Source organism: Panthera pardus, unplaced genomic scaffold (assembly GCF_024362965.1).
Source record: "Panthera pardus isolate Hobbes unplaced genomic scaffold, ASM2436296v1 HiC_scaffold_12, whole genome shotgun sequence".
Lineage (NCBI taxonomy): Eukaryota > Metazoa > Chordata > Mammalia > Carnivora > Felidae > Panthera > Panthera pardus.
In genome coordinates this window covers 93,777,919-93,850,007 of record NW_026526677.1, presented here as the reverse complement: position 1 = coordinate 93,850,007, position 72,089 = coordinate 93,777,919, and the positions used below count along the sequence as shown (strand labels likewise).

At 39.4% G+C, this 72,089-nt stretch overlaps 4 protein-coding genes across 6 annotated transcripts; all 4 read right to left on the bottom strand.

The window, feature by feature from the left end:
* Positions 1-20,304: 20,304 nt before the first annotated feature.
* LOC109257369 (olfactory receptor 143-like) lies at positions 20,305-21,249 on the bottom strand. The gene has a single exon (XM_019433398.2). It carries the CDS (start codon positions 21,235-21,237, stop codon positions 20,305-20,307), a length of 933 nt encoding a protein of 310 aa, XP_019288943.2. The 5' UTR covers positions 21,238-21,249.
* Positions 21,250-28,269: 7,020 nt separating this feature from the next.
* LOC109257347 (olfactory receptor 8B3-like) lies at positions 28,270-30,268 on the bottom strand. The gene is made up of 2 exons (XM_053899242.1): positions 30,258-30,268; positions 28,270-29,230 (listed from the first exon to the last, which is right to left on the bottom strand). Exons 1-2 carry the CDS (start codon positions 30,266-30,268, stop codon positions 28,270-28,272), a joined length of 972 nt encoding a protein of 323 aa, XP_053755217.1.
* Positions 30,269-42,809: 12,541 nt separating this feature from the next.
* Positions 42,810-43,742, bottom strand: LOC109257364 (olfactory receptor 147-like). Its single transcript, XM_019433393.2, has one exon. It carries the CDS (start codon positions 43,740-43,742, stop codon positions 42,810-42,812), a length of 933 nt encoding a protein of 310 aa, XP_019288938.2.
* Positions 43,743-55,300: 11,558 nt separating this feature from the next.
* On the bottom strand, positions 55,301-60,077 carry LOC109257348 (olfactory receptor 8B3). Of its 3 annotated transcripts, none has more exons than XM_053899241.1 (2): positions 60,060-60,077; positions 55,301-56,227 (listed from the first exon to the last, which is right to left on the bottom strand). In XM_053899241.1, the coding sequence occupies exons 1-2, from the start codon at positions 60,075-60,077 to the stop codon at positions 55,301-55,303; spliced, it is 945 nt and encodes a 314-aa protein (XP_053755216.1). The 3 variants fall into 3 exon arrangements, with proteins under 3 accessions (XP_053755216.1, XP_053755214.1, XP_053755215.1); XM_053899239.1 differs by lacking the exon at positions 60,060-60,077 and adding an exon at positions 57,278-57,288 and having other exon boundaries at positions 55,301-56,261; XM_053899240.1 differs by lacking the exon at positions 60,060-60,077 and adding an exon at positions 56,401-56,426 and having other exon boundaries at positions 55,301-56,234.
* Between the last annotated feature and the right edge of the window lie 12,012 nt (positions 60,078-72,089).

The window sequence follows — 72,089 nt, the reverse complement described above, 5'->3', positions numbered from 1 at the left end:
TTCCACCCATGGAGAGGGAACTGACTGAGATACTACATCCCCTGAACCCTCTGATCTCTAACATTCTTTTATCCCCTGAAACATATTCTCCTGTCAGTTTTACTTGAGTCTTAGGACTACACAAAATTGGGGGGGGGGGGAGGGAAGTGGCTTACCTTACATTTTTGGACTTCCATGTCAAATCAATAAGGACATTGATATAAACAGAATTCAGAAACTCACCCTCCTTAGGCCAGAAAACCTCAGTGCTTCCTTATCTTTGGTATTTACCCCTGTAGTCTTGGAAAGGAAATTTCAGGCTCTTGAGGCCTTGATTTCTTTAATTCTAAAAGGATTTAGCCCATACTTAATTTCAGATATGCCCTTCAAATATTTCTGGACTATATATCATAATTTCTGATTATAACTTTCAGTCCTCTCAAGCAGCAGAGACCAAAGTCTTTATTATCATCACATTTGCTACTTAAGACACAGAAGACTGAATGTGAGTTTAATGATAAAGTGCACTTGATTATAAACAGGGTAGATGTTTGCTCAGTCTCCATCCCAAGGAATAGAGTCTATGTACAAAAGAGAAATAAAGGGATTGATTGTGTTTACACTCGGGACCACAATCTCTCTTTAGTTCTTTAGGGACTCAATAGCTAATCAAGTTTACATTTCACTCTAAGGATTGTACATTCCCCAAGGCAGAGGCAAAACTAAACTCCCATCTTTCTATCATCTTCATCTCTTAATGAAAATCTATTGCAGAAGTTCTTTCTCCCTTTCTTCCCATATCCTAAATGAAAACTTTCCATAGAGTTTGCCTACAGCCTTATTTCTTTTTCTTAAATATTTCAAATATTGCAGTAATTCAATTCAGTTGTTATCTCTCCTGGGTCACCTCCAAAAAGAAAGGTTAATACCTTTCTCACTTTTAAAGGTGTTTTTTTAATTTTTTAAATTCCAGTATAATTAAGGTACAATTTTATTAGTTTCAGGTATACTGATTCAACAACTCTATATCTTATTCAGTGTTCATCACAATAAGTGTACTTTTTAATGTTTATTTATTTATTATGTGTGTGTGTGAGAGAGAGAGAGGGAGAGAGAGGGAGGGAGGGAGAGGGAGGGAGGGAGAGAGAGAGAGACAAGGGGAAATGAAGAGAGAGGGAGAGAGAGAATCCCAAGCAGGATTGGTGCTGTCAGTGAATAGCCCTATGCAGGGCTTGAACCCATGAACTGCAAGATCATGACCTGAGCCAAAACCAAGAGTCAGACACTTAACCGACTGAGGCATCCAGGCACCCATGATAAATGTACTCTTAATCCCCTTAATTTATTTCACTCTTACTCCCACACACCTCCCCCCGGTAAGATTATCAATTTGTTCTCTATAGTTAGGAGTCTGTTTTTTTGGTCTCTTTTTTTCTTCATTGTTTTATTTCTTAAATTCCACATATGAGTGAAATCTTCTGGTATTCATCTTTCTCTGACTGACATTTAACTTAGCATTATACAATCTATATCCATCAATGTTGTTGTAAATAGCAAGATTTCATTCCTTTTTTATGACTGAGTAAAATTCTATTGTATATACATATCGCCTCTTCTTTCATCTATCAATAAACACTTGGATTGCTTTCATATTTTACCTATTATAAATAATAGGGGTTCATAGAGCTTTTCAAATTAGTGTTTTTGTATTCTTTGGGTAAATATGCCATAGTGGAATTACTGGATCATATAGTAATTCTATTTTTAACTTTTTGAGGAACCTCCATACTGTTTTCCACAGTGGCTGCACCAGTTTGCATTCCCACCAACAATGCATGAGAGTCACCCTTTCTCCACATCCTCACCAACACCTGTTGTTTCTTGTGCTGTTCATTTTAGCCGTTCTGATAGGTATGAATGATATTTCATTGTGATTTTGATTTGCATTTCCCTGGTGATGAGTGATGTTGAGCATCCTTTCATTTGTTCATTGACCATCTGTATGTCTTCTTTGGAGAAATGTCTATTCATGTCTTCTCCCATTTTTTAATTGGGTTACTTGTTTTTTTGTGTTGAATTGTGTAAGTCCTTTATATTTTGGATACTTACCCCTTATTGGATATATCATTTGTAAATGTCTTCTTGCATTCAATAGGTTGGGCTTTTTATTTTGTTGATTGTTTCCTTTGCTGTGCAGAATCTTTTTATTTTTATGTAGTCCCAATAGTTTATGTTTACTTTTGTTTCCCTTGCCTCAGGAGACATATCTAGAAAGATGCTGTTACAGCCAATGTTAGAGAAATTATTGTCTGTACTCTCTTCTGGTATTTTTATGGTTTCAGGCTTCACATTTAGGTCTTTAATCTATTTTGAGTGTATTTTTGTATATGGTGTAAGAAAGGTGTTTTTTTTTTTTTGCTATAACTGTCCAATTTTCCCAACCCCATTTGTTAAAAAGACTGTTTTTCCATTGCATATTATTGCATCCTTTATCATAGATTAATTGATCATATAATCATGGATCTATTTCTGGGATCTCTATTCTACTCTATTGATCTATGTTTCTATTCTTGTGCCAATACCATACTATTTTGATTACTATAGATATGTAGTATATTTGATTACTACAGTAGTATTTGATTTGTAGTATTTGATTACTACAGATTTGTGGTTAGCTGTTACTTTATTGAGGGTGTTTATCATGAATTTATGTTGTACTTTGTGAAATGCTTTTTCTCCATATTGAAATGGTAATATGATTTTTATCCTTTCTCTTATTGATATGATGTATCATGATGGTTGATTTGTGAATTCTGAACCACCTTGTATCCCAGGAATAAGTCCCACTTGATCATAGTGAATGATTTTTTTTAATTTATTGTTGGATTCAGTTTGCTAATATCTTGTTGAGGACTTATGCATCTATGCTTATCATAGATATTAACCTATAGTTCTCTTTTTCTGTACTGTCATTATCTGGCTTAGATATCAGTGTTATGCTGAACTTGTAGAATGAATTTGGAAGTGTTTCTTCTTCTATTTCTTGGAGTAGTTTGAGAAGAAAAGGTACTAACTCTTCTTTAAATGTTTAGTAAAATACACCTGTGAAGCCAGATATCTGGTTCTGGACTTTTGTTTTGGGAAGGTTTTTTTTTATTATTATTGATTATTTTTCATTGCTGGTAATTGGTGTCTTCAAATCTTCTATTTCTTCCAGCTTCAGTTTCTAGGAATTTTTTTCCATTTCTTCTACTTTGTCCAATTTGTTGGCATATAATTTTTCATAATACTTTCTTATAATCTTTTGTATTTCTGTGGTGTTGGTCATTATTTCTCTTCTTTCATTTCTGATTTTGTTTGAGTCCTTTCTCTCCTTTTTAAAAAATGATTCTAGCTACCGTTTATCATTTTTGTTGATCTTTTCAAAGAATCAAAAATCCCAAAGAGAACCAGTTCCTGCCAGGGAACTTGCTTGCTCTGAGCAAACACCCAACTCTGTGCTTCTGTGGAGCCAAACCTCTGGCAGCGGATCTGACTCCCTCCCACTCCCACAGGGCCCCTCCTGAAGTGGATCATCTAAGGAGAAGCGAGCTAAGCCTGCCCCTCCTGCCCCCGTGCACCTTGCCTACCCACTCCAGCACCACAAGCCTGGTAGTGTGCAAGTAGCCCAGACAGGCTACGCCACCCCACAGTGAATCCCGCCCCTAGGAGAGGGGAAGAGAAGGCACACACCAGTCTGACTGTGGCCCCAGAGGTGGGCTGGGGGCAGACATCAGGTCGGACGGCGGCCCCGCCCACCAACTCCAGTTACACAACACAGCACAGGGGAAGTGCCCTACAGGTCCTCACCACTCCAGGGACTATCCAAAATGACCAAACGGAAGAATTCCCCTCAGAAGAATCTCCAGGAAATAAAACAGTTAATGAACTGATCAAAAAGGATTTAAATAATATAACAGAAAGTGAATTTAGAATAATAGTCATAAAATTAATCGCTGGGCTTGAAAACAGTATACAGGACAGCAGAGAATCTCTTGCCACAGAGATCAAGGGACTAAGGAACAGTCACGAGGAGCTGAAAAGCACTTTAAACGAAATGCAAAACAAAATGGAAACGACAACGGCTCAGATTGAAGAGGCAGAGGAGAGAATAGGTGAACTAGAAGATAAAGTTATGGAAAAAGAGGAAGCTGAGAGAAAGAGAGATAAAAATATCCAGGAGTATGAGGGAAAAATTAGAGAACTAAGTGATACACTAAAAAGAAATAATATACGCATAATTGGTATCCCAGAGGAGGAAGAGAGAGGGAAAGGTGCTGAAGGGGTACTTGAAGAAATTATAGCTGAGAACTTCCCTGAACTGGGGAAGGAAAAAGGCATTGAAATCCAAGAGGCACAGAGAGCTCCTTTCAGACGTAACTTGAATCGATCTTCTGCACGATATATCATAGTGAAACTGGCAAAATACAAGGATAAAGAGAAAATTCTGAAAGCAGCAAGGGATAAACGTGCCCTCACATATAAAGGGAGACCTATAAGACTCGTGACTGATCTCTCCTTTGAAACTTGGCAGGCCAGAAAGGCTTGGCACGATATCTACAGTGTGCTAAACAGAAAAAATATGCAGCCGAGAATCCTTTATCCAGCAAGTCTGTCATTTAGAATAGAAGGAAAGATAAAGGTCTTCCCAAACAAACAAAAACTGAAGGAATTTGTCACCACGAAACCAGCCCTACAAGAGATCCTAAGGGGGATCCTGTGAGACAAAGTACCAGAGACATCACTACAAGCATAAAACATACAGACATCACAATGACTCTAAACCCATATCTTTCTATAATAACACTGAATGTAAATGGATTAAATGCGCCAACTAAAAGACATGGGGTATCAGAATGGATAAAAAAACAAGACCCATCTATTTGCTGTCTACAAGAGACTCATTTTAGATCTGAGGACACCTTTAGATTGAGAGTGAGGGGATGGAGAACTATTTATCATGCTCCTGGAAGCCAAAAGAAAGCTGGAGTAGCCATACTTATATCAGACAAACTAGACTTTAAATTAAAGGCTGTAACAAGAGATGAAGAAGGGCATTATATAATAATCACAGGGTCTATCCACCAGGAAGAGCTAACTATTATAAATGTCTATGCGCCAAATACCCGAGCCCCCAGATATATAAAACAATTACTCATAAACATAAGCAACCTTATTGATAAGAATGTGGTCATTGCAGGGGACTTTAACACCCCACTTACAGAAATGGATAGATCATCTAGACACACAGTCAATAAAGAAACAAGGGCCCTGAATGATACATTGGATCAGATGGACTTGACAGATATATTTAGAACTCTGCATCCCAAAGCAACAGAATATACTTTCTTCTCGAGTGCACATGGAACATTCTCCAAGATAGATCATATACTGGGTCACAAAACAGCCCTTCATAAGTTTACAAGAATTGAAATTATACCATGCATACTTTCAGACCACAATGCTATGAAGCTTGAAATCAACCACAGGAAAAAGTCTGGAAAACCTCCAAAAGCATGGAGGTTAAAGAACACCCTACTAACGAACGAGTGGGTCAACCAGCCAATTAGAGAAGAAATTAAAACATATATGGAAACAAACGAAAATGAAAATACAACAATCCAAACGCTCTGGGATGCAGCGAAGGCAGTCCTGAGAGGAAAATACATTGCAATCCAGGCCTATCTCAAGAAACAAGAAAAATCCCAAATACAAAATCTAACAGCACACCTAAAGGAAATAGAAGCAGAACAGCAAAGGCAGCCTAAACCCAGCAGAAGAAGAGAAATCATAAAGATCAGAGCAGAAATAAACAATATAGAATCTAAAAAAACTGTAGAGCAGATCAACGAAACCAAGAGTTGGTTTTTTGAAAAAATAAACAAAATTGACAAACCTCTAGCCAGGCTTCTCAAAAAGAAAAGGGAGATGACCCAAATAGATAAAATCATGAATGAAAATGGAATGATTACAACCAATCCCTCAGAGATACAAACAATTATCAGGGAATACTATGAAAAATTATATGCCAGCAAATTGGACAACCTGGAAGAAATGGACAAATTTCTAAACACCCACACTCTTCCAAAACTCAATCAGGAGGAAATAGAAAGCTTGAACAGACCCATAACCAGCGAAGAAATTGAATCGGTTATCAAAAATCTCCCAACAAATAAGAGTCCAGGACCAGATGGCTTCCCAGGGGAGTTCTACCAGACATTTAAAGCAGAGATAATACCTATCCTTCTCAAGCTATTCCAAGAAATAGAAAGGGAAGGAAAACTTCCAGACTCATTCTATGAAGCCAGTATTACTTTGATTCCTAAACCAGACAGAGACCCAGTAAAAAAAGAGAACTACAGGCCAATATCCCTGATGAATATGGATGCAAAAATTCTTAATAAGGTACTAGCAAATCGAATTCAACAGCATATAAAAAGAATTATTCACCATGATCAAGTGGGATTCATTCCTGGGATGCAGGGCTGGTTCAACATTCGCAAATCGATCAACGTGATACATCACATTAACAAAAAAAAAGAGAAGAACCATATGATCCTGTCAATCGATGCAGAAAAGGCCTTTGACAAAATCCAGCACCGTTTCTTAATAAAAACCCTTGAGAAAGTCGGGATAGAAGGAACATACTTAAAGATCATAAAGGCCATTTATGAAAAGCCCACAGCTAACATCATCCTCAACGGGGAAAAACTGAGAGCTTTTTCCCTGAGATCAGGAACACGACAGGGATGCCCACTGTCACCGCTGCTCTTTAATATAGTGCTGGAAGTTCTAGCATCAGCAATCAGACAACAAAAGGAAATCAAAGGCATCAAAATTGGCAAAGATGAAGTCAAGCTTTCGCTTTTTGCAGATGACATGATATTATACATGGAAAATCCGATAGACTCCACCAAAAGTCTGCTAGAACTGATACATGAATTCAGCAAAGTTGCAGGATACAAAATCAATGTGCAGAAATCAGTTGCATTCTTATACACTAACAATGAAGCAACAGAAAGACAAATAAAGAAACTCATCCCATTCACAATTGCACCAAGAAGCATAAAATACCTAGGAATAAATCTAACCAAAGATGTAAAAGATCTGTATGCTGAAAACTATAGAAAGCTTATGCATGTAATTGAAGAAGATATAAAGAAATGGAAAGACATTCCCTGCTCATGGATTGGAAGAATAAATATTGTCAAAATGTCAATACTACCCAAAGCTATCTACACATTCAATGCAATCCCAATCAAAATTGCACCAGCATTCTTCTCGAAACTAGAACAAGCAATCCTAAAATTCATATGGAACCACAAAAGGCCCGAAATAGCCAAAGTAATTTTGAAGAAGAAGAAGACCAAAGCAGGAGGCATCACAATCCCAGACTTTAGCCTCTACTACAAAGCTGTCATCATCGAGACAGCATGGTATTGGCACAAAAACAGACACACAGACCAATGGAATAGAATAGAAACCCCAGAACTAGACCCACAAACGTATGGCCAACTCATCTTTGACAAAGCAGGGAAGAACATCCAATGGAAAAAAGACAGTCTCTTTAACAAATGGTGCTGGGAGAACTGGACAGCAACATGCAGAAGGTTGAAACTAGACCACTTTCTCACACCATTCACAAAAATAAACTCAAAATGGATAAAGGACCTGAATGTGAGACAGGAAACCATCAAAACCTTAGAGGAGAAAGCAGGAAAAGACCTCTCTGACCTCAGCCGTAGCAATCTCTTACTCGGCACATCCCCAAAGGCAAGGGAATTAAAAGCAAAAGTGAATTACTGGGACCTTATGAAGATAAAAAGCTTCTGCACAGCAAAGGAAACAACCAACAAAACTAAAAGGCAACCAACGGAATGGGAAAAGATATTTGCAAATGACACATCGGACAAAGGGCTAGTATCCAAAATCTATAAAGAGCTCATCAAACTCCACACCCGAAAAACAAATAACCCAGTGAAGAAATGGGCAGAAAACATGAATAGACACTTCTCTAAAGAAGACATCCGGATGGCCAACAGGCACATGAAAAGATGTTCAACGTCGCTCCTTATCAGGGAAATACAAATCAAAACCACACTCAGATACCACCTCACGCCAGTCAGAGTGGCCAAAATGAAGAAATCAGGAGACTATAGATGCTGGAGAGGATGTGGAGAAACAGGAACCCTCTTGCACTGTTGGTGGGAATGCAAATTGGTGCAGCCGCTCTGGAAAGCAGTGTGGAGGTTCCTCAGAAAATTAAAAATAGACCTACCCTATGACCCAGCAATAGCACTGCTAGGAATTCATCCAAGGGATACAGGAGTACTGATGCATAGGGGCACTTGTACCCCAATGTTTATAGCAGCACTCTCAACAATAGCCAAATTATGGAAAGAGCCTAAATGTCCATCAACTGATGAATGGATAAAGAAATTGTGGTTTATATACACAATGGAATACAATTTGGCAATGAGAAAGAATGAAATATGGCCTTTTGTAGCAACGTGGATGGAACCAGAGAGTGTTATGCTAAGTGAAATAAGTCATACAGAGAAAGAAAGATACCATATGTTTTCACTCTTATGTGGATCCTGAGAAACTTAACAGAAGACCATGGGGGAGGGGAAGGAGAACTGTCATTATTTTATTTATTAGATAATATTTCCAAATAAAATATCTTCACAATCCTTAATTAAAATGTGTGCTTGTTTCTGGAACCTATTTTTTCTATCAGATTTTGTGAATTAAACAGCAATTACTGATCATGAATTCTTAATGCGTATAATCATACATTTTTTTACAATCCCCATAACGAAAAATATTGAATATAAAAGTAACATAGAGTTTTAAATCACTTTTAAAACCATTCAAAAGTTTACAACTGAAATCATTCAAATAAGGAAAGAGCTTTTCTCTTTCATGTTAAACCAATTTAGAGCCAATTTCATATTTCATTTCAAACACTTCAGAATAACAAAGCCCTAATTTGCAGAACGCTTGTACATTCTTAGAACAATCACACTAGCTTCAATAGTACTAAGAAGATACATCCCTCTGGAGATGGACTGGAGTATCTGAAATGGGGAAACAGATGTGGGGGCATCTATCTGGAGCAAATTCAGGATTCCTTGCCTGGCCTCCCACAACCACAGACTACAGCACCTACGAATGCTCCTGGCACACTTAAAACACAACTCTTCAGCAGCCTAGACACGAGCCATGGGACTCTTGTTCACAATGGGCACTGTCCTCCTCTGCATGTAGCTTCTATAGCTGGCCACCAGACAGTGGAGTAACAATATGTCTGGGCTTCTTTTTGTGTTATTTTTTAATTTTAATTTTAATTTTTTTAATATGAAATTGTCAAATTGGTTTCCATACAACACCCAGTGCTCATCCCAACAGATGCCCTACTCAATGTACATCACCCACTTTCCCCTCCTTCCCACCCCCCATCAATCCTCAGTTCATTTTTTAAAATATTGATTTATTTTGAGAGCAAGAGTGTGTGCGCCCATGCAAGCGGGGGTCGGGGGGGAGAGGGGCAGGGGCAGAGAGAGGAAAGAATCACAAGCAGGCTCCCTGCTGTCAACACAGAGTCCAACACAGGGCTCAGAATCACCAAACATGAGATTATGACCAGAGCCGAAATCATGAGTGGGATGCTTAACCAACTGAGCCACCCAGATGCCCCTGTCTGGGCTTTAAAAATGGAGCAATGGGTACCATTTTTGTTTCGTTGTTCTTGCTGCTTGCCAAAACCATAGGAGTGCAATCACATCAGACTTCCTTTATTCTTTTTTTTTAAATTTTTTAAAACATTTTTATTTATCTTTGAGAGACAGACAAAACATGAGTGGGGGAGGGGCAGAGAGAGAGGGAGACACAGATCCGCAGCAAGCTCCAGGCTCTGAGCAGTCAGCACACAGCCCAATGTGGGGCTCGAACCCACCAACTGTGAGATCATGACCTGAGCCAAAGTCAGACGCTTAACCGACTGAGCCACCCAGGCACAATCAAACTGGTGTAATTTTAATCCCCAGGGTACATTTGGCAATGTCTGGAAACAGTTTTGGTTGTCACCATCTGGGAGTTGGGAGGGGAAGGATGGGGAGAATGCTACTGGCATGCGGTGGGTAAAAGCCAGGGATGGATGTCCCCAACCATTCTACAATACAGAGGACAACCTTCCACAACAAAGAATTATCTGGCCCAAAATGTGAACAGTACTGATTTTAGAAAACCCTTCTCTAAAATGGCTTATTAGACATTGGGTCGACTTCTATTAAAAAAATTTTTGTTAATGTTTATTTACTTATTTACTTATTTTTAATATGAAATTTATTGTCAAATTGGTTTCCATACAACACCCAGTGCTCTTTCCAATGAGGTGCCTTCCTCAATGCCCATCACCCATCCTCCCCCCTTCCCACCCCCCATCAACCCTCAGTTTGTTCGCAGGTTTTTTTTTTGAAGGTAAAAATAGATAGTTTTATTACACTATATGTTAACTAACTTGGGTTTAAATAAAATTAAATATAATTTTAAAAAGATATTTAAGGTGTACAACATCAGGATTTGATGCACATATACATTGTGAAAGAATTCCCCCCTTTGAGTTAACACATCTATTACTTCTCACATATTTGTCTTGAGTTTTTGTCTGTTTGTTTGATGAGAATTTTTTATTTATTTTTATTTTTTTCAATATATGAAGTTTATTGTCAAATTGGTTTCCATACAACACCCAGTGCTCATCCCAAAAGGTGCCCTCCTCAATACCCATCACCCACCCTCCCCTCCCTCCCACCCCCCATCAACCCTCAGTTTGTTCTCAGTTTTTAACAGTCTTTTATGCTTTGGCTCTCTCCCACTCTAACCTCTTTTTTTTTTCTTCCCCTCCCCCATGGGTTTCTGTTAAGTTTCTCAGGATCCACATAAGAGTGAAACCATATGGTATCTGTCTTTCTCTGTATGGCTTATTTCACTTAGCATCACACTCTCCAGTTCCATCCATGTTGCTACAAAGGGCCATATTTCATTCTTTCTCATTGCCAAGTAGTACTCCATTGTGTATATAAACCACAATTTCTTTATCCATTCATCAGTTGATGGACATTTTGGCTCTTTCCATAATTTGGCTATTGTTGAGAGTGCTGCTATAAACATTGGGGTACAAGAGACCCTGTGCATCAGTACTCCTGTATCCCTTGGGTAAATTCCTAGCAGTGCTATTGTTGGGTCATAGTGTAGGTCTATTTTTAATTTTTTGAGGAAACTCCACACTGTTTTCTAGAGTGGCTGCACCAATTTGCATTCTCACCAACAGTGCAAGAGGGTTCCCGTTTCTCCACATCCTCTCCAGCATCTATAGTCTCCTGATTTGTTCATTTTGGCCACTCTGACTGGCGTGAGGTGATATCTGAGTGTGGTTTTGATTTCTATTTCCCTGATAAGGAGTGATGTTGAACATCTTTCCATGTGCCTGTTAGCCATCCGGATGTCTTCTTTAGAGAAGTGTCTATTCATGTTTTCTGCCCATTATTCACTGGGTTGTTTTTCGGGTGTGGAGTTTGGTGAGCTCTTTACAGATTTTGGACACTAGCCCTTTGTCCGATATATCATTTGCAAATATCTTTTCCCATTCCTTTGGTTGCCTTTTAGTTTTGTTGGTTGTTTCCTTTGCTGTGCAGAAGCTTTTTATCTTCATAAGGTCCCAGTAGTTTATTTTTGCTTTTAATTCCCTTGCCTTTGGGGATGTGTCAAGTAAGAGATTGCTACGGCTGAGGTCACAGAGATCTTTTCCTGCTTTCTCCAATAGGGTTTTGATGGTTTTCTGTCTCACATTCAGGTCCTTTATCCATTTTGAGTTTATTTTTGTGAATGGTGTGAGAAAGTGGTCTAGTTTCAATCTTCTGCATGTTGCTGTCCAGTTCTCCCAGCACCATTTGTTAAAGAGACTGTCTTTTTTCCATTGGATATTCTTTCCTGCTTTGTCAAAGATGAGTTGGCCATACGTTTGTGGGTCTAGTTCTGGGGTTTCTATTCTATTCCATTGGTCTATGTGTCTGTTTTTGTGCCAATACCATGCTGTCTTGATGATGACAGCTTTGTAGTAGAGGCTAAAGTCTGGGATTGTGATGCCTCCTGCTTTGGTCTTCTTCTTCAAAATTACTTTGGCTATTTCGGGCCTTTTGTGGTTCCATATGAATTTTAGGATTGCTTGTTCTAGTTTCGAGAAGAATGCTGGTGCAATTTTGATTGGGATTGCATTGAATGTGTAGATAGCTTTGGGTAGTATTGACATTTTGACAATATTTCTTCTTCCAATATATGAGCACAGAATGTTTTTCCATTTCTTTATATCTTCTTCAATTACCTTCATATGCTTTCTATAGTTTTCAGCATACAGATCTTTACATCTTTGGTTAGATTTATTCCTAGGTATTTTATGCTTCTTGGTGCAATTGTGAATGGGATGAGTTTCTTTATTTGTCTTTCTGTTGCTTCATTGTTAGTGTATAAGAATGCAACTGATTTCTGTACATTGATTTTGTATCCTGCAACTTTGCTGAATTCATGTATCAGTTCTAGCAGACTTTTGGTGGAGTCTATCGGGTTTTCCATGTATAGTATCATGTCATCTGCAAAAAATGAAAGCTTAACTTCATCTTTGCCAATTTTGATGCCTTTGATTTCCTTTTGTTGTCTGGTTGCTGATGCTAGAACTTCCAACACTATGTTAAACAACAGCGGTGAGAGTGGACATCCCTGTCATGTTCCTGATCTCAGGGAAAAAGCTCTCAGTTTTTCCCCATTGAGGATGATGTTAGCTGTGGGCTTTTCATAAATGGCTTTGATGATGTTTAAGTATGTTCTTTCTATCCTGACTTTCTTGAGGGTTTTTATTAAGAAAGGGTGCTGAATTTTGTCAAATGCTTTTTCTGCATCGATTGACAGGATCATATGGTTCTTATCTTTTCTTTTATTAATGTGATGTATCACATTGATTGATTTGAGAATGTTGAACCAGCCCTGCATCCCAGGAATGAATTCCACTTGATCATGATGAATAATTTTTTTATATGCTGTTGAATTCGATTTGAGAGTATCTTGTTGGGAATTTTTGCATCCATATTCATCAGGGATATTGGCTTGTAGTTCTCTTGTTTTGCTGAATCTCTGTCTGATTTAGGAATCAAAGTAATGCCAGCTTCATAGAATGAGTCTGGAAGTTTTCCTTCCCTTTCTATTTTTTGGAATAGCTTGAGAAGGATAGGTATTAGCTCTGCTTTAAATGTCTGGTAGATTTCCCCAGGGAAGCCATCTGGTCCTGGACTCTTACTTGTTGGAAGATATTTCACAACTGATTCAATTTCTTTGCTGGTTATGGGTCTGTTCAAGTTTTCTATTTCTTCCTGTTTGAGTTTTGGAAGTGTGTGGGTGCTTAGGAATTTGTCCATTTCTTCCCGGTTGTCCAGTTTGTTGGCAAATAATTTTATGTAGTTTTCCCTGATAGTTGTTTGTATTTCTGAGGGATTGGTTGTAATAATTCCATTTTCCTTCATGATTTTATCTATTTGGGTCATCTCCCTTTTCTTTTTGAGAAGCCTGGCTAGAGGTTTATCAATTTTGTTTATTTTTTCAAAAAAACAACTCTTGGTTTCACTGATCAGCTCTACAGTTTTTTTTAGATTCTATATCGTTTATTTCTGCTCTGATCTTTATTATTTCTCTTCTTCTGCTGGGTTTGGGGTGTCTTTGTTGTTCTGCTTCTATTTCCTTTAGGTGTGCTGTTAGATTTCGTATTTGAGGTTTTTCTTGTTTTTTGAGATAGGCCTGGATTGCAATGTATTTTCCTCTCAGGACTGCCTTTGCTGCATCCCAAAGCGTTTGGAGTGTTGTATTTTCATTTTCATTTGTTTCCATATATTTTTTAATTTCTTCTCTAATTGGCTGGCTGACCCATTCATTCTTTAGTAGGGTGTTCTTTAACCTCCATGCTTTTGGAGGCTTTCCAGACTTCTTCCTGTGGTTGATTTCAAGTTTCATAGCATTGTGGTCTGAAAGTGTGCATGGTATGATCTCAATTCTTGTATACTTGTGAAGGGCGGTTTTGTGACCCAGTATGTCATCTATCTTGGAGAATGTTCCATGTGCACTTGAGAAGAAAGTGTATTCTGTTGCTTTGGGATGCAGAGTTCTAAATATATCTGTCAAGTCCATCTGATCCAATGTATCGTTCAGGGCCCTTGTTTCTTTATTGATCCTTGTCTAGATGATCTATCCATTGCTATAAGTGTAAGTCCCCGGCAATTACCACATTTTTATCAATAAGGTTGCTTATGTTTGTGATTAATTGTTTTATGTTTTTGGGGGCTCCTGTATTCGGCGCATAGACATTTATAATTGTTAGCTCTTCCTGATGGATAGACCCTATAATTCTTATATAATGCGATTCTTCATCTCTTGTTACAGCCTTTAATTTAAAGTCTAGTTTGTCTGATATAAGTATGGCTACTCCAGCTTTCTTTTGACTTCCATTAGCATGATAGCTAGTTCTCCATCCCCTCACTTTCAATCTGAAGGTGTCCTAGGTCTAAAATGAGTCTCTTGTAGACATAAAAAAGATGGGTCTTGTTTTTTTACCCATTCTGATACCCTATGTCTTTTGGTTGGAGCATTTAGTCCATTTACATTCAGTGTTATTAATGGAAAGCTATGGGTTTAGAGTCATTGTGATGTCTGTAGGTTTCATGCTTGTAGTGAATGCTCTGGTACTTTGTGGTCCTTGCAACATTTCACTCACAGAACCCCCCTTAGGAGCTCTTGTAGGGCTGGTTTAGTGGTGATGAATTCCTTCACTTTGTGTTTGTTTGTGAAGACCTTTATGCCCCCTTCTATTCTGAATGACAGACTTGCTGGATAAAGGATTCTCAGCTGCATATTTTTTTCTGTTCATTACGTTGAAGATTTCCTGCCATTCCTTTCTGGCTTGCCAAGTTTCAATAGATAGGTCTGCCACTAGTCTTATGGGTCTCCCTTTATAGGTTAGAGCCTGTTTATGCCCAGCTGCTTTCAGAATTTTCTCTTTATCCTTGTATTTTGCCAGTTTCACTATGATATGTCATGCAGAATATCGATTCAAGTTACATCTTAAGGGAGCTCTCTGTGCCTCTTGGATTTCAATGCCTTTTTCCTTCCCCAGATCAGGGAAGTTCTCAGCTATGATTTGTTCAACTACACCTTCAGCCCTTTTCTCTCTCTCTTCCTCTTCTGGAATTCGTACAATACAGATATTGTTCCGTTTGAATGCATCACGTAGTTCTCTAATTCTCCCCTCATACTCCTGGATTTTTTTTTATCTCTCTTTTTCTCATCTTCCTCTTTTTCCATAATTTTATCTTCTAATTTTCCTATTCTCTCCTCTGCCTCTTCAATCCGAGCTGTGATTACCTCCATTTTATTTTGCACCTCATTTATAATATTTTTTAGCTCCTCATGACTATTTCTTAGTCCCTTGATCTTTGTAGCAATAGAGTCTCTGTTATCCTCTATACTTTTTTCAAGCCCAGCGATTAATTTTATGACTATTATTCTAAATTCTTGTTCCATTATATTGCTTAAATCGTTTTTGACCAATTCGTTAGCTGTTGTACTTCCTGGAGTTTCTTTTGCAGAGAGTTCTTCCAGTTTGTCATTTTGGGTAGTCCCTGGGGTGGTGTGGAACTGCAGAGTACTTCCCCTGTGCTGGAGTAACTTGTGTTGGTGGGCGGGGCCATAGTCAGACCTGATGTCTGTCTCCAGCCCACTGCTGGGGCCACTGTCAGACTGATGTGTACATTATCTTTCCCTCTCCCAGGGCAGAACTCACTGTGGAGTGGTGTGGCCCCTCTCTGGGCTACTTGCACACTTCTAGGCTTGTGGTGCTGCTTCAATGGGATCTGGCCAAGGGTGTATTAGCTGGGTGGATCCTCTTTCGTGGGCCTCTTGTCTACACGTGGCTCCAGACAGTCCATTTTGTTAGTCTTCTGGAGGTTTTCTAGGTTAGTTAGGTAGGGTGGGTGGAATCTAAGTGATCAGCAGGATGAGGTGAGCCCAGCGTCCTCCTATGCTGCCATCTTCCTACCTCTTGTTTTTTTCTCAAATTTGTTTCCATACAACACCCAGTGGTCATCCCAACAGGTGCCCTTCTTAATGCCCATCACTCACCCTGCCCCCCTCACACCCCCCATCAACCCTAAGTTTATTCTCAGTTTTTAAGAGTCTCTTATGGTTTGGCTCTCTCCCTCTCTAACTCTTTTTTTCCTTCCCCTCCCCCATGGTCTTCTGTTAAGTTTCTCAGGATCCACATAAGAGTGAAAACATATGGTATCTGTCTTTCTCTGTATGACTTATATCACTTAGCATAACACTCTCCAATTCCATCCACATTGCTATAAAAGGCCCTATTTCATTCTTTCTCATTGCCAGGTAGTATTCCACTGTGTATATAAACCACAGTCTCTTTATCCATTCATCCGTTGATGGACATTTAGGCTCTTTCCAATGGAAAAAAAGTCTCTTTAACAAATGGTGCTGGGAGAACTGGACAGCAACATGCAGAAGGATGAAACTAGACCACTTTCTTACACCAGTCACAAAAATAAACTCAAAATGGATAAAGGACGTGAATGTGAGACAGGAAACCATCAAAATGCTAGAGGAGAAAGCAGGAAAAAAACCTCTCTGACCTCAGCTGCAGCAATTTCGTACTTGCCTCCAAAGGCAAGGGAATTAAAAGCATGCTGTCTTGATGATTACAGCTTTGTAGTAGAGACTTCCTTTCCTCTTTATCTCTGTTTCTAGGCTACCTACCACATGCTTGGCAATCAGATTTAAACTCCAGCTGTTCACAGTCAAATCTGATTGCCCTAAATCCAACACCTTAACCTTAACCCATTTGCCATACTGTCTGCTATGCAGAGAAAACTCTGTCCCAGTTTTTATTCATGAAGGAGAAAGAATGAGAACTTTGGATTTAAAAAAATCTAAAAAGTTTTTCATTAGTAAGTCAGCCTTAGTGCTGAAGCAAATCAAGGACCTGAAAACATTTCAATTCCTTGAAATAATGGAATGAACTTGGTTGATGAACAGGTACCATTCACCATTCATAACTGCTAAAACAATAAGTTTCTAAGATTTCTTATTTCATGTTGTCTTGGAAAGTTTAACTAAAGGACCCTTTTAAGTTAACATAATATACTTAAGCAGATTATAATTAATGTAATTTTCTATATATAAAAAAGATTTGATATGTCTTTAACTTATGTTAATATGGGTTGAATGTAAGTGAAACAAAGGATTTTCCAATTTAAATTGTTTAGGAAACAACTATGATATGACAGGAGAAAAAGAAATAAGTATATAACAATATCCACATATTTTAAAAAGTCACCAAAATACATATACAAAATTTCCAAACATTCAATAGTCGTAAGATAAGCTTATATATTCTGAAATTATTTCACATTGAATTTTCTTATTACATAAATATTTAAAACACTAGGCTTAAATTTTAACAATTTTATTTATAAATATTAAAATGTGGCTTAAATTAAAAAGTTAAATCAATTAGATTTGCTAGGTCAACACAAGAATTTCGACCTGTGAAGTTAAGACCGTTGACTTCACAGAACTGAGCCAGGCTATGGAGTGCTGATGCCTACATACAGTATTCAGACCACAAGTTATGTGCTATGCCTGTGATAAACATTTTATTTTTTGTTAAGTACCAAGGATTTATAGACACGTATGTCTTATTCTAGGTCTTTATTAAAGCATGTGAACTTCTAAAAACATGTGCTTTAGAGTCAAATTCAAACCAAACAGTTTTAAGCTATTTAACCAGGCATTTAAGTGGATGTAGACAAAGAAGGACAGATGTGGGTATGAGGCATTCATATTTACTTGAGGAATAAAAGTTTTGTTTTGTTTTTTGTTTTTTAATTATGACAGTGGGGCACCCAGGTGGCTCAGTCGTTTGATCGTTGATCTTCGGCGTAGGTCATGATCTCAAGGTGTGTGAGTTCCAGCCCCACATCAGGCTCTGTGCTGATGCCGTGGACCCTGCTTCAGATCCTTTATCCCCCTCTCTCTGCCTTCCCCCATTCATGCTCTCTCTCTGAAAAAACAAACCATAAAAATTATGACAGTGTGCTAGGTAGTATACTAAATATAATTACCTGATTATCTGTTCTTGTAGTTTTTTAATGTTTATTTATTTTGGGAGAGAGAGAAAGTTAGAGTGCAAGCAGGGGAGGGTCAGAGAGAGAGAGGGAGAGAGAGAATCCCAAGCAGGCTTCATGCTGTCAGCACAGAGCCAGAGGCAGGGCTTGATCTCACAAACTGCAAGATCATGACCCGAGCCAAAATCAAGAGTTGGGCCCTTAACTGACTGAGCCAAATCTTGTAACAATAATTTTAATCTGGTTTAAGCAAAGTTCTTAAAAGCATTAATTATTTCATAAGGCTATTCTTACAAACTAATGTTTTAGAACTTCTCAAAACTCATGATATCTTTGTATAAACATAAAAATGACAGAGATAATCTAATATATCCCCTGCCTAGGATATATCCCTTGAGAGATATCTGACCCTAAAATCATTGAAAGTAGTTATGGATGGTAGACACACACAAAGTTACACACAAAATAGGAAAATTTTGTAGAGTCCTATGTTCCATTGTATTTATTATAAAGAACTCTTTCTTGTTGCTTGTTTCCAGCAGATAGCATAATATCTAACGGGCTTGTTAAACTATACATAATACTCTGAAAATTGTGGCATGCCTCACCAGGGAGGCTTACCCCCAAACTCCTCAGCCTCAGTATCCCAAGAAATGATCACAGACATAAAAAGATTGTGACAGAATATATCTTTGTAACTCACCCTGTAACCTCACTTTAAAATCAGACTTCTCCAGAGACAGATGCATTTTTCTAGCTGGGCACCAAAGCTCTGTAGACAACTGCTTTTGGACAGGCATCATGGCTGAGGACATTATTTCCATGAAAATTCCCACTTTCAAACTCATTGTGGAACAACATTCCAGAAGTTCTCTTATTCCTTCACAATTCTCCTTTCTTCCCTTCCATTTCTTTGTGAGATGCACAGTGGACTAAAACACTGGGCTCTGCACCATTAAGTGCACCTGCACGTCACATAACTATTTCCTCATCCAAGAACAGGATAGATAGGCTTATCTTTTAATATAACTTATAAAGAATGTGGCACACATATGGACCATAGATTTAATTTGTCTTGTAAGAGACCAAAGGGAGGAGTCAAATTTACATATTGAATAAAATAAATCCCAATAGGGCAAGGTCTCCGCCATATATTTTTGTCTTTGGAAAGCAGGAAACAAATCTTCCTTTGCAAAAGGGAATCCCTGTTACAGAGCTAGGCAAAGAATCTTGACATTGCACATGACACCCTATTCTATAGCCAAGAATATTATTCTGTGATTTTTAATCACAATCACAATCCATGCATACGCAGACAAGTTGATGGTAATTTCAATTCTATTTATGACAAAATATCAGTTGACCACTGCACAAACAGAGGCATTCATTATTAGTGGGGATTGGAAAATGTGAGCAGAGTAGTGTAGCTCATTCATTTCCAAGCATCTTCAAGAATAAAAGAAAGAAGCTAGATTCAACAAGGTATTCAATTCCATTACATACATGATAATAAAAATCCAGAACAAGAACCATTACTAAAAGAATCCTAAAAATTTCTGGAAATTTTTACAAATGTATTGTGTCCACAATTTTTCTCATGCCTTCTCTGTTTTAATGCAATTATAGGTAATAAAACCCTTGAAACAGGGAAGTTCTCTGTGTAACTGTTTCAGAGAAAGCAAAAAAAAAAAAAAAAAAGAAATTAACTCATAAGATAGCATACTACCTGATGGCTTACCCTGGATGGGAAAGACAAGAGAAAAACTAATAGGTAGAGTTATCCTTAAATAGGAAAGGTTAGCCTTGTGTCTCCAACTGATATGGTGAATAAAGATCAGTTTGGGGTCAACTTAGAACTGAGGATGACCCTCAAGTCCAGGAATAGGCCCAAATGGTTACATTAAGTGACAAGAGGGGAAAAAAAGGAAACTAAGGTAGAAATCCTGCCCAGAAGACTTTATAAAGGTAACAGGAAGGAAAAAAATAAGAAGAGGATGAAGAAGACCAGAGAGCAGACAAAAAGACATAGGAAAGGAGATATAGATGTTTCTACTCAGTTTGTAATTCTCTTCAGGGTTTTCTTCAGAGCAAGTTTGATATCTTTATTCCTGAGGCTACAAATGAAAGGGTTGAGCATGGGTACCACATTGGTGTAAAACACGGAGAAAAATTTCCCTTGGCTCACAGACCCAGAAGATGATGGCTTGACATGAGTGAGCAACCCAAATCCATAGAACAGGCCAACAGTTACTATGTGGGAGCCACAGGTGCTGAAGGCTTTGGGCCAACCCTGAGCTGATGAGATGTGAAGGATATTGAAAAGAATCAAAAAATAAGAAATAAAGATAATGAGGCTAGATGCAATGACAACTGAGCCCACAATAACAGAGATAACCAGCTCACTGGCATAGGTACTGCTGCAGGAGAGCTGGAGGAGGGGAAAAATATCACACATGTAATGGTCAATGGCACTGGAGTCACAAAAGATCAACCTGATCATGCACCCTGTGTGGACCATGGCACCAGCAAAACCCATCACATATGAACCAGACATCAGCAGAGAACAGACTTGAGGGGACATGGTAATGGTGTATAACAGAGGTTTACAGATGGCCACGTAGCGATCATAGGCCATGGCTGTCAACACATAGCACTCAGAGTTGACAAAAAAGCAGAAGAAAAATAACTGAGTCATGCATCCCATTAAGGAGATGATGTTCTTGTCTGAAATAAAGCTCATCAGCATTTTTGGGGTAGAGACAAATGAATAACAGAGATCAATCAGGGACAGATTGAAGAGGAAAAAGTACATGGGGGTGTGAAGGTGTGAATTCAGGCAAATTAAATTAATTAAGCTCAAATTGCCCACCACAGTGACCACATAGTTCACCAAAAACAGAAAAAACAGAGGTAGTTGGAGTTCAGGTTGGTCTGTTAATCCCATAAGGATAAATTCAGTCACAGAGGAGTCATTTTCCACAGCCATTCGCTTCACAGGTATGATCTACAGGAACAGAGGTAGAAGCCGACATTAACAATAGACCCTCATTCTTGTCTCCAGAGGTAGAGATGCATCTGCTGGGTTACAGGCTCAAGGTTATCTAAAGACACATGCAAGGAATCCAAGGAGAAAGACTTCCTATGATTATTCTGAATGACTCCTCATTTTCTCCTCTAATTCTACACATGCTATTTGTGCAGAAAGAATGCTGGTAGACCCCCAATGTCTCTGCACATCATTTCCTCCCTTCTCCCCAGTTTCCATTCAGGATTAAGGCTGACAAGAGCAATAAATTAATAAATTGGTGTTGTTCCCCACAACCCTTGACTTGTGCAGTCTGGAGTCTGAAAGAAAATTATCCAGACAAATGTAATTCAACCCTCACCTTCGCTTTCCTAGAGGCTTCACTGCTGCTGGACCTTACGGCCACTTCTACTCTACAGTCCTGAGGGGTCAACGTTTCTGACAAGGAAAAAGGCAATACCCATCAGTACACCCTAGGTCTTTGACAGGCTAAAAGAGGCATTCTGGAGAACAGGCCATGCTCTCTATTTGAGAATTTGTCCAGAAGTCCTCTTCACTTGCAAGAAGGAAAACAACCTTATTTGAGCTCCAAAACAATTGACTCAAATGGAAATCTATTGCATGACCTGTAGTTCTGGGGAAATTGATTAGAATCACAGAAGATTTATTCTCTCCCTCATTATTTCCTTCCAAGTTAAATGAGTCCACTGAGGATAGACATTATTGAGCCTATGTTTATATCCTGTGTCATAGACCTAATGTTGGATCCCTTAAGACTCCATGTTCTGCTCAGTTTATAATTTCACAATAGACATTCTTAACCCTCAATTCAGAGGAAGGAAGTTCCTCATCTCCTTCATCATCCCCTGGAGTCTTTGCACAGTTCTAAGAGGAAAATCTGGGCATGGTCACTTGCCATTTCTAGCATTTTCCTAAAGCCTCTGGGATCGCATAAGCAAAACATTAAATCATAGCTTTAGCCCTGTCCATGTTTGTGGATCTCACTCCTGTAAAGGGATATTCTAGCAAAGTGGTTGAGAGAGTGGGAGTGGGCCCTCAAGTGAGACTGAGTTTAAGTCTGGGCTTTAAAGTCCTTAATTATGAGACTGAAGGCAGTGATAACTTCTCCGTCCCGTGTATGTATACTTTTATATTTACTTATACCTATGTATATCTATAAATGAGTTTAGTAGAGCAATCTCATAAGGATTTCTGTGAGGATTAAATGGGTTAAATCATATAAAGTATCAGAAACACGCCTGACACATAAAAGGGGCCTGATAAGTGTTGGTACCCCTCCCCTGTTCCCAATCCACATTAATTATATCAAGGTTTTTCAACCTTGGCACCATTAACATTTTGAACAAGATAATTCTTTATCATGAGACCATCCTGCATATCGTAAGTTGAAAGCATCCCTGGCCTCTACCCATTAGATGCCAGTAGTATCCCCAGCACCAGTTGTGACCAGCAAAATGTTCTCCAGACATTGGCACAGGTCCCTGGGGCGGGGGGCAAAATCACTCATTTTGAGAAATGTGGATCCACATGTAGATCTATATCTACATATATATGCACTTCTTCTTTAAGTACCTCTCAGAAAGCTCTATCTTATGTCCACTTATGTGCCACAAGCACAAAGTTCCCAAAACTGAAGTTAGCATTTTCTTACGATTTCCATTGCTCCTCCTCCAGATCATCATTTTCACCATCATCCAAGGCAACTAGTCTACAAACTAAACTGAAGCAATTTCCTCTCACTTGCCATCTTCATCCAGTCTCCAAGTCCCAGAGAATCCAACTCCTTGAAAGGTTTGGTCTTCCCTCTTACACAGTTTCTGCATGCTCTCATTATCTCAAATTCAGATTACTCTAACAGTTTTCTAACCTGGACTCCTACAGAAGATAAGAATTTGGAACTTTTCTACCCCCTTTCATCACTGCACATTCGTGCACATTCTCTTCTTGCTCTCTATTCCTAATTCCTACCGACATATGGCTATAATCATAAATTATCGGAGTTACTGCCATTTTAATCCATTCTGTCACATCAGTGAATTTCAGGAAGAAACAGAGACAAGTTGCTTACGTTGTCTTCCGTCTTTAACCCGAGTCCTCCACTGCACTTCTAGGATCACACTAAGTCCACAGGAACCTGGAGCCTGGAGTTTAATGTTCCAGGTCTTGATCGGTTATATTCCACCCAAAGTAGATGGTACATGAGGGCTAAAACTCCATAAATAGACTTTCTCTTTATTTTAGAGATTTTACTGGCTCATTTCATTTAATGAACAATTTTTTGAGCATTTAGACTACAAGACAGAGTGAAAACGAACAGAATGAGGTATAGGCCTTGACCCTATGATTTCTCAGTATATTAAAGAGATAACCAAGGAAACTGAGATTTGTAGCGCTATTAGTTATTGTTAGCCAGTCACAGTGCTAGATTCTTTATCCACCTTCCCTCATGTCACCTTACACCCACCCCCTAAATCAGGCAGGAGGGATTAATTGCTGTTGCAAGGTCAAAACAGCAACTGCCAGAGAAAGATTCATATTTAAATGGCTATGAATCCAAAATTGATTTATTTTACCACTACATAATTGTGTGGTATAGGTGATATACACAATTTTCTAAAGCGTACATAAAGACTCCTTCAAATTAAGTGACAGAAATTCAAGTCAAATTTATCTCGATAAGCCAGCCTGTAACACAGAAGTGTGTGAAATTGGTGAATTGAGAACGCACATGGCTTCTTGTGTGGCTGTACAGGACCAAGTCCTTCATGGGTATGTCTCTCTTCCCACTTTTTGTTCTGTTTAATTCTACTCAGTTTTAATCCCAGATGGGTTCTCCCCATGTAGTGAAAAGAGAACCATCAAAATCCCTAGATTTAATCTTACCAGCTCAGTAACTCTAGGGAGAAAAGAAAAATGTTTTTTTAATAGTTATGGCAGAAAAGACAAGTCAAATGCCTATTTCTGGGGGCGCCTGGGTGGCTTGGTCGGTTAAGCTTCCGACTTCAGCTCAGGTCATGATCTCACGGTCTGTGAGTTCGAGCCCCGCGTCGGGCTCTGTGCTGACAGCTCAGAGCCTGGAGCCTGTTTCAGATTCTGTGTTTCCCTCTCTCTCTGCTCCTCCCCCGTTCATGCTCTGTCTCTCTCTGTCTCAAAAATAAAAAATAAAACGTTAAAAAAAAATTAAAAAAAAAAATGCCTATTTCTGACTAATCACTGCCATTGAGATTCGGCATGTGCTGATTGGACAAGACAATGTCTTCTAACGTGAGCAAATCAATCCATCAAAATCACATAAAATGAGTTACCCATATCAGACAAGGTCCAGTCAGGAAAAAACAAATGGCATGATATGTACTTCCTATAGAGTATATTTAAAACAAAGAATTGGTTTATACAGATATTGCCGGGGGAAAGAGAAAAAAATTGAAAAATATAAAGACTGTTAAACTACAGAAAATATTAAACTACAAAAAAGTATAAAGACAATTAAACTATAGAAAATAACCATTTTCACAACTGGTGGAACACATAGAAAAGGAAGAATAACCAGATTCTGGAATCTCAGAGGAGCAGCTCTATGGGATCGGTGCCTGGATGAATGGAAACCCGACAAGTGCTTAAGCTGCTCAGGATACACACAACCCATGCACTGAAGCTTGGGCAATACAGTTGCCAAGGGAGTGTTGTCCAGCTACTGACTGTGCATCTAAGGAGGTATGGAAAGTTAAGCACATTTCCATGTGCTTATTGGCCATTTGCATGCCTTTCTTTGGGATGTATCTTTCAAATCATTTGCCCATTTATGAAATGGCCTTTTTATTATTGAGGTATCTCTTAATTTTTAACTTGATACATATTATGGTTACAATACCTTTGTCAGGTATATGTATTGCAAACATTTGCCAAGTCTGTGGCTTGCCTACGACTAGTTTTCTGATAAACAGATGTTCTAATTTTTTTTTTAATTTTTTTAATGTTTATTTCTGAGACAGAGAGAGACAGAGCATGAGTGGTGGAGGGGCAGAGAGAGGGAGGGGGACACAGAATCCGAAGCAGGCTCCAGGCTCCGAGCTGTCAGCACAAAGCCCGACGCGGGGCTCGAACTCACAGACCACGAGATCACGACCTGAGCCGAAGTCGGACACTCAACCGACTGAGCCACCCAGGCGCCCCCAGATGTTCTAATTTTAATGAAGTTTATTTTGTCTTTGTTTTTTTTTTTCTTTTGAATGTAGTACTTTCTAGAGTATGTCTAAGAAATCTGTGCCTACACCAGCATACTTTTCTATATTTTCCTCCAGAAGATTTATTTTTAAGCTTTATATGTGTGGTTTGATATATTTAAAATTAATTGTTGTATATGGTGTGAGGTAGAGGTCATTTAATTGTTTTCTCATGAATAGTATTTCCAGCATCAATTTGCTTAAAAGATTTTCCTATCCCTATGGATTTACTTTGCTGCTTGGTCAAAAATCAATTGACTGTATAAGTAAGGATTTCTCTCTGAACCTTCTATGCTGTACCATGACTTATTTATCCATCTTTATAACAAAACCAATCTGTCCTCATTACCAGAGCCTAAATCTAAGTGGTAAAATCAGTTAGTGTAAATCTTCTGTGTCATCTAAAGTTCCCCAAGAAGCAGATGCCAAGGAATAGTTAGACCTACAAGACATTTATTGTGGTAAATGCCTGAGAAGGATAAAGTGGGAAGGAGAAGGAATCAATGATAAAGGCTTTCAGACTGGGTTGAAACCTCGACACCTAAGAAAGAAGGAAGAGAAGGAAGGACAGGGTAGGAAAATGTCAGCCTACAGTGCAGTTCTAAAAATTCTCTGTTAGGATGACAGGAAGTCCCTAAGCAAAGACTGCCTATCAGAAGATGCCATGTTACGCAGATATTGGCCAGCTCCTGTCTGACCCATCATGCTCAGCCATCGGCTGGGGACATCTCAGAGTGAGCGTGGACTCTGCCTGAACATGATGGTGAATCCAAAGGAGTATCAGCTATAGACTATTAGTCAACAATTCTCCACACAGCTGGTTCTCTTGAAGAGGAGCTCTCTATGACTGCCACAGTCCAGTCCCCAAAACAAAATATATCCCAGTGTTCTTTCTTATTTATCTATTATTGTTATTTTATTATATTTTATTAATTATTGTCTTAGCAATAAATTTATTATTGTTGTTATTCAAACAAGACAATCCAATTCAACAAGCATTTCTTGCCCTCCCAATGTATCTGAAATTCTAATATACTAATGAGAAAACATGGAGAGATAGAAAAATTGAAGGAAAGAGCATCTACTGTAAATATTTATTTTCTTATTGGTGAGACAAAGTGCTGTGGTCAAATGTTGAAATCCTAACCCCCAAACATGATATTAGAACGTGGGGCCTTTGGGAGGTGCTTAGTTCATGACAATGGAATTCTCATAAGTATGATTTATACCTTTTAAAGAAGCTCCATAGAGGGGTGCCTGGGTGGCTTAGCTGGTTAAGCATCCAACTCCTAATTTCAGCTCAGGTCATGATCTCATGGTTCATGAGTCGAGCCCCGAACTGGGCTCTGTGCTGACAGTGCAGAGCTTCCCTGGGATTCTCTCTCTCCCTCTCTCTGTTCCTCTCCCACTCTTTTCTCTCTCTCTCAAAATAAATAAATAAACTTTAAATCAATCAATCAATCTCCATAGAAATCACTAGTTCCTGCCACCATGTAAGGATGTAATGAGAGGTGTGTGACCTAAAAAACTGCTCTCTCCCATTTGTGCTGGCACCCTGATCTTGAACTTACAGCCTCCAGAGCTGTTAGAAATAAATTTCTGTTGTTTGTAAGCCACTAAGTCTGTGGAATTTTATTATAATAGCCCAAATGGACTATGAGACAGGTTTAAGAAAGGTCACAAAATGTTGCTAGAAATAAAGTTTATTATCATTAATATATACCCTTTCTTCATGATAAATTTCATTAAATAAGTAAAAGTGTTTAACATGTTTCTCCCAATATGCAATATTTTCCTTTAAGTGATAAGTAACAGACTAGTCATACACCAATCATCCCCCATATTTGGATCCTGAGATACATATGTATTATTCCTTTAATCATATATATTAATGCTATATTTGGCAATATATGTATTCACTTCAATTTAAATGAACTAGACTGTTTGAAGCTCTCAAAAGCTGTGGTGTACAGAATGCATTTTGCCATTTTCAATGGGAACAAGAAAGAACAGAATGGTACAAGGAAAAGTTGGTAAGAAAATAGAACAAAATGAAAATATCAGAGGACTTGATTATACTTTAGGCCATATACACAGTTTGTAATGAACACATTTCATTGAATCCTCCTGCCTATACCAGCAATAATATGGAGAAGAATAAGAATGTTTCTTTAGTTTTTGGCACTTCTGTGTTTAAGAGAGATAACTGTAAATTCAACTTTCTGTGACTTATGAAGCTTATCATATTTGTTCAGATTAAGAATAGCTTAGAGACAGAAACAGTATGAAAAGAAAATAGCCAGTATATTTTTTCTTTTTATAAACATGTTATTAGTTATTTAGTAAGCTGGTTTCAGGTACAGAAATACAAAAGCAAACAATGAAACAAAGTAGCTATAAGGGAAATGCTAAGACGGGTCTATTAAAACACAGATAACACAATATGCAGAAACAACATTGATAATGATCAAAACCTCTTGAAAAACATAATAAAATTTTTAAAATTGAATTTCTTGGGGTACCTGGGTGGCTCAGTCGGTTAAGCGTCCAACTTCAGCTCATGGTTCGTGAGTTTGAGCCCCATGTCTGGCTCTGTGCTGGCAGCTCAGAGCCTGGAGCCTGCTTCGGATTCTATGTCTGCCTCTCTCTTGGCCCCTCCCCTGCTCACACTCTGTCTCTCTCTCAAAAATAATTATACATACAAAAATTTTTTAATAAAAATTGAATTTCTTTATGTTATAATTTCTAATCAGAACATGTTTCTCCTTTGGATTTTAAACAGTGCTTTCCACAATGTAACTTTCATATCCTTGTTTCTCAAACTGTAGATTAAGGGATTAAGCATGGGCACCACATTAGTGTAGAAAACTGAAGAAATTTTTCCCACGTCCATAGACCCCGGAGAAGAATATTTAAGATACATGAATGCTGCCGAGCCAAAGAAAAGAGAAATAGCAATGATGTGAGAACTACAGGTACTGAAGGCTTTCGATCGTCCTTGAGCAGATCTGATATGAAGAATGCTAGTGAGGATAAAGACGTAAGAAATTAGGATAGTAAAACTGGGTACTGTGATATTAATTCCCACGACTATCAGAACTACTACCTCGTTGACATAGGTGCTGCTGCAAGACAGTTGGAGGAGAGGAAGAATATCACACAGGTAATGGTTGATGACATTGACACTGCAGAAGGTTAGTCTGAGCATGCACCCTGTGTGGGCAGAGGCTCCAGCAAACCCCATCATATATGCAGCAACAGTCAGCAAGGCACAGACCTGACGGGACATGGTTACCTTATACAGCAACGGATTACAGATGGCCACGTAGCGATCGTAGGCCATTGAGGTCAACGTATAGCATTCCGAGATGACAAAAAAGAGAAAGAAAAACAGCTGAGTCATGCAGCCAACATAGGAGATGATATTCTCCCTTGACACAAAGTTCATCAGCATCTTGGGGGTGACAGTGGAAGAGTAACAGACATCAATGAAGGACAGGTTGAAGAGGAAGTAGTACATGGGGGTATGGAGGTGAGAATTTAGACTAATAAGAGTGACCAAGCCAACGTTGCCCACCATGGTGACAACGTAGATCACCAGAAACAGGAAGAAGAGGGGTTGCTGGAGCTCTGGACGGTCTGTTAGGCCAGCAAGAAGAAATTCAGTCACTAAGGAGTCATTGCTAACCAGTATTCTTCTCTTCAGAAATCTGTGAGAACAGAAGAAACTTCCATTAATAGAGACCCCAGCTCTCTCCTTCCTTACATGCTCTTATTTATGAGAAGACTCAGACCAGCAGAAATCGAATAAGTCCCTTTGCTTCACAGGGTCCAAATGGACTGCACACATAGCCATTGGCATTAAAATCACTCCGTCTTTTGTTCCATGAGTTGTATGTGACAAACAGCTATTCCTGTCTTTACTAGAAGATACAAGAATGGAGTAGCTGAGGACTAAACCCACCTAAACCTCAGAAGGGAGGTATCCCCCTTCTCTGCCTCCCACTCATCTGATCCTTCACTTCCTAGTTCCTACTCACATTTCCATTACCTTACCAGATACTTCAGTTCCCCAGTGATGACTAACAAAAAAGAGAAACTTCTGCTAGAGTAGAGCTCATTCAGATATTTTGCTTCCTAGAAGGAAGTTTCTCAGAGTCTACAGGGTTTCCAGATCTTTCCCACAAGAATCTACAAAGTCAACTGATAACACTTATTGAGGAGACCCTTGGTAGCCTAAGACTTATATTTAACCATACATCAGGTGTTTCTACACATTCTCCTCCTGTGTTCCATCCTAGCTGGACAGAGAATGTAAAAGGAAGGTGGATGTGCTTCCTTCTCTTTCTAGGAGGGCACAAAAGAGAAACATAATTTGGATGTTGATTGAATTAGTTAGGTTTGTGAAAATGTAGCAAGCTATATACTTAGGACATTTAAACTTTATTGTATGTGTATTTCAGCTGAAATAGCATATTTCAGCTAAAAAATATTTTTAGGAAAAAAAACAAATCTTTTCCTCTGATGTTTCTATTTTCTGGACATGCCACTTGGAACTGCTGTAGCTCTCCTGCTACTAGACTGAGGATGAAGCCAACACAGGAAGGGTGTGCTAAGAATAATGCAGGCAGTGGATTAAGGGCTGCATACTTCTGAATTCCTTGCTATTCAAAATAAGTACTTTCCCCCATTTTTCAGCCACAGAATGAGAGAAAAATGGAAACTTGCATAACTCACTCTCCTTCCATTGAGATAACTCAGTGCTGATTCTTCGTGAGTTTCACCTCCACTTCCCTGTAAGAACTGGCTTTTATGATGTCACCACTAAGCAGATATAGATAGTCACAGGATCTTCTTCCTTTACTGGCAGAAGAGCAATAGCATAGATCTCCCAGACCGAATGTTCCAGGAGTCAGCCTGAGAAGTAGATCAAACTTCTAGTTATAAATTTACTAAGAGAGTTTGAAGGGAAACCACACAGGTGACACCTGACCCATCATGACATAGAGCACAAGGCTTTTGCTTAAGGCTTATAATTCTTTTAGACCTCATTAGAAATACGGTGTAGGTCTTCCCTAAGATCTCCCCATCGTGATAAACTCTGCAGGGAAGAATCTGATGTCTGAGTTTACATACTAATTGTAACCGTAAATGTTAATTTCCCAACAGGGATTACATATTCCCTAGGTTTTAGGAGAAAGGGTCCTCTGCTGTCCCTTAGAAGGATGCATATAAATAGCATCACTGAAAATGTCACTAATTATTCTGTGTAACCCAGTTCTAGTCAGAATTTATACACATCTCCTAAAGTTTATTTATTATGCTTTTTTAATATTTTGAGAATTTTAAAATAATCATTAAGTATATTTTATAGACACAGCAAAAGGATACTTTTGTTTTCAGAGATTATTGTTTAAATAGAAAGTTATTTGATAGAATAACAACCCATTATTCTATGAAATGTTACTTTGCGTTGTTCTGACTCAATATGGCTTTGCTTTCCACATATTAAAATTAAATCTATAAGAAAAATCACTGGTAATAGGTTTCCATCTTAAGAAAACACAATTTTAGAATTCCAGAGTATATATTAATTTCTCCTTATGCTTGTGAGAAGATATCTAAAGTTTACTTTCAAATAAATATAGATTCACAGGGAATTATAAAAATAATGTAGAGATTTCCTGGAACTCCAGATTCCTACCTACATCTCCAACAACTGTAGTATAATAGCAAAACCAGTAAACTGACTTTGGAACAATAATGTTAAGTAGAATTTAGGACTATAGATGTTATTCAGCTTTCAGCAGTTTTACATGCACTGAGAGTTTGTGTTGTGTGTGCCTGTGTGTGTGTGTGTGTGTGTGTGTGTGTGTGTGTGTGTGGAGATCAATGCAGTCTGATCCCTTGTACAGATTCGCCACCACAATTAGGACACAGGACTGTTCCACCAGCTATTCTACCCCTTTATAGTCAAACCCAACCCCTTCCACCTGCATCTGTCTTCCGGCAACCACTGACCTGTTCTCCACCTCTTCAGTTGATTCCTTTAGAGAACAATAAGTGAAATCATATAACATGTAACCTCTGAGATTAATGTTTTTCACTAAGTACCATGTCCTGAAGTCCATCCCAGCTGTTGTATGTATCAGCGGTCTGTCCCTTTCATTGCTGAGTAGTATTCTGTATTTTACAATTCAAGTTTATTCAACCTTCTGTAGTAACTTAAGATTTGGGTATTGGGAGGCACCTGGGTGGCTTCGTCAGTTGAGCTTTCGACTCTTGACTTCAGCTCAGGTCATGATCTCATAATCGTAGGATTGAGCCCTGCATCAGGTTCTGTGTTAGGTGTGGAGCCTGCTTAAGATTCTCTCTCTCTCCCTCTTTCTCTCTCCCTCTGCCCCTTCCCCACTCACACTCTCTCTCTCAAAAAAAAAAAAATCTGGGTATTGATACAGAACTAAATCTGTTTTATTCATGGAAAATGTTTCAGGGACAGGAGCCAGATGACAGCTGAGACTGGTTCAACTAGGAATTCTCTTTAAGCTAACCTGAGTCAAGGCTTTCATTCTCCCTCTCTAAGAATAGTGGCTGAAACACCCAGAATTTAAATAGGTCTTATAATCAGTCAAAGACAAGGGGGAACACAGTGTATGTACCAACATGACTCTTTCTGAAAGTGTACCTTAGTAGTCACAATCAAATAGTCAGGAAAAGGCATTTGAACATAATGCAAATTCTTTTCGCTACAATTTCTTATTCATTCAATCTCAGTACATGTGTATTTGAGTTTCAGAGTTGCAAACCCATACGCCTTTGGGAAACCAATTTATCAACCAGGGTACAGTGTTTATGTACAGGTTTTTTTTGTTTTTACCCTTGCAATGTATAGTCAAGTGTTTCTGTCACAGAAAGAAGTTGTAAGTATACAAAAGGGGGAGTCTAGAATGAACTATGTGGTGCTAGATTAGCACCACATAATATACATCTTAATACACATATTAAGATACATAGATTCAAAAAGATAGGTAGATAGATGATAGATAGATAGATAGATAGATAATAGACAGATAAATACACAAGCATTTGAATACATACACGTATTTCCTATCTCTCTCCACTAAGAGGGCCTAGAAGCAGTGATACCCTAGTAAAAATGAACACATCCAGGGCGTCTGGGTAGCTCAGTCAGTTAAGTGTCAGACTTTGGCTCAGGTCATGATCTCACAGTTTGTGAGTTTGAGCCCCGCGTTGGGCTCTGTGCTGACAGCTTAGAGCCTGGAGCTGGCTTCAGATTCTGCATTTCCCTCTCTCTCTCTGCCCTTTCACTGCTTGTGCTGTCTCCCTCTCTCAAAAATACATAAACATTAAAAGAAAATTTATGTTAAAGAAATGAACACATACAACACCCAGACCTTCGTTTCTTAATAACATTCTCTGATAATAACTGGGCACCTTGGAGAAATGATTCATTTTAGGGATGAACCAGGGAAATCACAAAATGATTCTGAAGCATCTTATAATATAGAAAGTACAGAATTGACTTTTAAAAAAAGAAGACAGACACCACTAAACCAGCCCTACAAGAGATCCTAAGGGGGATCCTGTGGGACAAAGTACCAGAGACATCATTACAAGCATAAAACATACAGACATCACAATGACTCTAAACCCGTATCTTTCTATAATAACACTGAATGTAAATGGATTAAATGCGCCAACCAAAAGACATAGGGTATCAATGGATAAAAAACCAAGACCCATCTATTTGCTGTCTACAAGAGACTCATTTTAGATCTGAGGACACCTTTAGATTGAGAGTGAGGGGATGGAGAACTATTTATCATGCTACTGGAAGCCAAAAGAAACCTGGAGTAGCCATACTTATATCAGATAAACTAGACTTTAAATTAAAGGCTGTAACAAGAGATGAAGAAGGGCATTATATAATAATTACAGGGTCTATCCATCAGGAAGAGCTAACAATTATAAATGTCTATGCGCCGAATACCGGAGCCCCCAGATATATAAAACAATTACTCATAAACATAAGCAACCTTATTGATAAGAATGTGGTCATTGCAGGGGACTTTAACACCCCACTTACAGAAATGGATAGATCTAGACACACGGTCAATAAAGAAACAAGGGCCCTGAATGATACATTGGATCAGATGGACTTGACAGATATATTTAGAACTCTGCATCCCAAAGCAACAGAATATACTTTCTTCTCGAGTGCACATGGAACATTCTCCAAGATAGATCATATACTGGGTCACAAAACAGCCCTTCATAAGTTTACAAGAATTGAAATTATACCATGCATACTTTCAGACCACAATGCTATGAAGCTTGAAATCAACCACAGGAAGAAGTCTGGAAAGCCTCCAAAAGCATGGAGGTTAAAGAACACCCTACTAAAGAATGAGGGGGTCAACCAGGCAATTAGAGAAGAAATTAAAAAATATATGGAAACAAACGAAAATGAAAATACAACAATCCAGACGCTTTGGGATGCAGCAAAGGCAGTCCTGAGAGGAAAATACATTGCAATCCAGGCCTATCTCAACAAACAAGAAAAATCCCAAATACAAAATCTAACAGCACACCTAAAGGAAATAGAAGCAGAACAGCAAAGACACCCCAAACCCAGCAGAAGAAGAGAAATCATAAAGATCAGAGCAGAAATAAACAATATAGAATCTAAAAAAACGGTAGAGCAGATCAACGAAACCAAGAGTTGGTTTTTTGAAAAAATAAACAAAATAGACAAACCTCTAGCCAGGCTTCTCAAAAAGAAAAGGCAGATGACCCAAATAGATAAAATCATGAATGAAAATGGAATTATTACAACCAATCCCTCAGAGATACAAACAATTATCAGGGAATACTATGAAAAATTATATGCCAACAAACTGGACAACCGGGAAGAGAAATGCACAAATTCCTAAACACCCACACTCTTCCAAAACTCAATCAGGAGGAAATAGAAAGCTTGAACAGACCCATAACCAGCGAAGAAATTGAATCGGTTATCAAAAATCTCCCAACAAATAAGAGTCCAGGACCAGATGGCTTCCCAGGGGAGTTCTACCAGACGTTTAAAGCAGAGATAATACCTATCCTTCTCAAGGATAGGGAAGGAAAGCTTCCAGACTCGTTCTATGAAGCCAATATTACTTTGATTCCTAAACCAGACAGAGACCCAATAAAAAAAGAGAACTACAGGCCAATATCCCTGATGAATATGGATGCAAAAATTCTCAATAAGATACTAGCAAATAGAATTCAACAGCATATAAAAAGAATTATTCACCATGATCAAGTGGGATTCATTCCTGGGATGCAGGGCTGGTTCAACATTCGCAAATCAATCAACGTGATACATCACATTAATAAAAGAAAAGATAAGAACCATATGATCCTGTCAATCGATGCAGAAAAGGCCTTTGACAAAATCCAGCACCCTTTCTTAATAAAAACCCTTGAGAAAGTCGGGATAGAAGGAACATACTTAAAGATCATAAGAGCCGTTTATGAAAAGCCCACAGCTAACATCATCCTCAATGGGGAAAAACTGAGAGCTTTTTCCCTGAGATCAGGAACACGACAGGGATGCCCACTCTCTCCGCTGTTGTTTAACATAGTGTTGGAAGTTCTAGCATCAGCAATCAGACAACAAAAGGAAATCAGAGGCATCAAAATTGGCAAAGATGAAGTCAAGCTTTCGCTTTTTGCAGATGACATGATATTATACATGGAAAATCCGATAGACTCCACCAAAGGTCTGCTAGAACTGATACATGAATTCAGCAAAGTTGCAGGATACAAAATCAATGTACAGAAATCAGTTGCATTCTTATACACTAACAATGAAACAACAGAAAGACAAATAAAGAAACTCATCCCATTCACAATTGTACCAAGAAGCATAAAATACCTAGGAATAAATCTAACCAAAGATGTAAAAGATCTGTATGCTGAAAACTATAGAAAGCGTATGAAGGTAATTGAAGAAGATATAAAGAAATGGAAAGACATTCCGTGCTCATGGATCGGAAGAATAAATATTGTCAAAATGTCAATACTACCCACAGCTATCTACACATTCAATGCAATCCCAATCAAAATTGCACCAGCATTCTTCTCGAAACTAGAACAAGCAATCCTAAAATTCATATGGAACCACAAAAGGCCCGAAATAGCCAAAGTAATTTTGAAGAAGAAGAAGACCAAAGCAGGAGGCATCACAATCCCAGACTTTAGCCTCTACTACAAAGCTGTCATCATCGAGACAGCATGGTATTGGCACAAAAACAGACACACAGACCAATGGAATAGAATAGAAACCCCAGAACTAGACCCACAAACGTATGGCCAACTCATCTTTGACAAAGCAGGAAAGAACATCCAATGGAAAAAAGACAGTCTCTTTAACAAATGGTGCTGGGAGAACTGGACAGCAACATGCAGAAGGATGAAACTAGACCACTTTCTCACATCATTCACAAAAATAAATTCAAAATGGATAAAGGACCTGAATGTGAGACAGGAAACCATCAAAACCCTAGAGGAGAAAGCAGGAAAAGACCTCTCTGACCTCAGCCGTAGCAATCTCTTACTCGACACATCCCCAAAGGCAAGGGAATTAAAAGCAAAAACGAATTACTGGGACCTTATGAAGATAAAAAGCTTCTGCACAGCAAAGGAAACAACCAACAAAACTAAAAGGCAACCAACGGAATGGGAAAAGATATTTGCAAATGACACATCGGACAAAGGGCTAGTATCCAAAATCTGTAAAGAGCTCACCAAACTCCACACCCGAAAAACAACCCAGTGAATAATGGGCAGAAAACATGAATAGACACTTCTCTAAAGAAGACATCCGGATGGCAAACAGGCACATGGAAAGGTGTTCAACGTCGCTCCTTATCAGGGAAATAGAAATCAAAACCACACTCAGATATCACCTCAAGCCAGTCAGAGTGGCCAAAATGAACAAATCAGGAGACTATAGATGCTGGAGAGGATGTGGAGAAACGGGAACCCTCTTGCACTGTTGGTGAGAATGCAAATTGGTGCAGCCGCTCTGGAAAGCAGTGTGGAGGTTCCTCAGAAAATTAAAAATAGACCTACCCTATGACCCAGCAATAGCACTGCTAGGAATTTACCCAAGGGATACAGGAGTACTGATGCATAGGGCAATTGTACCTCAATGTTTATAGCAGCACTCTGAACAATAGCCAAATTATGGAAAGAGCCTAAATGTCCATCAACTGATGAATGGATAAAGAAATTGTGGTTTATATACACAATGGAATACTACATGGCAATGAGAAAGAATGAAATATGGCCTTTTGTAGCAACGTGGATGGAACTGGAGAATGTTATGCTAAGTGAAATAAGCCATACAGAGAAAGACAGATACCATATGGTTTCACTCTTATGTGGATCCTGAGAAACGTAACAGAAACCCATGGGGGAGGAGAAGGAAAAAAAAAAAAAGAGGTTAGAGTGGGAGAGAGCCAAAGCATAAGAGACTGTTAAAAACTGAGAACAAACTGAGGGTTGATGGGGGGTGGGAGGGAGGGGAGGGTGGGTGATGGGTATTGAGGAGGGCACCTTTTGGGATGAGCACTGGGTGTTGTATGGAAACCAATTTGACAACAAACTTCATATATTGAAAAATAAATAAATAAAAAAATAAAAAAGAAGACAGAGTCATGGCAAAAGCTTACACTATCCAACCTGGGAGCTCTGAAGGAGCAAAGCTGGACCTATTTCAACAATAAAATAAGTACAGTTGACCCTTGAATCACATGGGCTTAAATATATTAGAAAAAATTTTTAGAGTCTTTGACAATTTGAGAAAACATTTATTTTCTCTAGCTTATTTTATTATAAGAATACAACATATAATACATATAACTTACAAAATATGTATTTATCAACTGTTTATGTTACCAAGAAGGATTGCAGGGGCGCCTGGGTGGCTCCGTCGGTTAAGCATCCGACTTCACCTTGGGTCATGATTTCACGGTCCATGAGTTTGAGCCCCGAGTGGGGCTCTGTGCTGACATCTCAGAGCCTGGAGCCTGCTTCGGATTCTGTGTCTCCCCGTCTCTCCGCCCCTCCCCCGCTCACGCTCTGTCTCTCTCTCTCTCTCTCTCTCTCTCTCTCTCTCTCTCTCAAAAATAAAAGTAAACATGAAAAAGAATCTTAAAAGACAACGCTTAAAGAGAAATTGAGCTGTAAGAAAGATTCATTACGGTGTCTTTATTGAACTCATTTTATCTTAATCAATAAAAACCTTGAGCTTTGAACTCACTTCTCTACTTATCACAGATACCTCAGCAGCAATCGGAAGCATCACTGACTTGATATGTGTGAGCTCAATTTCTGCCCATTGATTCTCTGAGTACTTGAATATGTTGATGCTGGAATGATCTCTCAGATTTCAGACGTAAGAAACTGAATAATTTTTTTTTAAATCTCAGTTGACTGACATCTGATTCCAGCCAAGATAGAATACACCATTGCTCCCTACTCTACCCTCTTAAACTAAAAAACTCTGGGCATAACACAACAAACAAACATAGGAAGACATTGAAAGGTAAAAACAAGACAGACTTCCATGGAGTATGGGGAATTGAGGAATATGGCTGGTAAGTTCCCTGGGTTGTTTTTTGCCCTAATGTTACACTGAACAAGCCTGCAACCCCAAACTACCAAAGACAGACCCAAAAAGCTTTCCTCTAACCAAATAAATAGGAAAAAAAAGGTAGTCTAGTAGAACAGAAAACATTTTTTATAATATCCACCCAACAACAGGCAAAAATTAAATGACAACCTGCCTAGCAACCCATGTCAGAAGGGCCAAGCAGAGAGCTACATCTCTACCCTCTGCTTGAGGGTAACAGGAAGTACTCTGATTCCTTCAAAGGGGTGATGCCAGCAGGGCCATGTGGAGACTGAACTGCTATCCTCTGGTTGGAAATAGGAAGCGGCATTCTGATGCCCCCACCAGCACAGTGTTAAAGACTGGGCAATAATCTGAACTCCCTTCCTACTCAGCAGCAATTAAGTTGAACAAAATGATACTAATTGGCACTCTATATTCCCTGCTGGTATAGAGTCAGTGGGGCCAAGTGGGGAACTAGTTTCCATCCCACCCAACAGCAGTGATGTTGGTTAGACTATACAAGATAGTGCTAGTCGTCATACTCAGTCCCACTTCCTCCTGCTGTCAGTGGGTTCATCAGGGAACTAAACTTCTACTCCTCACCCAGCAGCAATGAAGCGCTGTCAGTAACTGTTCCATTCTAGCTAAGGTGCTGCCAAAGAACTGAAGTGGGAGTTGAATTTCTTTTAGGTTTATTTATTTATTTTCTGGAGAGGGAGAGAGAGAAAATGAGCAGGGCAAGGGAAGAGAGAGATGGAGAGAGAGAACCTCAAGCAGGTTCCACCCTGTCAGTGCAGAGCCCAACATGGGGCTTGAACTCACAAACCGTGAAATCGTGACCCGAGACAAAATAAAGATTCAGATACTTAACCCACTGAGGCACCCAGGTGCCCCAGTGGGAGCTGAATTTTTATCCCACATGTCAGTAATGAGGGGGATGCAAGTCAGCAACCCAATGACACTGGAGGGACATTCAGGGCTCGGCAGGGATCTGAATATCCAGAAGTATCTGAATCTGCACGCTATACCTAAGCAAGGTGACCACTAAAACAGAAAACCACATGAGATCCATAGTCTCACAAACTAATATACAAAATGTCCGGGGCACAACTGAAAACCATTCATCATATCAATGACAAGAACCACCACCACCACTTGAAGATGAAAAGAGAACCAACAGATGCCAATATGGAGATGACTCAGATGTTACAACTATTTGAAAAGAATTTTAATACAGTAAACAAAATTGTTTCCACAAGCAATCACAAATACTTTTTTTTATTGTTTTTATTTTGTTTTTGAGAAGCATGCAAGCAGGGAAGAGGGACAGAGGGAGAGAGAATCCCAAGCAGGCTCCAGATCAGCACAGAGCCTGATGTTGGGTTTGATCCGGCAACCCTGGGATCATGACCAGAGCTGAAACCAAGAGTCAGACGGTCAACTGACTGAGCCAACTGGACACCCAAATTATAAATAGGCAGATTATATCTTTTAAAACACATTATAAAATATGTTAGCAGAGAGATAGAAAATACTAAAAAGAGCCAAATGGGACTCTTGCTTCTGAGAAGAAGGAAATGGTATATTTTTTCCTTATTCCTCCTACAATTACAACTAAAAACCCTACACATTATATAAAAAACAAACATAAGAAGATTCTTAAGGGTAGAGGGGAGGAGACAGGCTGGTAAGGGGACTGAAGATTCACAGTCAGTTCCCTGGATTACTTTTGTCTCCTATGTCCCAAATTTGAAGGAGTTGGCAACAAAAATTTTCAATAAGCACAGATATTTTTAAAAATTAAAGTCGACAGAACTGCCTCCCTCCCAGTGCTGCAGGGCCCCTCCTGCAGGGGACCACTGATGGCGAAGCGAGCTAAGCCTGCCCCTCCTGCCCCTGTGCACCTTGCAGATCCACCCCAGCTAATAGGTCCTTGGCCAGATCCCACCAAAGCAGCATCACAACCCTGGCACTGTGCAAGCAGCCCAAACAGGGGTCACACCACTCCACTGCCCTGCCCCCGGGAGAGGGGAAGATAAGGTACACACCAGACTGACCGTGGCCCCAGCAGTGGGCTGGAGACAGACATCAGGTCTGACTACGGCCCCGCCCACCAACACAAGTTACTCCAGACAGAACAGGGGAAGTACTCTGCAGTTCCACGCCACCCCAGGGACTATCCAAAATGACAAAATGGAAGAACTCTCCGCAAAAGAAACTCCAGGAAGTAGCGACAGCTAACGAATTGGTCAAAAACGATTTAAGCAATATAATAGAACAAAAATTTAGGATAATAGTCATAAAATTAATCTCTGGGCTTGAAAAAAAGTATAGAGGACAGCAGAGAACCTATTGCTACAGAGATCAAGGGACTAAGAAATAGTCATGAGGAGCTAAAAATGCTATAAATGAGGTGCAAATAAAATGGAGGCGATCACAACTCAGATTGAAGAGGCAGAGGAGACTACAGGTGAATTAGAAGATAGAATTATGGGGGTGACTGAGTGGCTGGGTTGGTTGAGCATCCAACTTCAGCTCAGGTCATGATCTCACAGTCCGTGAGTTCAAGCCCTGCATTGGGCTCTGTGCTGGCAGCTCAGAGCCTGGAGCCTACTTCGGATTCTGTGTCTCCCCCTCCCTCAGCCCCTCTTCTGCTTGCACGCTGTCTGTCTCTCTGTCTTTATCTCTCTCTCTCCCAAAAATAAACAAACATTTAAAAAAATAAAAATAAAATAAAATAAAATAATGGAAAAAGGGGAAGCTGAGAAAAAGAGAGATAAAAAAAATCCAGGAGTATAAGGGGAGAACTAGAGAACTAAGTGATGCAATCAAACGGAACAATATCCATATCATAGGAATTCCAGAAGAGGAAGACAGAGAGAAAGGGGCTGAAGGTGTACTTGAACAAATCACAGCTGAGAACTTCCTTGATCTGCAGAAGGAAAAAGGCATTGAAATCCAAGAGGCACAGAGAACTCCCTTAAGACGTAACTTGAATTGATCTGCACAACATATCATAGTGAAACTGGCAAAATACAAGGATAAAGAGAAAATTCTGAAAGCAGCTAGGGATAAACACGCTCTAACTTACAAAGGGAGACCCATAAGACTAGTGGCAGACCTATCTACTGAAACTTGGCAAGCCAGAAAGGAATGGCAGGAAATCTTCAACGTAATGAACAGAAAAAATATGCAGCTGATCTCCTCTTGTGAGATCTCATCTGAAATGCCACCTCTTCAGAAAAGCCCCTCCGCCCAACCTAAAGCAACCACACAGTTACTCTCTGTACCACTCACCTTCAGACTCTGCATTTTTCTGCTCTATTCACATGTGTTCATCACCTGTGTCCTCTCCCTGCCCATTTGCACCCCACCTCCATCTCGCTGTAGACCATGAACCCAATGAGAGTGTACATATTGTCTGTTTTGTTCACCACCGTATCTTCTGATGTTTTAAAAACAGAGCCTGGTAGAGGATAGGTGCTTTTATTTGTTAATTAAATAAATGATATCATTTGTAGCATCAAAATCTGAGACAAAAGGGAAAATGAAAATAATAAAGGCAAAATGCTGACTGCTAATGAATTACAGATTTGAAAGCCCATTTGAGGAAAGGACAAAAATTCCTCTGCTAATAATTGGTGAATATTTCTAGTAAAATTTTTCCCAATGAAGACATAGTATGTCTTATTTCCTGTCCTAAAGTCCCAAGAGGTAAAACCCAGTGTAGGATGCTTTTATTCCTAATGGCTCTAAAAGGTGATATCAGGGGGGTGCCTGGGTGGCTCAGTCCATTAAGCATCCAACTTCGGCTCAGGTCATGATTTAAACAGTCTGTGGGTTTGAGCCCATGTCGGGCTCTGTGCTGACAGCTCAGAGCCTGGCACCTGCTTCGGATTCTGTGTCTCCCTCTCTCTCTGCCCCTCCCCTGGTCACACACTCTCTCTCTCTCTCTCAAAAATAAACAAACATTAAAAAAATAAAAATAAAATAAAATACAATAAAAGGTTATCTTGTCCTTAGGAGCACAGACCAGAAGGAAATCTTGCTCTACCACATTCCCTTGAGACTTAAGTGAGAAGAGCATCTCCATATTCTCAGCTCCTTCAGGAAATGAAGGAATCTCCTAAAACAAAAGCCCCTACAGCACTCAAAAAGACCACACTCAGTTCCTCAAACGCAGTAGCCTTTCAGTTAAGGTTTATTAAATGAATGAATAAATAGCTGAAACTCAAGTCTGACAAAGTCTATAAATCCAGGACAAAGTTTTGTAGGAATTCCAGACATACCTCAGTCAAAAATCTCACAGGTTATCCTTTCTGGATTTACCTCAATTCAACCATTTAAACTTAAATCTATAACTTCTGAAAATAAGTTGGAGAACAACAAATGAACTACTTTTACTTTCCATGAAAAGGTAAAGGACAGATCCTCCTCTTCCTTATATTGTCTTTGTGAAATGACTTATAAATAATGAGCTTAATTTACCCTATATTTGAATCATTTGCATTTCTACTTTGATTTCTTACTGTTCTCTCCATAGCTTCATACACTGTGTGCCTTTAGTAGGAGTTGGCATCTGTAACTAACACCATTTCTACTCAAGAGAACACCCTTTTCTTAAAAGTCTTACTCAGTGCAATTTTGACATCTTTGTTCCTCAGACTATAGATAAAAGGATTCATCATTGGCCCCACAATGGTATAAAAAACTGTGGATACCTTATCTTGATCCAGGGACCCAGCAGGAGAAGGTTTTAGATACATGAATGCTGATGCTCCAAAGAAGAGAGAAACAGTAACTATGTGGGAGCTGCAGGTACTGAAGGCTTTGGACCTGCCCTCTGTAGAATGGATACGGAGGATGTTGGAGACGATCAAGATGTAAGAAATGGTGATGGTGAGACTGGGCATTATTACATTGATTCCCACCACAATGAAAACCACCAGCTCGTTGACGTAGGTGCTTGTGCAGGAGAGCTGAAGGAGAGGAGGTATGTCACACATGTAATGATTAATGATGTTGCCATCACAGAACGTGAGCCTCAGCATGCACCCGGTGTGGGCCATGGCACCCACAAACCCCATTGCATATGTTACTGCCATCAGCATGAGGCAGACCCGGTGGGACATGATGGCCTTGTAAAGCAGGGGCTTACAGATGGCCACATACCGGTCATAGGCCATCGATGTCAAAATACAGCACTCATCAATGACAAAGAAGGAGAAGAAACAGAGCTGAGCCATGCACTCCTTGTAAGAGATGGTGTTTTGCCTTACAAAACCTATCAGCATTCTAGGCATTATGACAGACGAGTAGCAGAGATCAATGAAGGAAAGGTTGAAGAGAAAGTAGTACATGGGAGTGTGCAGGTGAGGCTTCAGACCAATCAGAATAATCAAGCCCATGTTCCCCATCACGGTGACCACGTAGATTCCTAAGAAAATGAAGAAGAGAGGCAGCTGGAGTTCTGGCTGTTGTGTTAAACCCAGCAGGATAAACTGGGTCACTGAAGAGTCATTGCCTGCTGCCATTGTTCCCTAGGGCGTATCTGTGAGAACAGGACAGAGGGTGACATTAAAATGAGCACCCAGCTCTCTTCCCCCAATCCCTCCGTAATGAGACAGAGTCCCAGAATGAGAAGGAACTCACACCCACCCTCCTGTGTGCCACTGCTGTCTCAGCCTTTGCTGAGATTGTTGAAAGATGTCTATCAAAAAGTCATAAAGGGCAATATCCATAGGGATAAAATGCAGGAACCCTGTGATCATCTCTTCTATACGCCTTCTTTGACAGTCCACCAGTCCCACCTCAGGGACATCTGCCATCTCAGCAAGAGATATATCATTTCAAGGGGTCTGTGGCTCTCATAAAAAAATATTTGGAAAAAGAATAGTAGGAACGATAAAATGCAATCCTCACTCTTCTGCATTAGAACTTTAATATTGGACCTTGGCTCTGATGAATTTCAGGGATGAACAACCCAAAACAGAGATCTTCTTGTTATTTTTGTTTTGAGTGAGTTTTGAACTGATGGAGCCAGAGCACAAACCTCAGAACCACAGACTCTGAGGAGCCAGGAGTTACAGATCATGATTTCTGATGGTGGTTTTGCCCAGTGTCCTCTCAGACTAGGGGGAAGTAAATATCATCTGCTAGTGCCAGAAGATCCACCTGCTAACATGACCCAAAGGAGTTTTCATGGGTGGGAAATCCTAGGGAACTGATTAAAAATTGGAAGACCTGTGTTTTCCCCAAAGATCAGACTTTGCAGTGGAAAACAATTTTTACCTAGTCTACATTTACAACTTAGTTCATGAGAATAGCATTGACCATTGGGAGTATGCCATTTTGCATACAATTTCATTTCCTCCCAAATGGGGTACATCCCCAGATAGAAGAACATGATGATCTTTCCTGCATCCACAATGGTTTCTCCCTAGCACCTATCACTCTATGAAATACTACACATTTATTCATTTATTCATTTGTTGTGTGTTCCCACCACACACTCATGTACCCACTTACATTTGAATTTAAGCTCCAAATGGATTGTGTCTATTTTCTCCAGTGCTATCCCTGTAGCACCTAAGTGTTCAATAAATATTTGTATAATAGAAGAATAGATGAATTCCATATTTCCTGGAATTTATAGTGGATACTACAACAGAATTTCCTGGAATTTATAGTGAATACTACAACAGAATTCTTGGCACACAGGCAAAGGCTTGTGTGGTGTCAATGGTTTTCTCTGTAGACCTGAATGTGGGAAGAAAAAGACATCAGTAAGACTAGTAAAGGCCACTACTGAACTCTTAGATACCATACAGATCAGAGTTACTGAGCTTTCTCCCTGAATGTCACATAGAGGACTTACTTTCACAGGCTCTCAGAGAAGTTCCAATGTCTCCCCCTCTGGACTGCAGCATGGAGTGAGATCAAAAGTCAGATTTAGGTCAGTATAGTGGCATTTGGCTTTCAAATGCCAAAATCAAGGTCAGCTTATTATGAGAGGCCATTAAGCCACTCAAGATTTTAATTCCTATTTTGGCACAGGATAGAAAAGATCAAAGCATAGATTTGGAAGGACTAATATGGTGGAGGCCAGCAGTGGGGACTTGTACAAGAGAAACTGAAGGAAGGAGGAGCTATGAGAGGCAATCATAATATTAAAATAAATAAATATATAATAACCACATAAATAATATATAATAAATATAATGCAAGAGATGTTGTAAGGAAAGACCCATCAGGACTTCACACAAAGGGAACAGATATAGGCAAGAAATTCCCAAAGGTACTAGCATAGGGATTTGGATAAATTATGGTGTTGCTATAAACAAAGAGAAGTCAGTACGAGTAGAAATATTCATATACATATACATTCAATTTTGAACATGGTGGACTTCAGTTGCCAACTGGACATCCAGGTAGAAGTATACAGCCTACTTAAGGCTAAATGAAGTTCAAGACACAGACCAGAATATGAAAAAAAATTGGAGATTAATTCTATAAAGGTTAAAGCCATGACATTATGTGAACTTAATGAGAGAAAGAGTAAAGGGAAAAAGAACAGAGGTCAAGAAAAATATTTAGGAACTCCCTCATATGGGTCTATACTTAGGATAATTTAAAACCAACCATTACTAAAATGGGTCTCAATTATTATTCTCGGACTCCTCAAAATTACAAGGAGACTAAACATTCCTCAGGGTAAATTTGAAATATGTCCCAAAAGATAGACATTCCTTGGGCAGCAGTAGTGATGAGGACCTTGGAGATTCATTAAAACATGTGTTTTCTATAGAAATGTTAAGAACTCTTATTTAGGTGATCTAAGAACCAGAAACACTCCCTCTAAGTTCATATTATATCAAATCACATTGCAAGAAGAGTTTTATGCCAAGGTTCTAAGCCAGAGCTGAAGGTCATTTTTTCACCTTTAATACAACCAGTGTTAATATGTGCAATAGAGAATGAGTGTAGAGGGACTCTGAGCTTATCCATACATTGCAAAACTATCTCATTCATGTCCTTTGTTCCACCTACATAACAGTCACCTTAGCCTAATTCAATTGTAACAAAGTATGTGAAATGGTGACCCTTTTCATGAGACCTACCAGAACATCCTTTGACTCCGTTTTAGTAACTCAAGCCCAGTATGGTCTAACTTGTCAAAGTGAGTGGTAATTTAAGCCTTATAGTATATTCTCATAAAGATGCAGAAAAGAAAAACTTATTTTTGACTAAATCAATTTTTAATTTGCAGGACAATGTCTCACTGAGCTAACCTGCTATAAACACCCAGAAATGTTAGTTAACATATTTTTTAATTTTTTAAAAGTTTTTTTAAAATTTATTTTGAGAGCAAGAAAGAGAGGAGCAGGGGCAGACAGAGGGAAAGAGAGAGAATCCTGCACTAACAGCACAGAGCCCTCTGCGGGGCTGGATCCTACAAACCGAACTGTGAGATTGTGACCTGAGCCAGAACCAAGAGTCCAGCACTAAACCGACTGAGCCACCCAGGCACCCCGGCCAATATATTTTTAAGGGTAAATATATAACTGAGGTAACAAAAAGAAAATTAAGTCTACAAGTGCCAGGAAGGAAAAGGAAAACAGAATCTAATTCAGTAAATCTGGAGTGGGCACTAGATTTTGTACTTCTAATGACTTCCCAGCTAACACAGAAGCTGCTGTTCAGATGAGCATATTTTGAGGAGAAAACCTATTGGTCATCCGGCATTTAGACCTTGGCAGGTGTCTGCAGTTTATCGCAGTTTTTCCACAGGTAAATGCCTGCTTCAGTATAGACAGAGCTACACATTCAGGGTCTCAATAAAGGTGCATGGGTGTCAGAAAAGGTCAAAAAGCAAAAAGGCAGGCCAACTTTAACAAATGAAAGGGCAGGGCACCTGGGTGGCTCAGTTGGTTGAGCACCCAACTTCAGCTCAGATCATGATCTCAGGAGCCCCGCATCGGGCTCTGTGCTTACAGCTGGGAGCCTGGAGCTTGCTTTGGATTCTGTGTCTCCATGTCTCTCTGCCCCTCCCCTGCTCCCAATCTCTCTCTCTCTCTCTCTCTCTCAAAAATAAATAAGCATTTAAAAATTAAAAAAAAATGAAAGGGCCACAGAGATGGTGTGAGAGATTCGGGGTCAGAGTAAGCTAAACTCCAGGTGATCTGAGCAGAGAGCATCTACATAGACCCTGGCAAGCAGACTGAAAATAAATGAGTAACTATTCCATATATGAACAAGAATAAATACCAAATATGAAATTTGAGTTAAAAAATTCAAAAGACGAGGCACCGTATGAAAACACAAATTTTAAAACATACAAAACTATGCTAATTGTAAGTTATTGGTACATATGTAAGTAGGTAAAATTATAAAAACTGTATTCTGGAGAGGAGGAAAAATTCTTCTGCTAGGGTCTCCAGCTGGGCCTAAGAATTAAATTGACATGAGACAGATTAGTAGGGAAAAAACATCCACCTTTTAATTTTTTTTTTCAAAATTTATTTAAATTCTAGTTAGTTAACATATACTGCAATATTGGTTTCAGGAGTAGAATTTAGTGACTCATCACTTACTGTGCATGGGATTTGTCACAAGAAAAGTGAAAACCAAAAGAAATTGCTTAGAGCCAAATGCTTACAATTGCAAGCTGGACAAAGGGTAGCAAATTGTGGAAACGTGACATGGCAAAGGGGCTTTAGCAAGGGTAGCTAACTGTGCAGAAGCAACTAGAAAGGTTTAACAAGGTTTGTTTGTACAGACTTCCCAGTCTCGAGTCTCCCATCACTGGTGATAATGATTTTTGCCTCCCAATGTAGGGAGAACCTCTTTCAGATAATATTTGTAGCTTTAATCTTTTTCAGAAGACTGGCTTTGCTGTATGCCCTAAGTTCTTGTGTCATGTTTTTAATATTTTTAGACCTGATTTTTTTATTGCAATATTCTTTTTATTGTGGTAGTCTAGAACTGAACACTCAATATCTCCAAAGTATGCTTTAGACCTTACTTAAAAAAATTTGTTTTTAATGTTCATTTATGTTTTGAGAGAGAGAGACAGACATAGTACGAGCAGGGGAGGGGCAGACAGAGAGGGAGACACAGAATCCGAAGCAGGCTCCAGGCTCCAAGCTGTCAGCACAGAGCCCAACGCGGGGCTTGAACCCACAGACTGTGAGATCATGACCTGAGTGGAAGTTGGAAGCTCTACCGACTAAGCCACCCAGGCACCCACAGACCTTACTTTTAAAAAGAGTTCTCTATTTACAGAAAAACTGACAAGATAATACAGAGTTCTCATACATCCCTCTGGCACACATTTGGCCCTAATACCAACATTTTACAATCATATGGTTACATTCATTACAAAAGATGAACCAATATGGAGGCATTATTTTTAATTAAAGTCCATAATTTATTTAGTTTGGCTTTTACCTAATGTCTTCTTTTCTTCGTAGGGTCCCATATTACACTTATCTGTCATGTCTCTTTAGGCTCCTGTTGGCTGTGACAGTTTCTCACACTTTCTTTGTTCTTAATGACATCACAGTTTTGAAGAGTACTTGTCAGGTATTTTGTAGGGTGTCCCTCTACTGGAATTTGATGATTTTGTAATGATTACACTGAGATTATGGGCTTGGGAGATGCAGATCACAGAGATAATGCCATCTGCATCACGTTGTGTCAAGAATATATACTACCCTTATGGTTTATGAATGTTCATTGTGACTTTGATCACTTGGCTGATGCAGTTTGTCAGGTTTCTCCACTGTAAAGTCATGCTCTCTGCACTCCAACTTCCACTCTGTACTTTTTAGGAAGGAGCTACTATGAGCAGCCCACACCTAAGGAGTAGGAAATAGTAGCCCACACCTAAGGAGTAGGAAATTCAATTTGTTGAATTATTTATTTATATCAACTTGACCATATGAAGAGTTACTTATACACTGGATTATAACCCAATATATACTTTATTTACTCAAATTGTCCAGCTCAAATTTTCCAGTAGAGCTCTTTCAGTTGCCTCCAATGCCCCTTTGGAACACTCCCAGTGTGTGTGTGTGTGTGTGTGTGTGTGTGTGTGTGTGTGTGTATTTGGTGTGTTTATAGCACTTCCTTACTCTGTGGCATTACAAGATGCTCCAGGCTCATCTCGGTTATCTCCTGCCCTGGTTGTTGAATCAGCCATTTCTACAGGAAATGGTATTAAATTCTTTGTATTAGGGAATGGTATTAGAAACCAAGATCCCAATGCTGGTTGTGCTTGTTACTACGGGGGTGTCATTCTTTTAAAACCCTTTCAGTTGACAAAACAAAGAAATATGTTTGTATACTGACAGATGTATATACATGTGTAACCATCTTTATCTCTATTAGGCTAAATGTGAGTTTGTACTAATGTTTCCAACTCTCATCTATTATCACATCCATCATTCTAGCCTCCATTTAATTCCACTTATTTGTAAATTCCCACTCCAACAGCAAGAAACCTGGCTCCCCTCCTCCACCATCCATTTACTTAATTGTTCAATTCCAGTATGCATGTTGCAGCAGTATCAGAATTCTTAACTAACATCCCCAATAGAAACCAACTTCATCAACTAGAGCGCATGCTTATGTACAGTTCTTTTGCTTTTAGTCTTACGAACTTCACTCATTTCTAGCTTTTATTCCCCTTCTCCTTCACTGAAGTTGTTTCATAATTTTGTAATGCACTAAGATTCCCTGTTCATTATTTGTGTTCCTTCCGGGGATTGCCATGACTTCAAAAACAAGTTTTTAGACTTCCATACATTAAGCTTCATTCTTTGTACTGTAATATTCTTTGGGTTTTGAAAAGTACATAACATCACTTGTCTATCATGACAGTGTCATGTGGAATAGTTTCACCGTCCTAAAAATCCCCAGTGTTTCTTTTATTCACCCCTCCTGGTACCCTCCGAAAACCTGACAACAACTGATCTTTTTACTGTCTCTATAGCTTTGCCTTTTCCAGAATGTCATACAGTTGGAAACATATAGTAGCTAGCCTTTCCAAACTGGCTTTTTCACTTGGAAATAGGTCTTCAGCACTCCTACATGTTTTTTCATGGTATGACAGTTCATTTCTTTTTATCTCTAAATAATATTTCCTCCTACAGATATATCAAAGTTTATCCATTCCCTTTTTTAAGAACACCTTGTTTGCTTCCAGTTTGGAGCAATCATAAATAAAGCTGCTATGAACATTCATGTGAAGGTTTTTGTCTGGACGTGAAATTTTCAAATCAGTTGGGAAATACTGAGAAGCATCATTGCTGGACTCATAGTGAAGACTCTGTTTGCTTTTATAAGAAACTGCCCAACTGTTTTCCAAAGTAGCTGTACCACTTTGCATCAGCACCAGCAATGAACAAAAGTTCCTATTGCTCTACATCTTTGCCAGCAATTAGTACTGTCAGTTTCTCAATTTTAGTCATTGTAATAGGTTTGCAGTGGCATCTCATTGTTATTTTCATTGAAAATTTCCTAAAAACAAATAAAGCCAAGCAACTTCTCAAACACTTATTTTCCATCTGCATATCTTCTTTGGTGAGGTGTTTGTCCAAATATTTGTCTCATCCTTTCAGTTGTTTGTTTTCCTACAGTTGAGTTTTAGAATTCTTTGTATATGGTGGCTACAAGTTCTTTCTCAGATCTATGCTTTGCCAATATTTTCTCCCATTCTGTGGCTTGATTTTCCTTTTTTTAAATTTTTTTTAACATTTATTCATTTTTTGAGAGACAGAGAAAGACAGAGCATGAGTGGGGGAGGGGCAGAGAGAGAGGGAGATAACAGAATCCGAAGCAGGCTCCAGGCTCTGAACTGATAGCACAGAGCCCAACGCGGGGCTTGAACTCACAAACTGTGAGATCATGATCCGAGCCAAAGTTGGACACTTAACCGACTGAGCCACCCAGGAGCCCCTTGACTCTCCTTTTTAAAACAATGTTGTTTCCAGAAGTGTTTTTAAACATTTAAAGTTTGTCTTACCAATTTTTTTTCATGAATCATGCTTTGCTATGATATCTAAAACCTCACCAATCACCAAATCCAAATTCACCTAAATTCACCTAAGTTCTCTGAGTTCCTTTAAAAGTTTCATAGTTTACGCTTTGAATTTTGTAGTTTACAATTGGTTGATGATCTATTTTGAGGTTGTTTTGTTTTGAAAGGCATAAGGTTTATGTCTAAATTCATGTTTTTGCATATGGGTATCTGATTTTTCCAGCATCACTTGTTAAAAAGATTATTATTTCTCAACTGATTTGCCTTTGTTCCTTTGTCAATAATCAGTTGACAATATTTTGTATGTTTATTCCTGAGCTCTCTCTTCTGATCTGTTGGTCTATGTATCTTTTCTTTCATCACACAGTCTTGATTATATAACTTTATAGTCGGTCTTATAGTTGAATAGTGTCTGTCCTACAACTTTTTTCCCCTTCAGTATTTTATTTGATATTCTGGCTCTTTTGCCTTTCCATATAAACTTTGGTGATATCCACAAAAATTTGCTAGAATTTTGATGGGGATCACACTGAATCCATAGATGAAGTTAAGAAGAATTGACATCTTAATGTTATTGAGTATTCCAATCCATTAACATAGAATATCTTTCCATTTCTTTTGATCTTTTTAAGTACGTTTACTAAAGTTTGTAGTTTTTCACATCTAGATACTACAAATATTTTGTTAGGTTTATAACTAGGTATTTCTTCTTTACTGGGGATGGCCACAGAGGTGCTAATATGAACAGTATTGCGTTTTCATTTCAAATTCCAATTATCCAATTACTGATATATAGGAAATAAATTAACTTTTGTAGGTTAACTTTGTATCCTGTGACTTTCATATAGTCACTTACTAATTCCACGAGGTTTTGTTTGTTGCTTTGTTTTTGTAATTGTTGTGCTATCAATTTTGAGAGATTCTCTATAGAGATAGTCATGTCATCTGAGAACAAAGACAGCTTTATTTGTTTCCTAATCTGTATAAGTAGCAAACTTTTAAAAGTTATCATTCCAAGAAGCAATACAGGCCCAAATATATTAATAAATCTGAAAAATTTTATTTCAGCATTCTTGTCCAAACTGTAATGAGATACCATTGTATGCACACCAGAATGTCTAAAATTAATAAGACTTAAAATACCAAGCATACATGTGGATGTGGAACAACTGTAACTTTCATACACTATTGTCAAGAGAGTAAAATAGTATAAGTACTTTGGAAAACAAATTGGTGTTTTCTAATAAAGATACACATACATGTACTGATCCAGATACTCCACTGCAAACTATACATCCAGAGAAATTAGTATATACAAAAAACTGTACTTAAATATTTATTCAAGTTTTATTTATAATCGCCAAATTTCCAACATTACAAGAATAGATAAGTAAACTGTGGAAAATAGATCCAATGAGATACTTCTCAGAAAATAATTTAATGATATATGCAGCAATATGTTTAAAATACAAAAATGATTACGTCAAATGAAGAAGGTAGACACAAACGTATAAACAGTTTGGTTTTATTTTTAAGATTTTTAAAAAGAGACAAAACTACTCTAAAGTGAGAGAAATCAGAGCAATGGGGGTTTCTGTTGACTAGAAAGGGGAATGAGGAAAATTTCTGGGCTCATTGAAATGTTCCATATCTTTTTCGGGGTGGAGTTTATACTTAGGCAAAAAGTCATCAAGGTGTATATTTAATATTTGTATATTTTACTATATATAAACTATACCTTATTAAACAAAATTTGAAATATTTCATATCTTTGTAAGTAAAATTTATTTGTGTAAAAATATGCAGAGTTCAATATTTTAAACAATATATTGTTAAGCAGATATACTGGGACTTACAGAAAACTAGTCTGTGTGTTTTGTAATGTAATCTCTATTACTTATTACAACATTTAGTTTATTATTGTTGTTATTCAAACACATGAATAAAAGGTAGGAGGTATTTCTTACCTCCCACTATATTTAATATTCTAAATACACAAATGGGAAAAGCACTTTTTGGGAAACATTTGTGGTTTTTGGAAAAGCATTTATGGCAAGTAGGAAAATTATATGAAAAAGCATCTAGTTAAATATATTTAGTATCTTATTGGTGAGACAACGTTTCAGTAAATTCACAAAATGTTGCTGGGAATATAGTTTATTTCTATTAATATACACCTTTTTCATGATAAACTTCACTGTATTAATAAAACAATGGCTAAAATTTTCCTCTTAATACTCTGTGTAGTATTTTCCTTAAGGTGATAAATTTTAAAATTTACAGTAAGAACTATATGCTCTTTTTCAAATACTTGGTATCATTTTAGATGGTAAAGAATGCAACTTTTATAATACACTAAACCACCAACCCAAAACCCCCTTACTGGGATCCTGAGATACATATGTATTATTTCTCTAATCATCCCCTCTTACTACTATGATTGGCAATGAACAATGGAGTCTATGTATTGTCTTAGATATTGAATACATCACCCTGATAGACACTCTCAGAAGCAGGTAGTATGTCATATAGATCTTGCCATTACCAAAGAACAGAAGGAAAGTCAGAATAATAACAGAAAAAGTGACAAGAAAAAATAGAAAAAAAGGCCACTATTGGAGGGATCTGATCCTACTATAATCTTTACACACAATTTGAAATGCATTTCTTTGAGTGCTGCTGCCTATACCAGTAACAATATTGTTAAGAATGAGAGCTCTTGTAGCCCAAATGTCCAGCGATGGATAAATGGATAAAGAAGATGTGGTATATATATACAATGGAGTATTACTCAGCAATCAAAAAGAATGAAATCTTGCCATTTGCAACTATGTGGATGGAACTAGAGGGTATGTTATCCTAAGTGAAATTAGTCAGTCAGAGAAAGAAAAATACCATATGACTTCACTCATATGGGGACTTTAAGACACAGAACAGGGGCGCCTGGGTGGCTCAGTCAGTTAAGCATCCGACTTCAGCTCAGGTCACCATCTCGCAGTCCGTGAGTTCGAGCCCCGCGTCGGGCTCTGGGCTGATGGGTCAGAGCCTGGAGCCTGCTTCTGATTCTGTGTCTCCCTCTCTCTCTGCCCTTCCCCCGTTCATGCTCTGTCTCTCTGTGTCTCAAAAATAAATAAACATTAAAAAAAAATTTAAAAAAAAAGACACAGAACAGATCAACATAAGGGACAGGAAGCAAAAATAACATAAAAACAGGGAAGGGGACAAAACATGAGACTCTTAAATATGTAGAACAAACAGAGGGTTGCTGGAGGGGTTGTGGGAGGGGGGATGAGCTAAACGGGTAAGGGGCATTAAGGAATCTACTCCTGAAATCACTGTTGCACTATATGCTAACTAACTTGGATGTAAATTTAAAAAAATAAAATAAAATAAAATAAAATAAAATAAAATAAAATAAAATAAAAAGAATGAGCTCTTGCAGTGTTTGTCATTTCTATATCTAGATCAGAGAGGTCTAACTTCAACTTTATATAACTGATAAAACTAATCATATTTGCCCATATTAGGAATAGCCCAGAGACAAAAGCAGTATAGAAGTTATTTTAAATATCAGTGCATAGTTTCTATTTAGAAAACATATTACTTTTTTTTTAAAATTTTTTTTAACATTTATTCATTTTTGAGAGACACAGAGACAGCGTGTGAATGGGGGAAGGGCAGAGAGAGAGGGAGACACAGAATCCGAAGCAGGATCCAGGCTCCGAACTGTCAGCACAGAGCCCGATGTGGGGCTCGAACCCACGAACTGTGAGATCATGACCTGAACCGAAGCCGGACACTCAACCGACTGAGCCACCCAGGCACCCCAGAAAACGTATTACTTATTTATGTAAACTTGCACAAGATGATGGAGATACAGAAGGAAAAATGAGACGAGATCAGCTATCAGAAAAATCACAAGCACGTCTATTAAACCACACAAAGCACAATCTCTAGAAACAACATGTTTATGATCACATTCTCACCTTGAAAAACACCAATAATTATAAAATAAAAAGTTGAACTTCTTTATGTTGTTGCCACTTCTAATTAGAACATGCTTCTCCTTTGGATTTTAATCAAGACTTTCCTCAGGGCAATTTTGACATCCTTATTCCTCAAACTGTAGATCAGGGGATTGAGCATGGGCCCCACATTAGTATAGAAAACTGAAGAAACTTTCCCCTGCTCCATAGACGCCGGAGAAGAATATTTAAGATACATGAATGCTGCCGAGCCAAAGAAAAGAGAAATAGCAATGATGTGAGAACTACAGGTACTGAAGGCTTTCGATCGTCCTTGAGCAGATCTGATATGAAGAATGCTAGTGAGGATAAAGACGTAAGAAATTAGGATAGTAAAACTGGGTACTGTGATATTAATTCCCACGACTATCAGAACTACTACCTCGTTGACATAGGTGCTGCTGCAAGACAGTTGGAGGAGAGGAAGAATATCACACAGGTAATGGTTGATGACATTGACACTGCAGAAGGTTAGTCTGAGCATGCACCCTGTGTGGGCAGAGGCTCCAGCAAACCCCATCATATATGCAGCAACAGTCAGCAAGGCACAGACCTGACGGGACATGGTTACCTTATACAGCAACGGATTACAGATGGCCACGTAGCGATCGTAGGCCATTGAGGTCAACGTATAGCATTCCGAGATGACAAAAAAGAGAAAGAAAAACAGCTGAGTCATGCAGCCAACATAGGAGATGATATTCTCCCTTGACACAAAGTTCATCAGCATCTTGGGGGTGACAGTGGAAGAGTAACAGACATCAATGAAGGACAGGTTGAAGAGGAAGTAGTACATGGGGGTATGGAGGTGAGAATTTAGACTAATAAGAGTGACCAAGCCAACGTTGCCCACCATGGTGACAATGTAGATCACCAGAAACAGGAAGAAGAGGGGTTGCTGGAGCTCTGGACGGTCTGTTAGGCCAGCAAGAAGAAATTCAGTCACTAAGGACTCATTCCTAACCAGTATTCTTCTCTTCAGAAATCTGTGAGAACAGAAGAAAATCCCATTAGAGACCCCAGCTCTCTCCTTACATGCTCTCATTCATAAGCAGAAGACTCAGAAGACTTTGCTTCACAGGGCCCGAATGGATTGCCACACACAGCCGTCAACATTAAAATCACTCTGTCTTTTGTTGCATGAGCTTCATGTGACAAACAACTGCCCTGGTCTTTACTAGAAGATACAAGGATGGAGTAGCTGAGGACTAAGCCCACTTGTTGGTGAGCTTCAGTAGGGAGGTATCCCCCTTCTCTCCCTCCCACTCATCTGATCGTTCACTTCCTAGTTCCTATGTTTCCATTATCCTACCAGATACCTCAGTTTCCCTGTGACAACAATCATGAAAGGGACGATTTCTCTCGGGCAGAGAGCATATCATAATTCTGCTTCCTAGAAGAAAGTCCCTACCAGTCTATAATCTTTGCAGATAGCTTACTGCAAGAATCCATGAAATCAATAATGGGTAACAAGTATCGAGGGGAACTTTGGTAGCCTAAGATTTATAATTCAACATGTAGTCAGTGTTTCTACATATTCTGCTTCCCTGTTCCAGCCTAGCTGGACAGATAATGAATAAAGAAAGGTGGATGTGCTTTCCTTGGTTTTGTAGTAAGGCATGAAGCAGAAACATAACCAATTTGGATACTGATTATTTAGTTGTTAAGTTTGTGAACACATATCGAGCTGCATGCTTATAACAAATAAACTCTTTTATATGTCTATTTCAATTTACAACTTAAGAAAGAGATAAATCTTTTCCTCTGATGTTGCTACATGCTAGATGTCACTTGGTCCTGCTATGGCTATCTTGCTACCACACTGAAGATGAAGCCAACAGAGGGTATGCTTAGAATAAGCAGAAAAGTATACAGAAAATATACAGAAAAGTATATAGCCAGAGCTTTATACGTTGAGTTTCTTGTTATGAATTATAAATATTTTTCCTCATTTTACAGGAACAGAGTGCATGAGAGGTAAATAGAAACTTGATTAACTCACTCTCCCTCCATGGAAATAACCATGCTGACCCTGTAAGTATGGTTCACCTCCACTGGAAGAAGAACTGGCCTTTAGGATGTCAAGGTTGAGCAGAGGTAGTCACTGAATTTTCTTCTTCCTTTACTGGCAAAAGGGTCATAGCATAGATCTCACAGTCTGAATGTTCCAGGAGTCATTCTTGGCTGTAGATCAAACTGGTCATTATAAATTTGTTAAGAAAATACGAAGGGCCACTACATACTTGAGACCTGAGCCACTGTGTCAGAGCTCAAGGCATTTGTTTAAGGCTTATATATTTTTTGGATCTGGCTAGAAATTCAGGTGTGAGTCTCCCCCAGGACCTTCCCATCTCAATAAACTCTGTAGGGAAGGAACTGGTGTCTGTGCTTACATCCTAATTGTGACAGTAAATGTTAATTTCCCATCAGAGATTATATATTCCTTATGAGAAAGGATCTTATGCTGTCCTCTCTAAAGGTTCAAATAATTCATGTCATTGAAAATTTCTCTAATTATAATTCTAGGTAACATATTAGTTTTAAGGATTTAAGTTCATACAGATTTATGGACATTTCAGTAAAGTTTATTTTACCCTTTTAAAACATTTGAGTTCCTTTAAAGATTCAGTGCCTTACAGACATTACAGTCTATTTTAAAGTGATAACAACTTAACTTCAATCACATACAAACCTTTATCCCTTTACTTCCTTCTCATATTTTGTTTCTGATGTCACAATTACTCTTTTTATATTGTAAATCCATTAACAAGTTATTGTAGCTATAGTTATTTTTAGTACTTTTTTCCTTTAACCTTTACTAGTATTAAGTAATTAACCACCATACTGCAGTATTAGAGTATTCTGAACTTGACTGAATATATTTAAATTTTCAGTGTGTTGTATATTTTCTAATGTTTTCATGGTACTAGTTAGTGTCTTTTTGTTTCAACTCAGAGAACTCCTTACAGCATCTCTTATAAAGCAAGTCTAGTGGTAATGAATTCCCTCAGCTTTCATTGGGAGAGTTTTTATTTCACCTTTATTTTTGAAAGACAACTTTACTAGGTAAAGTGTTCTTGGTTGGCAGTTTTTTCTTCCAGCATTTTCAGTATATCATCCCTCTCTCTCTGGGCTGCAGGGTTTCTCAAAAAAAAAAAATCTGATAGCCTTATGTAGGGTTCCTGGTCATATGAGGGTTATTTTTCCTCTTACTGCTTTAAAAATTTTTTTTTAATGTTTATTTTTGAGAGAGAGAGAGAGAGAGAGAGTGAGCAGGGAGGAGCAGAGAGAGACGGAGACACAGAATCCAAAGCAGCTCCAGGCTCTGAGCTGTCAGCACAGAGCCCGATGCGGGGCTCGAATCCACAGACCATGAGATCATGACCTGAGCTGAACTCGAATGCTCAGCTGACTGAGCCATTCAGTCGCCTCTCCCCTGACTGCTTTTAAAATTCTCTCCATTATCTTTCGTTTTAGACAGCTGAATTATAATGTGTTTTGGAGAAGATCACTTTGGGTTGAAATATTGGGGTGACCTATTAACTTTATGAGTTACAAGTCTAAATCTCTCCCCAGATTTAGAAAGTTCCCAGCCATTATTCCTTTAACCAAGTTTTCTGCCCCTTTCTGCATCCTTCTCCTTTGGGAACTCCAATCATGTCTACAGTGTTTCGCTTAATGGTACTCCATAGGCCATGGGGGCTTTCTTTATTCATTTCATGTTTTTCCTGTATTCTCACTGACTGCATAATTTTAAATGTCCTGTTTCTACTTCACAGGCTTATTCTTCTGCCCAATCCAATCTGATACTGATGCTCTCTATTGGATTTGTCATTTCATTCATTATATTCTTCAGCTTCAGAAAGTTGGCTTCTTTTTTTTATGATTTCTATCCCTCTGTTAAACTTCTCATTTTGCATATTGTTTTCATGATTTAATTGACTTGTCTTTATGTGTTTTCCTGTAGCTCTCCATGCTTCCTTAAAACAGCTATTCTGAATTCTTTATAAGACAAATCACAGATGTTCATTTCCTTGTGATCTGTTTCTGGAAAATTATTGTGTTCCTTTGGTGGTGTCAGTTTATGCTGATAATTCATACTCCTTGAAGACTGCTACTGTCTTACTATCTGAAGAAGCAGCCACCTCCTCCAGTCTTTCTGACTTGCTTTAGGAGAGAATTACCTTCTGTCACCCCTGCTAGTGATTCTGAGCCTTTCTCTGACCTTTTATAAGGTTATTCCTGCTCCATACTTCTTGTTTCACCTTTCGGTAGTATTCTTTTTTTTTCAACGTTTATTTATTTATTTTTGGGACAGAGAGAGACAGAGCATGAACGGGGGAGGGGCAGAGAGAGAGGGAGACACAGAATCGGAAACAGGCTCCAGGCTCTGAGCCATCAGCCCAGAGCCTGACACGGGGCTCGAACTCACGGACCGCGAGATCGTGACCTGGCTGAAGTCGGACGCCCAACCAACTGCGCCACCCAGGCGCCCCAGTATTCTTAAGCTTACATGCCTTCACTCAATCTTGCAAAACCAGGTTGGTTGCCAAGAGCCTCCATTTTGCTTTCCTTAAGATGGGACTGAATGCTCAAGTTTGTGATTTCTCCCCAGCCTGCAGTCTGGCCATCTTTCCGCATGTGCTCACTAGCCATCTGCAAAGACTCTCTCACTGGAAGCACATGCAGGGAGTCATCCACAGGGTAGGGTTATGTGTGAGTGACTATTTGGAGTTATCCCCAGTGGCTCATTAGCAAGCAAGCTTCCTGATGGAGTCCACAGCATGATTAGTAGGATCCATATCCCTTTTTTGTTGTTGTTTATTTATTTTTGACAAAGAGAGAGAGAAACAGAGCATGAGCAGAGCAGGGGCAGAGAGAGAGAGGGAGACACAGAATCCAAAGCAGGCTCCAGGATCTGAGCTGTCAGCACAGAGCCCGATGTGGGGCCCGAACTCACAGACCATGAGATCATGACCTGAGCTGAAGTCAGACTCTCAACCGACTGACCCACCCCATATCCCTTTGATGCCCTCCAACAGCCCTACCTGATACCTTCCCAGACAACTCCCATGCTCAACCACATGATATACCTAAGCAATCTGGATGGGATGAAAAGAAGTGAATCTCACAAAACAGATGAACATAAGGGAAGGGAAGCAATAATAATATAAACAAGGGAGGGGGACAAAACATAAGAGACTCTTAAATATGGAGAACAAACAGAGGGTTACTAGAGGAGTTGTAGGAGGGGGGATGAGCTCAAGGGATAAGGGGCATTAAGGAATCTACTCCTGAAATCACTGTTGCACTACATGCTAACTAACTTGGATGTAATTTTTTTTTAACGTTTTTATTTATTTTTGAGACAGAGAGAGACAGAGCATGAATGGGGGAGGGGCAGAGAGAGAGGGAGACACAGAATCGGAAGCAGGCTCCAGGCTCCGAGCCATCAGCCCAGAGCCTGACGCGGGGCTCGAACTCACAGACTGTGAGATCGTGACCTGAGCCCAAGTTGGAGGCTTAACCGACTGAGCCACCCAGGCGCCCCTGGATGTAAATTTTTAAAAAATAAATAAATAAATAAAAATTAAAAAAAAGAGAAGTGGATCTCTTTGGCAGTGTCTCATACAGCTAAGGAAACCAGGCATTCACTCACATACTCTCACTTTCCCCAGTGAGAGAAATCACAAGTCACAGGTTATAAGAACACCTCTTTGGCACTGGGCTGTGCTGCCTTGGAGGACGCAGGACATAGGTAAAGTGAAACTATTCCTCTTACCTGCTTCAGTACATCCAATCTTGGATTCTTAATTTGCTCCAACAGTGTGCTGTGACTTCTCCACAAAACTTCTGGACTTCTACGAGGGCTCTCTCATCTGTGGGTGATTGTAGAAACTGCTGTTCTTTGTGAGGAAAACAGTAAAAAGTTGTCACTGTGCCATGATGTAATATATTGTTCGTCTTATGATCTTATTATGTTATTCATCTTGGAATTTTCTTTAAGCCAACCTAAGTCAAGACTCTCATCCTTTCTCCTCCAAGAATAAAAACTGAGACACCCAGAATTTGGTTGGTATTATAATCAAAGACGAGGGGAACACAGGGTATGTCCTACTATTACTCTTCATGAGAGTGCACAACATCATTATTTGTGTGTGTGTGTGTGTGTGTGTGTGTGTGTGTGTGTGTGTGTGTGTAAAATGTGTGTGTGTGCTGTGTTTGTTGTTAACAACAAAACGTAAAGAATCACATTTTAGGAGATATAGGATACAGACAGGAGGCTCCAAGGGCTCTGGCTGGACTCCCAAACTCTGGCCTCTCCATGGACAGAAGGCTTCACTTCCTGCAAAGGTTTTCTCTTAATAACAGGCCTAGAACAGCCTGCTCAGAACGGCAACATACCAGTCTGCATAAAAACAAACCTGACTTTTTCCACCCCAAAAAAGTCCATGCTGTCACCCCTACCTGAGAGGTGGCCTTGGCAACCAGACAGTGAGCTGTCAGGGAGTGAAAGTGTCCCCCAAATACCACCCTCCTCCCTTCTCCAGCTTCTCAGAACTGCTGTCTTTGCTCAGTGGCATGGTTTCTTAAATGTTTGCTCTTATGATTTCTTTTACTTTAAAAAAACAAAAACAAAAACTATCTGAAAAGAAATAGCAGAAACACTAACTTCACAATGCTAGAACCTACAGCAGGGGAACTTTCTAAGCATCTCATGCCAAAATGGGTCATTCCAAATCAAAGTCACTCTCTGGAGGTGAAAAAGATACAAGAAAAAGAAGAGAAGAAACTTGGACACATTTTGCAGGTCTGTGACAAAGAAGAAAGGGCCCAACGACAGGGTGAAGTTGGGGTCTGCTGGGTACCTCCAGGGCAAGGACCACTCCCACCTCATAGTGTGCCAGGACCCTGCAGAGCAGGGGGGCGGGGCTCAGGCACCACCATACTCCCTCCCCTGTTCTCACCTGTTCAAGAACAAGCAGTCCTCATCCACCCTCTTTCTGGGCATGGCTGGGAATGGGCCTGTGAGCGTGTCAGAGCATGCCGGGACCCTTCATGAGCTGGGGTATCATCACCCATCCAGACTGGGTTTTATTGTGCTGTGAAGCCTAATGCTCTCACTCCTCACCAAGTGCTAGCTGGAGCCTTGCTGGAGGAGTAAGCCAGATCGGTTTCGGTTGGCATTGGCAGGGCAGCCTCTCGGGATCCTCTCCGCTCTGCCCCCTTGCCAGCACTGGCCCTGTTGTACTTACTGAGAAAAAGTGTCATTTGGGCCTAGCTCCACCCTCCCTCGAAAACTGCCTGCAACTAGCTCTGCTTCCCCAAGGCAAAAGGACAGGCCACCAAGAAAGGTGCTGGGCGGGCAGCCAAAAGATGAGAATCCAAGCAGGGCCGGAAGTGAGCCCTCACCGATTTGAGATGGAGATGGGAGAGAAAGGGAGAGAAAGTGGGATGCCCTAAAAGAGAGGATAGGGCTGCCAGGAGATGGTAAAGAGTCAGCAGAATGAAGAAGCAAAGCAGCTAAGAGGCTGTGAGTAGACAGGAACCCTGAGAATGCAGAAGCCCTGAAACAGGAGGCCCTGAGAGAATGGGGGGCTGAGGTACAAAGAGATGGTTCCCTGAAGTGAATGGTGGAGGCAGATGCATAAAGAAGGAGGTGGCTGAGGGCCCTGAGACAGACACTGAAAAATGATGGGGGGAGGGGAGGGGGGGGCGTAAGGCATGGGGCATTGAGGAGCTGGACAAGGACAGAAAGGCAGAGGGGCTAGAGGCAGGGCATCCACGGAGTGAGTCCCAAGTGGAGCCGAGTTCTGCCTCTGCTCAGATGGGTTCCAAATTGCTGTGGCAGGAAGGCCAGGCACTCTAGCTGACACGTGGCAGAGATGCGGCCACCTCCGACTGAACTTCCCCGTGGGTCCGGGAAGACTTACTTCTTGCTTTTGAACGTACCCTCGATCTTGGGCACGAACTTTCCCGCCTTGCAGTCCCTGGCGTCTTCCTCTGCTGGGCCCTCCCCCTGCCAAGGGCCACTAAACTGCTCCTTTTTCCAGAAGACCTCCCAGCAGCTTGCAGACGCTTCTCCTTGCGCATGCTTCACGCTGCGACTCGCCCCTCCACGCCCCCAGAGGGCAGTGTGCCGTTCGGCAGGCCTCGTGTCCCCAGGCTGTCAGAGCGGAAGATGGCTGAACATTTGTCCCCGTCGGATGTGTCAGGGGCCAGGCTGCACGCAGCAGTCAGGTGGCCTCGCTCAGGGCTGCCCTGGGCCACACCAGGGACTCCATGGCGTTTCTGGCCATGGCTTTCGAGTCATCTCTCAGGTTGCTGCTGTATAAGGCATTGGCCGTGGCGGAGGCCGCACGCGCCCACGAGTCCCACTCCTCTCCTCTTGCAGCCTCCACGCTGTCCCCCAGGCCCAAGACGGCCTCTGGGGCTCTCAGGCTGCCGGTTCTCCAGCAATAGACCTCCTCCTCTGCGCACCGGTCACCCTTGGGGCTCAGCAGCTGCCGAAGCTCTGGAGCCCTCGCACGGGACCTGCATGGCACCCGCAGCCGCCTCTTCCGCCGACCCGGTCTTGGGAGACTCCGCAGAGAAGGTAAGAGTGAGGCTGCCCCTGCGCTCCGGCACAGGGGACACCAGGAGTACCCGTCCTCGTGCTCCCAATAGCCTGCGGTGAGGCTCCCTTTTGGCTCCGAGTGGAATGGAGTGGAGGTGGAGCGGCCCTGCGCGGAGAGGAAGTACAGGGTGGGCGGAGAGGGGGCGCTGTGACGCAGGGTGGGGGAGCAGCTGTGTGGCTGCGACCAGGATGGCGGCACCTGTAGCTCCGCCTCCCCGAAAGTGGGACGGAGTCGTGCAGGCCACTTGGGCAGCACGCTCACTGCAGCGCCGTTTATTAATCAAATGCAGATCAGCCAGCGAAAGGCATTTGTGTATGACAAAATTTCTGTTATTTACAATGTATTGTCATTCGGTCAATCCCGGTATGCATGTAACAGTTTCAGAGTTGCAAACATACTCCTGAGAAGGACAAATTTAGCAACTAAAGTACCATGCTTTATACATTTCTTTTTACCTTCAATTTACAATATCTAGTCAAATAAGTAAATAAATGGTAGATAATGGAGCCAGGTTTCCCATTGTCACAGAAATAAGTTACAAATAGGCAAAAGAGGGAGGCTGTAATGAGTCCTGTGTGGCTAGATTAGAGCTGGAGCTAACGGCATTAATTCGTGTTTCTATTAAATATATATTAAGATAGGTGGATAAAGAGATAGTTAAATATGGAAATACACACAAGAGTTTGAATACATACACATATTTCCTACCTCTTTCCACTGAGAGTGTTACTGAAACCCAAGTTTAGCTGCCTGTCCTTCAAAAAGCCGATAGAGTTTTGATTGGAAAGAAATGTGAGCTTTATTCCTCTTGAAGAGAAGGCCGACTCTGCCCAAAGGCCAACTCCATAAAGAGAGTACAATGGTCAGTAACATTTCTTGATTACTTGATTACCTGCCCTTGATTACAGGGGTTTGTCAAGGGGGTCTGGTTTTAGTTTCCTGAGCTGCATGGGAGTTTTGTTCTTTCTAGGAAAGAATGCATGATCTATAGATATACCGAGAAAGGTTAGTTAATCAATCTCACTGGTAAGGTGCTTGCTAATGCTTAAAGGTTGGCCAGAGGGGTCAAGGCAGCTTCAAGAGGGCCTGGAAGCAGTGATACCCTAGCAGCAATGAACATATCTAGCACTCAGATCTTATTTCTGAATAAAATCCTCTGGTAATAAGAAGTAGGGCTCCTTGGAGAACTGATACATTTTAGAGCTGGACCAAGGAAATTTACAGAATGATTCTGAAACATCTTATACTGTCAGAGAGTTATAAAAAAAAAAAGTTGATTTTTAGAGAGAAGATGGAGTCATCAAAAGTTCATAGAATTTAACCTGGGAGCTCTTAAGGACCAGCTCTTAAAGCTAGAACTATTTGGAAAACAAAATAAATAATGACATTATTCGGTTATAATCCAAAGAATAAAGTAAATATCCATGAATCCATATGAATTTCAAAAATACATATCTAGATTAACTCTTCCCCAGGAAGTAGAATTTAATTCCTCTTTCCCGGACATAGTGACTTGCTTCCAAAGAATTTAATAGGAAAAGGGAAAAATAGTAAATTTACAAGGAAGAAAACTGACACCACCTTAACCAGTTGATCAGAGTTAGCATCGCTAGTGAGAAGTCAAGTTGATATCATATAGGCTTGGTTATAATGCGTTGGTAAAGACTCTTCACTCTACATTATTTTCCAGTATGACCATAAGAAAGTAGTATACAAAGCCAAATGAGGGCATTCTATAATATATCTGATCTACACTCTTCAAAATTACTATTGTCATTAAAAAGGCAAAGACTAAGAAATTGCCACAGATCAGAGAAAACTAAGGAGATATATCAACTAAAAGCAATGTGGTTTCCTAAATTGGATCCAGGAACCAAAATATGGCATTACCACAGAAACTGGCGAATCCAAGTTAAAATCAGTATTTTCATTAGCAGAGTTGTACTGAAGTTATTCTCACTCTTAAGAAGTGTACCATGGGTATGTATGAAATTTACACTAGGGGACTCTGCATGAAGGGTATATACAGGAATCCTCTGTGCTATGTTTGCAACTTTTCTATAAACACACAATTATTTTTAAATAAAAAGTTATTTACAAAAGCACAAATCTCTCATCTCCCCCCAATACATAATATTTGATTTTATGTAAACCTCTCTGTAGATTTGAAAATATAATTTTTTCCTTTCGACAAATAGGAAAGCACATTTGCACACATGTTTATCTTTTGGGAAGACGGGCAAGAGTCCCATTTCATGCTTAGACAGGATCCTCACTATGTGTCATCTTGGTATGATATAGCACTCCACCTTCGACGTTCCACTATAGAATCCAAGAGGGAGAGAAGTTCTGCCCCAACATTCCCTGGCAGACAGAGGACAGGCATGTTGACCCAGACTCAACCAAACCCATAACTCCTATCTAAGATTTTGACCTGGAACAAATAATGCAAATGTAGTGAGATAACTGGGAACCATTCATGTAGCTGCAGCTGTGTCCAAGGCTGAGTCACTGATAGGAAATAGGGTGGGGATCCTGCAACATCAGGGTGGCCTGAAGTCTGAAATACTTCCTGCCCTTGACCCCTGGAGTTGCTTTGGTCCTGCCTATTCTCCAACTTTGGTTTTCCAATTTCACATCAAATCTCTCAATTCCCAATGTCCTTTCTATTAACTTTTTCTTTTTAAAAAAGCTAGAGTCACCTTTTTTCCAGTTTAATTGAGATATAATTGACATACAGCTTTTTATCACGGTCACTTTCTATTGTTTGTCCACATAAACCCTTAAACTACCTGACAAAACATGTATCTGTCAATGGGTTAAAGTATAAATTATAAACATAACTAAACTTAAGAATACAAGATTTTAGGGTGTTTAACAATTATTAAAATTTGTGTAATCCTTGTACTTCTCAAAAGACAAGAAACTAGCTTCCTCTTTGGCAAGCAATATCACTATTGGCTTTCTCAATAATTAAGTCACGACTTATGAAACAGGTTTCATATAATATCAACTCATTTGCTGCAGTTTTGTATTTTTCCAGCAAAAATTATTAGAAGTCACAAACACAGTTTACTTTTTTTTTTTTTTTTTTTTAAAAAGATGGGTAAGTCAAACAGAAAAGAATGTCAGTGTATCTTCCAGCTATGGCTGAGTGAGAAGTTCAGCAAATCTCCTCTGCTATAGCATCTATAAACTTGGACAGAATTGGCAAAAACAATTTTGGCACTCTGGAAATCAAACCAAATCTGAGAACTGTTGATGCTTCAAAAAGTGTTGAGCTTTATGTAAGACAATGGGAGTTCATGATGTTTTGCATCAGCATCCCCTTCTCCCAGCTTCTCCCATCAGCATCCCCTATTCTCAGCTTCTCCCATCAGCATCCCCTACTCCCAACTTGGTAGATGCAGAGGTAAGATAAGAGGTAAGGGTGGGGCAGGCCTTGAGGACCAGTAACATCAGTACCCACATCACAGAGCATGGTTGTGGATATGATGTTAGTGTGAGGAAAGCAGAGAGGCCCAGTGCTTCCAGTAGCCTGAGGTTGTGGTTGGTTGTAGTAAAGTGGGTAAGGGAGTGACTTCCAAGTCTCTCTGAATTTAAATCCAGAGGGTTTCTGTACTTCTTAACTGTGAGATCTTAGATCAGTTATAGAACTTCTTTCAGCCTTGGTATCTACATCTATAAGATGAAAATAATTGTGTGGATTAAATAACTTTCTGCATGTAAAATAGTGGAACACTGCCTGAAACATAGGAAGAGTCTGATCAATGTTTTCCTCTCTTCCTTCTTGTTCATATTCACCATGAAGCTGTTCCTGTCTTGCCTCCGGGACAGGAGTTTTATTTTATGTCAATTTATGTGCAATTGATTTGTGTTTGATGGCTTTGTATCCTGAGACCTTGCTAAGTCCACTTATTGGTTCTAGTATTTTGGTTTTGTGGGTTTTTTAGGATTTTTTGTATTAATAGTCATATTATCTGTGAATAATGTTTATTATCTTTTTTCTTTTTTTACCTGCTGGAATTTTATTTCATTTTCTTATGCTATTTCAAGAGTGAGCCTCTTCACCAAATGCAAAAGAGAGAGGACAATCTTAGCTAATCCCAATCTTATGGGGAAACATTCAGTCTTTACCATTGACTGTGATGTTAGATGTAGACCTTTTATAAATGCCTTTTGCTGAATTGAGAAGCTTCTTTTCTATTTCTATTTTTCTGATTTCTTATAATAAATGAGTATTTTATCATAGTTGATCACATTACTTTCTCTTCTATTCTGTTAATGTTGTGAATTCTTTTGAATGACCTTCAGAAGTGAAACCAACTTTAAAAATTAAAAAAAAAGGGGGGGGGGGGCACCTGGGTGGCTCAGTCGGTTAAGCATCTGACTTCAGCTCCGGTCACGATCTCTCCGTTTGTGAGTTCGAGCCCCGCGTCGGGCTCTGTGCTGACAGCTCGGAGCCTGGAGCCTGCTTTGGATTCTGTGTCTCCTTCTCTCTCTGCCCCTCCCCAACTTGTGCTCTGTCTCTCTATATCTCTCAAGAAATAAATAAATGTAAAAAAAAAAAGAAGTGAAACCAACTTTAATTTTGTGTGATGAACCCCACTTGGTCATAATGCATTATCCTTTTTATAGAATGTTATACTAGATTAATTTTTTTTAAGTTTGTTTATTTTGAGAGAGAGAGAGCACAAGCAGGGGAGGGGCAGAGAGAAGAGAGAGAGAGAAAGAATCCCAAGCTATCAGCACACAGCCCAATGCAGACCTCGATCGAGATCATGACCTAAGTTGAAATCAAGAATTGGACTCTCAACCAACCGAGTCACCCAGACACTCCAAATTAGCTTATATTTTTAAATTATTTTTGTACTTATGTTTCTCTTTTTTTATTATTTCAAGTTAGTTATCATACTGCATAGTCTTGGCTTCAGGAGTAGGACCCAGTGATTCATCTCTTACATATGACACCCAGTGCTCATCCCAAAAAGTGTGCTCCTTAATGTCCATCACCCATTTGACCCATCCCCCCACACACCTCTGCTACAGCAACCCTCAGTTTGTTCTGTGTATTTAAGAGTCTCTTATGGTTTGTCTCCCTCTCTGTTTTTATCTTATTTTTCCTTCCCTACCCCTATGTTACCTGTTTTGATTCTCAAATTCCACATATGAGTGAAATCATATATCTGTCTTTCTCTGACTAACTTATTTTGCTTACCATAATACCCTCTAGCTCCATCCACGTTGTTGCAAATGGCCAGATTTCATTCTTTTTCATTACCAAGTAGTATTCCATTATAAATAAAAGCAAAAATGTACTTATGTTTCTGAGGGATATTGCTGTATTTTTTTTCATGTGATTCTTTGTCTCATTTGAGTTTCAGGGTTTTTATGGCCTCATAAAATGTGTTGAGAAGTATTTTCTCTCTGTTTATATTTTGAAAGAATTGGCATAAAATTGGTAGTATTTCCTCCTTACATGTTTGGTAGAATTAACCAATGAAGCCATTGGGGTCTGACGATGTGAGTGTGTGTGTGTGTGTGTGTGTGTGTGTGTGTGTAAAGGGTTACTTAATTCAATTTGTCTAACAGATTTAGGACTCTTCATATAATCTATTTTGACCTAGTAATTCTTTACACTCTTCAGATCTTCATTCCCAAAAGAAAACATCTATATTTTATATGACAGTGTAGTTATTTACAACAAGGTGGCCATCTTGAAAAATAGCAATAGTCATAATTATCCTATTTTCAGTATTCTGATAATTTTTTGAATATTTACTTTTTCTTAGAGAACACAAATTTAAATGATGACCAATAGTGTTTTTAACAAAACTAAAACCAAAATAATATTTCTGAGTTCACTGAGAAGTGAACCATCTTCAAATCAATACAATACAGCTCTTTGACATATACAGAATTTCAAAGATAATATTTCTGAAAGGACTTCCAGGAATCCAAAAAAAATGGCAGCTGCCTAGATCTGCACCTGCCAATATGTCTGATAAAGGTAACACACAACATTAAGAAGAACAAATAAAACACCATAAAAACAATATAGTCATAGCATTATCCAAAGATAAGAAATACCCAAACTTCAAAATAACTGTAAATTTGAAAAAGATGAAACTACAGTTCCCAGGGAGCAGTCTCTCTGAGTCCTACTCTCCTTCAAGCTTTTGCAATGAGCAAGGGCAGGTAGGGAAAAAAAACTGGGGAAGAGAGAAGAGGGCAGTTGTGATGGATCTAATTGGATCTTTAACCACAGTCAGAAAGAGTAAGTGCACACTAATTCTGAGAAAGAAAAAAATGTGCCTTAATAGATCAGAGCAAGATATACAGGAAAGGAATGAAAAGGATATGCAATTTGATGTGGTACCTCTTGGTACTTCAAGAGAAGAAAAATAAAATAAAATTCTTAAGGTACCCTGTATGGAGTAAAGAAATAATAGACATTAGTAAGTAGACAAGTCAAATAACAAAATAAAATTTGTATTTTAATGGTTTACAAAAAATAAAAATCTTAAAAATTAGAACAAGGGAAAGGAGGAAAAATAGGTAAAATCAGGAAAGAGTAGGATTCCTCACTGGATTTGGCTCTCTCCATTTTTTACCTGAGAACAATATTCTATTGAAATCCCTCCCAGAGTTGTGCAGTGGAGGGTGGGTTCATTTTCTTGGTGTCAATCACACTTTAAAGATGCATCTTTTTCAACAGAATACTTCAATTAAAAGTATAGGCATTGAGCAGCAGATATAGATGTTTTTTTTCTTTTTCTCACTTTTCATTTTCCGTCCTCATTTTGGACTCCCAAACCCCAAATACCTCAGGGATAGTCTTGGATAAAGAGTGTTAAAGTTGATGCCCTGCCACATGTTGACAACTGGAAGTTACAAAAGTAGGTACCCAGATAAGAGCTACTCTCTTTTGTGGGATCTGAGTAGATGGGCAAGGGTCATAAAGCCCCAGAAAACAGGCTAGTCTAATACAGTCTCTTGCTAAGCCATTTTCCCTTGAGTTGTGCCCCAACTCTTAGTAAGGTCTATTTTGAAATTTTAGCTAATATAAGATCAAGTAAAGGAACGATCTATTAATGACTTGAGTCAGAGTAATAAAAACAAAGATATAGTCAGGAGGAGCCAAGTGGAGCCTTCTTGTCTATACATGGAGAAAGTCTTTCCGAGAAGAAAGTCACGTAGAACCAAGCACATTCAAGAAACTGAAAGAGATACAACCTCTGTGACCCCTTGCATCTAGTCAAGTCTGAAGTAAAATGCATCCCTGGACTTCCCAGTTAAATGAACTTTTTTTGTTTGAGTAAAGTTGATTTTACTTAAAATGAAAAGTAATTTATCATAATGGAAAGGTTTTTAATCAATACGTGTCACTACTGTACCTTGTGTAGACTTCTATGACAGTGCTTACTCTTTTCTCCTGCATAGCATCGTAAGAGAAATTAATCTTACATTATGAAAGATCTGTATTTGAGTCCTGGCTCTGCCATTAGTTGTTGTGAGTTTGGCAAAAATCATTTAACCCTACCTTTGGTTTCTTCACATGTGAAACAGACATGCCTGTCTCAGGTAGTTGTGAACATTATAAAGGGCAAGTTAATAAAAGAATTTAGTATTGTGACTAACACCTGTTATCCGTAAATTATACAATTCTCAGTTGCTTCTCTAATCAAACTGAGAGAACCAAGGTTCTCTTACTGCTTTTTGTGCTCCAAGTACCTTACTGCTTTTTGTGCTCCAAGTACCTTGCAACTTAAATCCTCTAAGAGATGTTTCTTGAATGAAATGAATCAGTAACGTTCTAAAATAATCAGTTGACCTGTGTGTGGAGGAGTTTAAACCTCAGGGCCAATACCCTCTCTAAGCAGGGAAACACGTGCTTTTTGCCCATAGAATTATGCAGACTTTGTATGCTCCCAGACATCACCTTAGGAATTCAACCTAATACTTACATAGCACTTACCATATACCAATAGGGCTCCTGATTAGAGGTAGCAGATTGAGCCTATGTATTTAACCACTCTTACTTTCTGAAAACCCACTGGAATGGTAATAAAGGCATTAGAAATGAGAAGCACAAGTATGTTACATAAACCCACTGGGACAAGGAAAACCGTAGGGGGAAGAAGGGTAGGAAGACATTTGGAAAGCTGGAAAGCAGAAGAATGATCAGTAACTTAC

What these genes read in the sequence shown, in the direction of transcription:
- LOC109257369 (XM_019433398.2), bottom strand. Translation starts at nt 21,237, where the DNA reads ATGGCTGTGGAAAATGACTCCTCTGTGACTGAATTTATCCTTATGGGA.
- LOC109257364 (XM_019433393.2), bottom strand. Translation starts at nt 43,742, where the DNA reads ATGGCAGCAGGCAATGACTCTTCAGTGACCCAGTTTATCCTGCTGGGT.